This window comes from Silene latifolia, chromosome 2 (genome assembly GCF_048544455.1).
Source record: "Silene latifolia isolate original U9 population chromosome 2, ASM4854445v1, whole genome shotgun sequence".
NCBI lineage: Eukaryota > Viridiplantae > Streptophyta > Magnoliopsida > Caryophyllales > Caryophyllaceae > Silene > Silene latifolia.
Window position 1 is genome coordinate 36,661,959 of NC_133527.1, and position 72,089 is coordinate 36,734,047.

At 37.8% G+C, this 72,089-nt stretch overlaps 3 protein-coding genes across 3 annotated transcripts in view; all 3 read right to left on the minus strand.

Annotated features, from left to right (window-relative positions):
- Positions 1–2,416, minus strand: part of LOC141642604 (CDP-diacylglycerol--glycerol-3-phosphate 3-phosphatidyltransferase 1, chloroplastic) — a 5,994-nt gene extending 3,578 nt beyond the window's left edge. The window contains exon 1 of the mRNA XM_074451448.1: positions 1,783–2,416. Within this exon, the coding sequence (XP_074307549.1) occupies positions 1,783–2,285 (503 nt within the window). The 5' untranslated portion in view covers positions 2,286–2,416. The remainder of the gene's footprint in view (positions 1–1,782) is intronic.
- Positions 2,417–22,151: 19,735 nt separating this feature from the next.
- Positions 22,152–23,629, minus strand: LOC141629269 (protein RRP6-like 1). Its single transcript, XM_074442296.1, has one exon. It carries the CDS (start codon positions 23,566–23,568, stop codon positions 22,204–22,206), a length of 1,365 nt encoding a protein of 454 aa, XP_074298397.1. The 5' UTR covers positions 23,569–23,629; the 3' UTR covers positions 22,152–22,203.
- Positions 23,630–24,801: 1,172 nt separating this feature from the next.
- LOC141642605 (F-box protein CPR1-like) lies at positions 24,802–27,759 on the minus strand. The gene is made up of 3 exons (XM_074451449.1): positions 26,522–27,759; positions 25,853–25,940; positions 24,802–25,146 (listed from the first exon to the last, which is right to left on the minus strand). The coding sequence occupies exons 1-2, from the start codon at positions 27,676–27,678 to the stop codon at positions 25,889–25,891; spliced, it is 1,209 nt and encodes a 402-aa protein (XP_074307550.1). The 5' UTR covers positions 27,679–27,759; the 3' UTR covers positions 24,802–25,146; positions 25,853–25,888.
- Positions 27,760–72,089: the final 44,330 nt, after the last annotated feature.

A 72,089-nucleotide genomic window follows, 5' to 3' on the forward strand; every position in this document is an offset into this window, starting at 1 on the left:
GCTACTTCAGTGAGCATTTTGCTTTATTCCATCATAATCCAGAATCAAGGAGTAATGAGTGGTTGACTCCATATTAACATTTAGAAAATTACAAGGTATCATTGCAGAGGGAAGAGGAAGCAGAAGATATAACCCCTATTTAAAGTTCAACTTAAAGGCATGCTATCGAAATCTAACAGAGTGCAAAACCTAAAAGAAAGCCTTCTGCTCACCCAGCTTAGTAAACATAATAGCCCATAACTATACTATATGGAGTGATCTGCAGGATGCTATACCAACGTCATACATTCTCTGGTCACTCACAGATCTAATCTTAGAGTATTCTTACATGATCAAATATCAGAAATGGGACGTTAAATGTAATGAAGAGGAAATATGGTGTAATTTACAAATCACAGCTGGAACATGGATACCTATATAACCTCAACCACATCACATGAGTTCACCACGCATGTCACACCTTCACACTAGTACATCCACTGCAAACAAGAAAGGCGAACAACTAAAGTTTATTTTCCAGCTGTCAACTTACATTAGGACAATCAAATAAACAACCACCGTCAGTCCGCCACAGCTATAAATTAAACTTAGCTGGTCTTATATGGATAGAGCCCAAAGTTAATAAGTGTCTGTCCAACAGTGATAGTACGTGTACCGTTTGTATAGTAGTTCATAACAAGCACCAATGCATCCATTAAAACAATGAAACTCAGTAATATAAAGCACCTAAACCTATTTTAAAAGGAAGAAAAAAAAGGACAATGTGCTATATTATATAAGCATTAAATTTCTATATTAGGGTTAATCTGGAATCATAATTTCTGAATACAAATGAAAAAAAAATCCATACTATATTGCAACTAATCAAGATTAAGCAACTGGTACGCAAGTAAATACATAAATCACCTTCAAGAATCTTAATCTCAGATTATACGTCAGCAGCACTATGAATTTGGTTCACCTCAAATCAACCAAGAGACATAACTAGTTATAATGTACTCCATGCTATTTCACAAAAGCACAAATGCAAACCACATAATAAAATTAAGCAAGTCTATGGTCACAGAATAGAACAAAAAAATATTTTTCACATGAAAAACATATCGACGACATGTATCCTCCCAAATTTAACTACCACAGATATAAATGACCATAAGCTAAATAGCGAAAAATCAGGTAAGCTTGGCTGATGAATTCTATTTCTAAATAATATATTTTTCCACAGTTATACACGAAGAACAAGTCAGAAAATAAGTTCCATCATCGAATGTACTTTGCCATGCATAATCTGAAGTACGTGCACGTAGGTCCAAAGACATAAACTGGCATGAGGTAAAATACTAAAATACGATTAAAATCAGCTAGTCTTTTCCATTACATATCGCCACATCAATACAAACAAAGGCAGGATAAAAGCTATCTCCAAACAATGTACACTACCTCATAACTGTAAGTCTGTAACCATTACTTGACAATCACTCGTCACTTCCGTATATAAGTGGAAGAATACACACACTGCCATTAAGGCGATATATCAACAAATGTTAGCTAGCTTAGTATGTAAAGTCGGTCTAAAATTTACATGTATTGCCACATCAACAACATCATGAGCTAGGATAAAGGCTAATCTTAATTCGCTTAGTCAGTAAATTCTAGCTCGAAATACGGACACAATGCCACCTAAATATATACGGAGCATAACCCTGAGCTACTTTGAAAGCAAAAACTCGGTAATATTGAAGCCGAAACATATACATTATCAGGTTTACTAAGAAACCTTACCAGCCGAGGATGGGACCCGAAACCATTCGGCTAACCGACACGAAATTGGGCCAATTTACAAAACTCTCTACAAATCCACCACCTCCACTACTCCCCCTTCTAATACTTCCAACAATACTATCATTCACAGCTTGAGCATCACTCTCCTTTCTATCTCTATCATCATTGTGAAACCCTAATTTGATCGGAAACCTCAATTTAGTCCTCTCCAGAAGCCGCAGAGTATCGAGCTTCCGAGGCGGCGGCAAGACGACGTCGTATTGGACAAGCGTAGGCGTGGCGGATTGCGAGAGCTTCCATGGCGGAGACGACAGGAATAGGGGCCCACTGAAGGAGAAAGGGAACAGGTGTATGGAAGTGACGTCAGCATAGAGAGGAGAGAGAAATGGGGTGCGTTGTGAGAGAAGAGAGAATTGGCGCGGCGATTTGAAAAGGGTGGTAGTTGTGGTAGTGGTTGATTTTGGGGATTTTAAGATTCGTTGAAGGCATCGGAAGATCGCCATTGTTAGGGTTTACAGTGGTGAAATTGATTTAATTGATTGATGTTGATTTGGGGAAGAACGAGAATAATGGTTCAGTTGGGGGGGTTTTAGTCGGGGGTTTTGGCTTTTGACAATTGACGTGTTAACTGTTATGACTTCTGATTGTTCTGAACTTTTGATGATAATTTAGACACTAGTTTTAGACCCTAGGACCAGATTGAATCGGACATGAATCGATTTGCACCGCAACTAAAAGGTTATAATTTGTTGCACTTAGACCATCCCCAAGCAGAAGGTCGCCTTAATCGGGTCGCCAAAATTTTTCCTCTTAATCGCACCTTATTAATCTTGACTCACTTTCACCCTCCCAAGCAGAAGGTCATGACCTAGGTCACCAACCCAATCATTTTTTCACTTTCCAACATTTCCAATCATTTACCACATTCACTACCCCACCAAAACATCTCTCTTACTTTTACAATTATTATTAACAAATTATAAATAAATTAATTTTTTTAATATCTTAATATTAAAAAAATGATCCGGATAATAAATAAAAAATTAATTTTAAATCAGTATTAAATATTAAAAAACGTAAAAAAAAAATAATTACTTTAATAGACGGTTATATCCAATTGAACCGTCAAAGTTTAAATACGTCGACATATAATCTTGCAATCGTTAATTACTTCAAAAAAATTATTTTATTATGATCTATACAAATATATCGTCTTACATTATAAAACCGTCTCATACAATAATTTAACAAAAAAAAAAAAAAAATCACAAAACTCACTATCGTCTTTGTCCCCCTTTCCCAACCACTCATTTCATCACTTAATTCACTTTCTTCATGTTGCTCATTCTTCAGTTCTTTCTCAATCATTCATCCAAACTTCCTTCATTTCATCAATCAAAACCTACATCATTCATCATAAATCAACTTTAAATCACCATTCCGATTAATCAAAGTTCCACCAAATAAAACATTAATCGCCATCTTTTTTTTTTCGATTTGGGATTATTTTTGATTTTCGATTTCTTTCGATTTGGGATTATTTTCGATTTTCAATTTATATAAACCTATTTTCGACTTTTGATTTACAGATAAACCTTAATCGCCTTGATTTATTTTTGATTTACAAATAAAGATCATTTTTTTTGATTTGGGATTAATTTTTTCGATCATTTTAAATGATTTAGGGTTTATTTTACGTGTTATTGATGAAGGCGATTTTCGCAAATGAAGGTGATTATTTTCGCGATTAATGAAGCTTGATCATTTTTTTAATGAAGGTTGATCGATTTGGGTTTATTTTCACCAGATCTAGAAAAAAAGTTGCTCAAATTATGTCAAAACTAAGTTCATTTTGTTGCTAATTAAAAAATAAAACCATTTTAGGTATGCTCAGATTTTATTTTATTGTGTTTTACTATATAATTGTTATTTTACATCTTTATTATTTTCTTCTCTTTTTGGGAGATATGGAGATGTGCAAAGACAAAGCAGCCAACAAAGAAAGCTTTCAAGGAATTCCGTCCTTTGTTTTGATGGTTGTCCTTTTTTGTTTCCAACCAATGAGGTACTGCCACCTATGGGGTCACCAACATTCACCACCTTCCCTATTCAAGGTCACCTGGTGCCCCTCGGTTACTCAAGGTCACCAAAATCATCCCCTTAATCCTAGTTTAAGGGGTCATTAAGGTGACCCAACAAGGTCACGACCCAGTCGGTGACCTTGCTTGGGGATGGTCTTAGATTGGACCGGATTATTAATATTCTAGGTTCGGATTAGACCAGCAAATTTTGATCCAGAAAATAGTGAAACGGTTGGAGAGTGATGAGAAAGGGATTAAACATCGTACCCATAATTAGATTGGACCGGATTATTAATATTCTAGGTTCGGATTAGACCAGCAAATTTTGGTCTAGAAAATAGTGAAACGGTTGGAGATTGATGGGAAAGGGATTAAACATCTTACCCATGATGAATGGTAGCTCAATAATGTATTTTTCATCTATCAAACTCCTTTCGTCTAACTCTATCCACCATTAATGATATAGATTAATTGAATCATTATAGATTTTGATTAAAAAATGAAATTAGTAAAACGCGAAAGTGGCAATTTGTCCCCTTAACTTTGTTCAATGGTGAAATTAGGCTTTTTAAGTTTCAGCCACGGGCTTTCCTCTACCACCAGTTCGAAACTACAAAAAGAGCCTTCGATAATTTTGATATACTTATTCCAATACCTAGACCTTCAAATGTCGAGATCTTTGTTCGCTGGAATCCTCCTCCTCACGGATGGATTCAATTAAATACTGATGGAGCTTCAAAAGGGAATCCATTTCAAGCTGGCGGCGGTAGCATTTTCCGTGGCGAGACTGATAATTTTGTCACGGCTTATTACTTTCTCTTGTGGAGTTTGTTCATCCATGAAAGCAAAGCTACTTGCCTTGCTCACCGGTTTGGAAAGAGCGAAAACACTTCGTCTTACGAAGCTGCTAATTAATATGGATAACTCTCCGTGTGTGAAACTCATCAATGAAGAGCAGTTAGTGAGTAATAATTTGAAGTTTATTGTAACATCCCCGATTTTTGGCTAAATTAATAATTATATTTACATTAAGAATTCGCTAAAATACGGGATATTATATCAATATACAAAGTCTCTTTACAAAATGCTTTTTATACAAAATGATACAAAATTTTACAAAAACTTTTAGAAAGTCTTTAATCAAAAGCTCGACTTGAGAATCTTTTAAGCGGCATCGAATGTCACCTGAAAATAAACCGTCACCATGACAGGTAGCCCAAATGGAACAAACACGAGATGAGTAACAGACATTACCTCTTTATAATTTATACTTCCTCCATTCAACTCCACTCTACCACTTTCCTTTTTCACGTTTTCCAACGCCTATTTTACGCGCTAAATATCATTAGCTGCGTATTTGCAAAAATTATAAAAGTTAGATATTTTTAATGTACTTGTAAAGACGAATCCAACAAGATCCCACACAAATATATTTTCACTTGTGTATCGAGAGAAAATTGAAATTGAATACACTCTTGTGAATAGTGTACCAAAATGAAACCGGTAGTGGGGTTGAATGAAGGAAATATCTTACAACTCATCTCACAAAGTAAGAGTATAAATAAAATAAATAAGGACGACTACGATTTGCAATATTGAGTAAGAATCATTATAATGCATCACTTATAATCACTTTTATCTCACAATAACAAATAGTTGCACATTAGACAACTCCGAACTTGTATGCCCGGCTCGCCACTGCGTGTTATGAGCCAACTATAATCCGTAAGGCATTTTTGTATGCCCAGCTCGCCACTGCTGTAATACTACGGATTTTCTTAAGTGACTACTCGACCGAGTAGAGCCTACTCGGCCGAGTAGTGTTGTTGGTATGGTTTGTTTCGGTTCTGCCGAGGAATACTCGGCCGAGTGTAGTGGATACTCGACCGAGTAGAGGATACTCGGCCGAGTATACACTTTACTCGACCGAGTATCCGGTCTGGCGAAGGGTTATTTTACCGGTTTGATTAGGGAATGTTTAGGTTTATATTATATTTTTAACATCAGTTTCTAAACATCATTTCCAACCCTAATATTTTTACGATCACTCTAATCACTCCCTAAGCATCCCCCCTAATCTCGTTGTGTGTGCAATTGTCGCGGTCTTTGCGTATAATCTCTTGTTCTACTGTTGGTAAGTTTCATCTCCATGTTATTTGTATTCGTTTGGGATCATTGTATTTATGAAATTGGGGATATGGGGGTTGTGCAATGTGTAATTGTGTATGTGATTATTGTATAAGAGAAGACTTCGTAGAGGAGCCTTTCTGATTGTCCGAGTTTCGTTCTACTGTTGATTGCTAAGGTAGGGTTTTTCCCTACTCAGTTTACTGTTCATTGTTAAGACATGCTTCCTTTGTAATTATTGTTATCTGCTGATCATCGAAGTATGGGTGTTGTTGTGACGGTGTTGGTGTGGAGATGTTGTGACGGCTGTGATGCAGTGCGATTGTGATTGTGGTGGAGACACTTGCAGGAGTGGCTTCACACCCTAGTTCGCCCTCCGTGGAACTCGCCACGGGAGGGGATGTGCACATTAAGGGACAGGGATTGTTAGTCGCTCGTTGATGAGCTGGACTAGGTGGGAGCGGCTGCGGTCACCCACTGGCGGCGAGGATTATCTGTTGCGATGGGTAATCTGGCAGGGCTACACACTTTGGTGTGTAGTCGGTTACTGTGTAAGATCGGGAGACTGGGGTTGGAGGATGATCAGCTGGTTACCTCGTTTGTTTGTCTTATATTTATTGAGTAATGCTGACCCCGTTGTTGTTTGTGGAATCTGCTGTGATCCATTCGGGGATGGTGAGCAGGCTTGACAGGTATTGCTAGTGGTGAGCTTTGGGCAGTCATGGGAGCATTGTCACATCACCAGTCATAGTATCACCGTTCGAGTCTTAGTTTTGATTTCATTAGTTGTCAGACATTGGAGTTGTATTGTTTAATCAGTTTTTGGATTTTGGTTAGATGTAAACTTTAACCCTTTATGGCATTTAATAAATTTGCTCAGTTCAGACGCTTTTGATATGTACTAACCTCGGGAAACCGAGATGGTAACACACTTTCATGGTAGGGTGGTCCTGGTAAGGCACCTTGGTATGAGGGGGTGTTACAAAGTGGTATCAGAGCCGAAGATTCCGGCACCTAAACAAATGAATCTAATGAACTTAGGGAGTCTAAATAAAATGAACCCGAGGAGAGTTGTTTGGAGCTACCGCAAAGACTCGGGAGACGTCCCGGAGTCGCAATTTGGCCCTCATTAACTCGAGCCGGTCACATGGGGAAGTGTGATGAGAGTTGTGTCTTGTATGTGCATGTTTGTGAAGGTTCCTGTTGATGATAATTGATGGTTGGAAACGTATATATGGAATTTGTAGTTTGGTGATTTGAGAAATAGTTGAGGGGACGGGTTTGTGAACTTTTGGTGCATCGGATTTAGCATGTGCATGATTTGTATGATTATATGTTTATAACGCGGCAATCCGTTCCTGTTGATATATGTTTGTTTGGGAAACAGAAAGCATGATAGGGGACTTTTACTATTTTAACCCGTCTACTGTATGGCTCGGCCGAGCAGGGCAGGTACTCGACCGAGTAGGGAGTACTCGGCCGAGTAACCAAGCACTCGACCGAGTGTTGTTTGGCAGTGAGTAGCAATGGCTACTGTATGTGCTAACTCGACCGAGTAAGTAGGTATACTCGGCCGAGTAGTGACTACTCGACCGAGTATTGTTTTTACCCGACCGAGTATTGTTTCTGGGTTTTTGACGTTAGCTACTGGAGTCGAATACTCGACCGAGTATCTAGGATACTCGACCGAATAGTCGTTACTCGACCGAGTATTTTAGTATACTCGGCCGAGTGTTCCTTTGGCGGAAGATTGTTACATTTTGAGCCGTAGGCTTTTGTGCTTACGTTTCCTTGTTTCTTATCAGCTCAAAATGCCGCCCAAAAGAACCCCCGCGCAGATCCAAGCTTCTGAGATGACTCTTGATGAGGTTGCTCGCATGATTGAGCAACAAGAGGCTCTCCTTGAAGCTCTCAGAAATGTGGGAAAAGGGAATGAGAAGCCGATGGATGCTACTCAGCTCAGCATCATCATTGCTCGCTTCAACCCTCCCACATATGAAGGGGTAGGTGAACCAAAGCTGCTCGAGAAGTGGCACCGTGAGATTGAAGCTCTCATGGAAATGGTTAAGTGCCCCGAGGACATGATCGTTGAACAGGTAGTATACTACCTGAGAGGTGAAGCTGCAGTTTGGTGGCAAAATGTCAAGGAGGATGCTAGAGCTTATTACCAGGCTGAGGATCTGGGAGCTATTCCTTGGTCCGGGTTGAAGAGCGCTATGAGAGAGCAGTTTGTACCGGAGCATATCCGATACAAGATGAGATCCGAGTTTGATTCTTTTACCATGACCGAGGAGATGACAGTCACTGACTACTATCATCAGTTTCTGGAGCTATCTCGTTATGTTGACGGCATGCAGCTAGAACCGAGGGGTTTAGCTCTCCGTTTTGTGAGGGGTTTATCTGCCAAGATCGTGAGTCGTATGCCAGCTGGGGTTGCTACTGACCACAAGAAAGTGTACCTGAGAGCGGGCCAAGCTGAGAGGATGGTGGATCTCTCAAGAGATATTGATGAGAGGACTGCTGCTGAAAAGAGGAAGGCTGACAGTGGAAGCAACAGTCAGTCGGCCAACAAGAAAGGAAACTTCAATCATGCAAAGGCTTTTTCTGGTGGAGCTGGTTTCTCGGGGGGATCTCGTGGCTGGGGAAAGAATGGAGGTCGGAGTGTGAGTGATAACTCTAACCTTACATGCTTCAACTGTGGTGGTGTAGGCCACATGAGACGGGAATGCACGAGTTACAGGCCCGACGCTGGTTCAGGAGCTCGGCAAGGGAATTTCTCTCAGGGGCCAACTCAGAGTTTTGCTAGTAACCGACCGGGAGGTTCATGGGGCAACAGAGGTGGACAGGGCAACCAAGGCAGTTACAACCGCAGTGGTGGTGGATCATATCAGCGCCAGAACAACAACACCACCCAAGATTCCGCAGCCAAGCCAAGTACCGCCAATGCTTCGGTTCAAGGTGGAGAACAGAAAAACAGTGGGAAGCTTTTCATGATGGACAAACAGGAAGCACATGATGATGCTCATGTAGTTACCGGTACCTTTCTTGTTCATGATGTATCGTCCTTTATTTTGTTTGATTCGGGGGCTACACACTCTTTTGTGTCTAAGAGTCATGTCATGTCTATGGGTTTGGGTAAGTTTGAGGTTCTAAAAGATGATGTGTTCATACTTCAAGGGGAGTCTGTGTCGTGTCTCAAGTTGTATAAGGGTGTGTCTATGGTGGTTGGAGGGGTAGATTTACCGGTAGACCTGTTAGAGTTTCCTATGGATGGGTTTGAGGTGATTGTCGGGATGTATTGGCTGGGTAAGTATGATGCCAAGATAGATTGTCAGCAGAAGAGAGTGTCTTTAAAGGGTCCTAAGGGTGTTAGGGTGTCTTATAGAGGGTTTGTGGTAAAACCTAAGTGTAAGTTCATAGCTGTGATGACTTTAAAGTCATGTTTGAGGAAGAAGTGCCCCTTGATTCTCTGCCATGTGAGAGATCGTCGAGTAGAGCCACATACAGCTGCTGAGATACCTGTGGTGGGAGAGTTTGAAGATGTCTTTCCTGAGGAGATACCGAGTTTGCCTCCCAAGAGGGATGTTGATTTCAGCGTGGAGCTTAAACCGGGAACAGGTCCGATATCCAAAGCACCTTACCGTATGGCACCTAAAGAGTTAGCAGAGTTGAAAAAGCAGATACATGAGTTGCTAAGCAAGGGTTATATCAGGCCTAGTGTGTCACCGTGGGGAGCCCCAGTTCTTTTTGTAAAGAAGAAAGATGGGAGTATGAAGCTGTGCATTGATTACAGAGAGCTGAATCGTGTCACAGTGAAGAACAAGTATCCTTTGCCTAGGATTGATGACCTGTTTGATCAGCTAAGTGGAGCAGGTGTGTTTTCCAAGATTGATCTGAGGTCGGGCTATCACCAGCTGAGGATAGCAGATGAGGATATTCCTAAGACAGCGTTCCGATCTCGATATGGTCACTATGAGTACGTGGTGATGCCTTTTGGGTTGACCAATGCACCAGCAGCTTTCATGGATTTGATGAACCGGATCTTTACACCGTTCTTGGACAGGTTCATGGTTGTCTTCATCGACGACATCCTAGTCTATTCTAAGACTAAGGAAGAACATGAGGAGCACTTGAGGATAGTCTTGCAGACTCTAAGAGATAATCAACTTTATGCTAAGCTATCTAAGTGCGAGTTCTGGTTGGAGGAGGTGGCTTTTCTGGGCCATGTGATATCTAAGAAGGGGGTATCTATGGATCCTAGTAAGATTGAGGTCGTAACCAAGTAGGAATCACCGAAGTATGTGGCTGAGATTCGGAGTTTCTTAGGCCTTGCTGGCTACTACAGGAGATTTGTGAAAGATTTCTCCACCATATCACGGCCTATGACATCTTTGATGAGGAAAGAGACCGGATTTGTTTGGGATGAGAGTAGTGAGACGGCGTTTCAGACCTTAAAGGAACGCTTGACCACAGCTCCTATCCTAGCTTTGCCAGAGGGATGTGAGAACTTTGAGGTATATACCGATGCTTCAAAGAATGGTCTTGATTGTGTTTTGATGCAGGCAGAGAAAGTCATCGCTTATGCTTCAAAGCAGCTAAAGCCATATGAGGAGAACTACCCTACTCATGATTTGGAGCTGGGTGCAGTTGTTTTCGCTCTTAAGATTTGGAGGCACTACCTTTATGGAGCAACCTTTAAGGTGTTTTCTGATCATAATAGCTTAAAATATATCTACACTCAGAAGGAGCTTAACATGCGACAGAGACGGTGGATGGAGCTTATCAGAGATTATGATATGGAGATCATCTATCACGAGGGTAAGGCTAATGTTGTTGCAGATGCTCTGAGTAGGAAGAGCGTTCATTCGCTATGTACAGCCATATCCTTGCTTAAGCTGAGGGATGAGATGTCTAGGATGGGGATCTTTATGATAAGGAAGGGAGATACCATCTGGGATTTGACGATCGAGCCAGAGTTGTATGAGAACATCAAGAGTAAACAGGAGCTTGATCCTAAGATTCAGGAGTGGAAGTCAAGAGTACATAGTGGGACGGTTTCCAGGTTTTCTATCCATACAGATGGGAGTGTCCGTTTTGATGGGAGATGGTGTGTTCCTAAGGATGCAGAGTTGAGGAGAGTGATCTTGATGGAGGCTCATTGTACTCCTTATTTAGTTCACCCGGGTGGTGACAAGCTTTACAAAGATCTTAAGAAGACTTTCTGGTGGCCAAACATGAAGAAAGATGTAGCTGAGTTTGTGGCCAGATGTTTGACATGTCAAAGGGTCAAGGGTGAACAAAGGAGACCACAAGGTAAGATACAATCTTTGGAAGTACCTGAGTGGAAGTGGGAGTCAATCTCTATGAACTTCATTGTGGGGTTGCCTAGGTCACAGCAAGGTAACAACATGATCTGGGTGATTGTTGATCGGTTACCCAAGTCAGCTCACTTTGTTCCTATGAAAGATACTTGGTCTAAGATGCAGCTGGCACTGGGTTACAGGAGGCATGTGGTTCGATTACATGGTATACCTAAAGATATCGTTTCTGATCGTGATGCGAGGTTTATATCCAAGTTTTGGCAAGAACTACAGGAGTTGATGGGTACAAACTTGAAGATGAGTACAGCCTTTCATCCGGCAACCGATGGTCAGACAGAACGAACCATCAAGACCTTGGAAGACATGTTGAGGGCATGTGTCATGGAGTTTGGGGGCAGCTGGGAAGACAGGCTTGATCTGATTGAGTTTTCATACAACAACAGTTATCATACGAGCATCGGGATGGCACCTTTTGAGGCTTTGTATGGCCGGAAGTGCCGAAGTCCAGTTTGTTGGGATGATAGTTCTGAGACAGGATATGGTTGAGCAAGTCCAGTTAATTCGGCAAAAGATGAGAGCAGCTCAAGATCGTCAGAAGAGCTATGCCGATTTACACCGCAGGGACATTGAGTTCGCAGTAGGTGACAAGGTCCTTTTGAAAGTGTCACTTATGCGAGGTGTGATGAGATTTGGGAAGAGGGGTAAGCTAAGCCAAAAGTCTATAGGTCCTTATGAGATTTTGGACCGTATAGGCGAGGTAGCCTACAGATTAGCTTTGCCACCAGCTTTGGATAGAGTTAACAATGTTTTCCATGTTTCTCAGCTTCGGAAGTATGTGAGTGATCCATCGCATATCCTTGAGATGGAGAACATTGAGCTTGATGAATCCTTATCCTACGCCGAGATTCCTAAAGAGATTCTTGATCGCAAGGTTCGTAAGACAAGGAATGGTGAGACGGTCTTACTCAAGGTCCTTTGGTCTAATCATAATGTGGAGGAAGCCACATGGGAACCCGAGGAAGCTATGCTAGAACGTTTTCCTAACATTTTTTATCAGGTATGTTTGGTTACGGGGACGTAACCTTTGTCTTTTTAGGGGGGTAGGAGATGGTCGCGGTTGTGTTTTGTCTTAGTTTGAGTCGGGTTAGTGAGTCTTGAGGTGTCTTGTGTGGTTCTTTGGCATTGGTAAATGTTTGTTAGTGTAGTCTTTTTGCGTTGTGTAGTGACTTGTTTAAGAGTGGAGTGTGAACTTCGGGACGAAGTTCTTTTTAAGGGAGGAAGACTGTAATACTACGGATTTTCTTAAGTGACTATGTGGACAGCGGGCCGCCCACGGGGGCGCTTGGGAGGAAAACGAAACAAGCGTTTGCATTTTTGTATGGAGTCGCCACCAATTTTTATGGGAAATTGGAACCGTTCGAATACCTCGTGTCATGTCTAGACACAAAGTAAAGACATGAACACTAAGCAATCGTTACCCTTAGCATTCTATGTCTAGAATGACTCTCGTGGATGCCAATGAACAAGGGTGCTCACGGAGATCTGGAGTAAGGGGTGAGGGTACGTATTAGGAAGCTCTTTTGATCGAACACCTAATCCCGCCCGCCTCGATAGCGGCCTCTACTAATGATTAGGGAAGTTATTCATACTTGATATATCGTCGGCTATATGCATGCAATGCAATATCCAAGTTTTAATCTTAGCATATGAAGATTAATACTAAGTCGGTTAACAATTAGTTTAACACACAATTAGGTCGAAGTTGGAATTTAATGCTCAATTACATATGAAAACATTCAAGCAATAAAAGAAATACAATAATTATAAATTACAATAATGAAAATTACAATAATTACATTGGATAGGCGATTTATGTCGAAAATACCTTTAAAACGGATAATTTGAGAAAAAGAATAAAAGAATAAAATTACGAATAGAAATTAATGTGATAATACGATTAGTAGTTAATTATATGTATGCTAATTAAACTAGGTCAAGGCAGAAACGGAGTTCAGGGACAGAACTCAGCCAGGAACAGGCGCAGCAGAGCTGCGTCCCTCGGAATAGGCGCAGCAGACACTGCGTCTGTTCCTTGGCTCAGTTCTGGCTGTGAAGCCGTAATTGCAAGCCATTAATGTTAATTGATGATTTGAAGGATTGATTTATATATTTACTCGGATGAAAGTGATTAATATGTTAATTTACATGTGATTGGGTCGTGAAAACAGTAAAACATGAATAAGACGGAATTAAATGAATTAATTACAAGATGAAATAATTACAGAAGTGAAAAATATTAATGAGTCCTCTATTGAAATCAATAAACTAGGTTAGATATGACGAATATGCGATGAACATGTGAATGAACAGATGAAAACTATATCAAAGATGAATTCCAGAAACTCAATATTGACGAATTGAATCTCTACAACTCGGAATTGAATTTAATGACGAAAACCCGCAAATATGAGATTATTAGGGATTTAAGTCGGATTTGCGATGATTAAAACATGTTAATGATGATGATTATAATATACATGTGAATTTTATACTATTATGATGAAGAATTAACAGACGAATAAGCAAAAGAAAGATTTGAATACGAATTACAGAGGACAAACGAAGAAGAAAGGAAGCGAGAAGCTGCGGCGGCCCTCACGAAGAGGCGCAGCAGAAGCTGCGCTCCTTCAAGAGGCGCAGCGATTCTTTTGCGTCCTTTCTCGACGGTTATTTACTGGAAATCCGCAAAAACAGGTTTTAACAAAGGGTTTTAGAAATCGATTTTAACGGTATTTTCGACGTAAACCTTACAATTGATGATACAAAAAGTAAAATACAATAAATAAATATGGATTATACACCCTCAGACTTACATGTTGACGAAACGAGAAGAACTAAGATATCGATTAGTGATGCTCGACGCGAATGCAAGGAAAGTGCCCTTGTAAGAGGAAAACGATTAATTAATTAAGTTGATTATTGGTGTAGTTGGTCAAATTGGTCGGTCATGCAACGGAGAGGCTGGTACCCGGAAAGATCCGAGCTTACGTGGTCGAATGTTCAAGCACGTATGCGCCAATAAGTAAGAACAAAGTCTAGAATGCAAAGGGAGAAGAGAAGGGCGGACACTCGCGTGAGAAATATGAGGAGCGAAGGCTCCTATTTATACTAATCACGTGAATGAATTAGGGTTTCGGAGACTCTTTGGAAGTTAATCTCGGAAAGATATAAAAAAGATACGAAAAACACGCAGAAAAGGGCCTGGGAAGAGGCGCAGCAGTCACTGCGTCTCTTGGAAGAGGCGCAGCACCTGCTGCGTCTATTCCCGTGGAGGTTTCTCCTATTTGAAGAAAGATTTCTGCGTTTGAGTTATGGTAGGACGGAAATAATTCGATTTCCATAATATCTTATATGAATATTACGGGATATAATTTGCCAAAAGATAGAATTTATGAAATATGGAATAGAAATATCCGGAACATTCCAGAACATTCTGACTCGGGATTTAACAGTTATCAGAAAATGGAGACGGTTTTTTGACCCGGACTCCGAATGTACTCTAATTACTGCCAAAACGACCGTATCAGGACGTAGATGACAACTAAGAGGTTGACATTAATATTTGAGCAATCACTTGACGATAATCTTACGAACTGTCACTAATCGTTCCGCGTATCCAACATGCGGCCCAATCATCACCGGGTGGTTTGCGGGAGGTGCAGAAATGAGGTATCTACAGACTACTCGACCGAGTAGAGCCTACTCGGCGGAGTAGTGCTGTTGGTATGGTTTGTTTCGGTTCTGCCGATGAATACTCGGCCGAGTGTAGTGGATACTCTGTAACACCCCGGCCCAAACCGGGTCGGGAGCGGTTACTTATGATAGCTCACCAGGCTGTGTACATGGCCCACAGATCAACACGGGTCCTTTATAGCGCATTTTGTCCTCACTCATGCGCATCCCGGAAACCTTCCCAGGAGGTCACCCATCCTAAGACTACTCCCAGTCAAGCACGCTTAACTTTGGAGTTCTTTCGCATGGATGACCATAAAAGAAAGTGCACCTTGTTGATATGAGTAGTACTTCTAATCCCTTTAAGCACGAGTCATTTCAGCCTATCACTGGACTTCTTCAATTAACGTGGGGTGTTACAGTCACCCCCACTTGAAGAACGCAACGTCCTCGTTGCGCATGAGAGCATAACCACTAACCCAGAATCCTCCCCCGCTAGGTGTGTGATCACAATGGAGCGTATAACCACTGCCTCCAGGAGCGTATAACAACTGCCTCCGGTCACCACACGGTCGCAGGGTTGCTCTGATACCACTTGTAACACCCCGGCCCAAACCGGGCCGGGAGCGGTTACTTATGATAGCTCACCAGGCTGTGTACATGGCCCACAGATCAACACGGGTCCTTTATAGCGCATTTTGTCCTCACTCATGCGCATCCCGGAAACCTTCCCAGGAGGTCACCCATCCTAAGACTACTCCCAGTCAAGCACGCTTAACTTTGGAGTTCTTTCGCATGGATGACCATAAAAGAAAGTGCACCTTGTTGATATGAGTAGTACTTCCAATCCCTTTAAGCACGAGTCATTTCAGCCTATCACTGGACTTCTTCAATTAACGTGGGGTGTTACATACTCGACCGAGTATACACTTTACTCGACCGAGTATCCGGTCTGGCGAAGGGTTATTTTACCGGTTTGATTAGGGAATGTTTAGGTTTATATTATATTCAACGTCAGTTTCTAAACATCATTTCCAACCCTAATCATTTTTACGATCACTCTAATCACTCCCTAATCATCCCCCTAATCTCGTTGTGTGTGCAATTATCGCGGTCTTTACGTATAATCTCTTGTTCTACTGTTGGTAAGTTTCATCTCCATGTTATTTGTATTCGTTTGGGATCATTGTATTTATGAAATTGGGGATATGGGGGTTGTGCAATGTGTAATTGTGTATGTGATTATTGTATAGGAGAAGACTTCGTAGAGGAGCCTTTTTTATTGTCCGAGTTTCGTTCTCCTGTTGATTGCTAAGGTAGGGTTTTTCCCTACTCAGTTTACTGTTCATTGTTAAGACATGCTTGCTTTGTAATTATTGTTATCTGCTGATCATCGGAGTATGGGTGTTGTTGTGACGGTGTTGGTGTGGAGATGTTGTGATGGCTGTGATGGCTGTGATGCAGTGCGATTGTGATTGTGGTGGAGTCACTTGCAGGAGTGGCTTCACACCCTAGTTCGCCCTCCGTGGAACTCGCCACGGGAGGGGATGTGCACATTAAGGGACAGGGATTGTTAGTCGCTCGTTGATGAGCTGGACTAGGTGGGAGCGGCTGCGGTCACCCACTGGCGGCGAGGATTATCTGTTGCGATGGGTAATCTGGCAGGGCTACACACTTTGGTGTGTAGTCGGTTACTGTGTAAGATCGGGAGACTGGGGTTGGAGGATGATCAGCTGGTTACCTCGTTTGTTTGTCTTATATTTATTGAGTAATGCTGACCCCGTTGTTGTTTGTGGAATCTGCTGTGATCCATTCGGGGATGGTGAGCAGGCTTGACAGGTATTGCTAGTGGTGAGCTTTGGGCAGTCATGGGAGCATTGTCACATCACCAGTCATAGTATCACCGTTCGAGTCTTAGTTTTGATTTCATTAGTTGTCAGACATTGGAGTTGTATTGTTTAATCAGTTTTTGGATTTTGGTTTGATGTAAACTTTAACCCTTTATGGCATTTAATAAATGTGCTCAGTTCAGACGCTTTTGATATGTACTAACCTCGGGAAACCGAGATGGTAACACACTTTCATGGTAGGGTGGTCCTGGTAAGGCACCTTGGTATGAGGGGGTGTTACAACTGCGGGTTGTGCGCCAAAACTATAATCCGCACTAACGACATTTGTGTATGCCTGGCTCGCCACTGCGGGTTATGAGCGATACTATAATCCTCAAGTCTTAAAATTTTGATATACAAGTACATAATCTCTATATGAATAATTTCCTCTAGGAACAGTTATCCATTTGAAGCCTTTAAACTCGAATTTATCTTATTTGTATGTAATTTATATAATAGTCTCCTCTACAACCAGACAACAAACAATCCTCCTTTTTCTGTTGTCGGTCCATACGGGAGATTATCACTCGAAAGGATATCAAGATAGAGTCACCGGTTAGTGTGTCTTAATAACTATTTCAAACGTAACTTGGGTTTAATTCTGTGTAATATTCCACTTATTCTGTCTATTTTGATTAAGTATATTTTGATTTATAGTTCCACCTTCAATCAACAATAAAGACCCAACCTATTCGAAGGAAGACATCGCCGACATGAGAAATAAGTGGGCCACTTATTTTCTTTCATTATAGGATGGTCAATAGTCTCCTCATTATGTATGTGTGTATATAGAGCTATGTGTAATTGGTTTTGGTCACCCTGTTTATAATATTTTGATGCTGGGTTGAATAGATCAATCTGTGTAATATTTTGATGTTGCAGGATTGAAATTTTGCAATCTTGTGATTTCTTTGAAATGCTATTTTGCAAAGTAGCATTTCAAATGAAACCCTCTTTGCAAAAATTAGCATTTCAAAGAATTGTTGGAACCAGCTTAAACAATTCTTTTTAAAAAAATATTAATAAATTCGATTACGGTTAACAATAAAACCGTGGTAAATAAATCTATTGAAAACTGTCGCATTTAAATAAAAACCCGTTGGCATTCATCAATAATATAACGGTTTAATAAGCATAAATCGTTGTCAAATTCATAACATTTAAAACGATTTAATAAGCATAAACCGTTGTCATATTTACTATTTTACAACGGTTGTGTTTCAGTTAAACCGTTGTCATAGGTTTCCGTAGAACATTCCAACTAATATTACCACGGTTTCAATATTATAGACAATGGTTTTTTAACCGTTTTTAATATTGTATTACGGTTATTTGAACCCGTTATTTACATTTCATAACGGCTCCGCCTTTTTAACAATCGTCGTCACAAAATAACAATGGTCGATGTAATAACGGTTCCATGTTTTGTATTACAACGGTATATCACCTTATCTAACCGTTGTTGCACCTATTATTTGGTGTAGTGGGTATAAAGCAAAATTAAGAAAGATAACGTTTATAAATATCGTAAAATTAAAGTGATGCAATGAAATTTTGATTTATCATATATCTTGTTTTAACAATAAAACCCCATCATTTAAAATGTCGTATTTACTTTGAACTTTAATTGTTATTTAATTTTCTTTGAAAGAGAAAAAAGAAGAAGCAAAGTTTAATATTTATTATGCTTTAATTAATGATATATAATTTTTTCAACTTTTTCCTTTTTAAATAATGCATGATGATGTGGCTTTTTTAAAATGAACATAAATTGGGGAATGGTGAAAAATAGTGCATTGTTGCTGCCTTTTAACAATACTTATATATGATGATTTTCGTAGTATCTAATTTATATTTTGCACTTAATTGTTAAGATTGTACCCATGACAAATAATGTAATGTATTATGCTTTAACGAACATTTTATGACGTTGTTATGAATCAATTCTGTCACATAGTGTAATTGAGAACTTCTTTTCTTTAGAAAGTGTGCTATCTTCGATGTTATTTCCTGTGATTATCTAAGCGCACATTATATGGCGCTACGGCGGGTTGGTTGTTTCAAGATAATTCCGGTACTACTTTTCATACCGAGTTTTCAATATTTTGGGCAAGAACACCTTTTCAAGCAGAAGCTATGGCTTTATAAAATGTGCTATCTTCGATGCTATTTCCTGTGGTTATCGACACATTGAGGCTACTCCTGACTATTTGAATTTGGTTCTCCAAGTCTGCAGCGCTGTTGAAATGGATCACGATGTTAAAGCTATCCTTTTTTCTTTGCATAATCTGATTTTATCTCTTCATTGTATTTCAGTAAGTCATTGTCCTAGGAAACATTAATAGGGTCGCTCATTCCTTTGCAAAATCAGCTATGGTATGATCGTCTATTTTCTCTCACTGTCATTGTGACACCCCCATACTCCAAGTGCCTTACCAGGACCACTTAAGGTATGGAAACATCACCATCTCGGTTACCCGAGGCAATGATAATCATCAGACAATAATCAAACATACTTAAAAGCAAAATACGGTTTAAGTGATTACATGACAACCCAAAACTGTTAAACTGAAATACAATGTACTCAAAATGGTCTACTGGTAAAATCTATCAAAACTACAAAACATCGTCTGACACAGCGGAAGACTCTTCTAACTGCCACGTGATAACTCATCCCAGCTATCCCATATGCGTCATATCATACCTGCTCAATGGATCACCACAGTTTTTAAAACAAACAACGGGGTCGGTACTAATTACACAACACAAAGCCACAATGAAACAAACGCCAAAGCAGCTCAATCAACACAACAATTCTCCAGTCTCCATAACCTATCTCCACACAACTGACTACACACTAAAGTGTGTAGTCCTGCCACAGTACCCATCGCAACAAGTACTCTACACCGCCAGTGGGGGACCGCGGCCGTACCCACCAAGTCCCCGCTCATCAATCACTGAGGGATAAACCCAACTTTCCTTAATGTGAACATCCCCTCCCGTAGCGGGTTCCACAGAGGGCGAACCAAGGGCGTGAAGACACTCCTGCAAGTGACTCCACTCAGCCAGGGACGCGCCCCGAAGATCACAAACAGATACAAACCAATCAACAATATGAAATCAACAACCGTCTAACAACTTAACAACACAATCAACCTTTAATCACAACAACCATCATCAAACATTATGTAACTAATACTGAGTAGGGAAACCCTATCTGGAAAGCAACACGAAATCAGACGATCAAGCAGCTGACTCAAAATCTCTCCTCGACGAACCCTCCTCCTATACATACATACATATTATTACTACCATAACCACATAACCACCAAAACCCCCAAATCACCTAATTAGGGTTTAACCAACATTAACCAAACGATATAAAAATGATATGTAAGACTTACCCTCGACGCAAGGATCACGAATATGTAAAGAACGACGAAAATCGTCACTCCTAGCTCCGGGATTTGCTAATAATGCGATGAGGATGAAGCAACGTAACTTTAATCTTTTCTTTGTGTGATTTAGGTTATGAAAACTGTTTTAAGGAAAAACTGACGAAACAATATATATCAATCCGCATTATTAACAAACCTGTCGCAAATCACCCGTTAACCGACTTACTCGATCGAGTAAGTCACTTACTCGATCGAGTGACCCTTACTCGATCGAGTGCCAAACTTACTCGATCGAGTACCCCTCACGCAGACTACTGTTTTGAGTAAAACCAAACTTACTCGACAGAGTAAGCCCCACTCGATAGAGTACCCCAAGACACTTAAAACCGTAGTATTACAGTCACAAAAAAAAAAGAGATTCCGTAAGGGTGCATATAGACCTGTCAAAACTCGGCCCGTCTCGAAAACCCGGCCCGTTTTTTAGGGTTACAAACCCGTTTTTTTCCAATCCGTGACCCGTTTGACCCGAAATGACCTGTATTATATTTGAAAAAATAATTTTTTTATTATTATTACTTAGGGCTTGTTTGGAATGAGAGTAATTATTAAGGGACTAATATAGCTAAAATGAACTAAAAAATAGAGGGAAGGGATGAGGGTTGGAGATAGAAATGGATAGAAATGGGGAAATATAGTGTAATATTCCCTCCATTAAGGGAGTAATTGTTCCTTATCTCTCCCCCCAAGTAATGCATTACCTCCATATGGAGGTAATAATTCATCCCTCACCTCCTCTTTCCACCCTCGACAACCACCACTAACCTCCAATCTCCTCCTATTTTTTCTTATTTTAGCTCTCATTACTCTCATTCCAAGCAAGCCCTTAGAATTACGAACACAATTAAAAAGTCAATTTCATATAACTTTTATAATGTTTATTAATAAAATAATTATTAAAAAACTTTATTTTAATAATTATGTTAATATAATTAATGTAAACGTTGAATATGATTAAAATATTAATTTTAAATATGTTTTAATTTTTAAAAAATATTTTTTTAATAAAAAAAATCGTTTAAATAAAAATTATTTCTTGACCCGTATTCTGACTCTTACCCGACCCGTGAGCTGTATGACCAGACCCGTATTTGACCAGACCCGCATGACCCAACCCGTTTGACAGGTCTAGGTACACACAAGCTGACCAACATAAGGGAATACTACCCCTGAATAATGAAGCATCAAAATAGACTACGTATAACCACCTCACAATTGAATACACATTATAGCAGCAGCTAATCTTGCTTGTGACGGGCTAATCCCGTCACAAGCTTGTGACCTCTCACAAAAAGGGGAGAGGGGACAAGGTGGGACACCCTCTATGTGCTTCCCACTCACCTCTCAATGAGTATTTTGTGAGAGAAAACGGTATCCATCACAAGCTTGTGACGGATATCGCTCGTCTTCAATGAGATTTGTTGTTATAGCATAGTGAACAAGTAAGTTTACTACTCCCTTCATCCCAATTATTTGTTACCTTGATTAAAATATCCTCTATAAAAAAAAAATAAGAAAGGTAAGTAAATGAATGGACTGTTGGCCCTCGAACAACTCCATCCCAAGTTAGTTAACATCTCTAATTCATGGCTACAATATTGTATGAATAATTCGAAGTAAAGTTCAGTATAATCTATTTTTGTACTAAATTCATAAATGCAATTGGAAACCAGTGAAACAAAACATAGAAAAGCCAAACGCAAAAGATTGAATCAATAAACAATAATAATGGTTATGTTCATCAACAAAACAATGAATGAACTACAATCAGGCATAATACATTTGTAATCAGTGAACTACAACGACCCATGTTCATTTATAAGCAGTGAACCACAAATGGGCCATTTACATAAGCAGCAGCACAGGGAAGTCGATACGGATACACACAAGGGCGACGAGCATAAGAGAATACTTGAGTCGGAGGAGCATAATTAGCAGCATATTGAACCCCAGGCATGGATGCCGGAAAGACGTGTTGTTCCCGTGCTCGTATCTTCCTCCACTCTTGAATAGTAGAAACAATTACACTAGGATTGATTTTTTCTTTCAGAAGTCTTGCTACAACCTTAAACTTATGAAGATTGACCTGAGTTGACCTCCATATAAAGTCAATAATAAAGTCAACATCTCTTAAAACATACTCCTTACTGTATCCCACAATCTCTAGCAACTCATGCTTATTAATTGGCTTTCTTCTAGCAATCTCCAACATCATCTTATTTGGCAAAACATACCCACAACTCTCATCCTCCTCCCTACTCACTTTATCCCGCCACTCATACAACCCCGCTACGAGCCCCAATTGTTCCTCGTCGAGACACGCATCCGACAACCCGTACAAGGACAAGTATGATGTCTCTCTATCAAAGACCTCCACACAATACAATCTCTTACAAACATCATAGCTTCGTTTGTAAACCTCTATCAATGGGTCGGACCCAATCGAACCTAGTTCCTTCCTCATCGAATCATATATGAACAAGAGATAATGTGTGTCTTGTCTAGCGTATTTTAACATGTCGACGGGAAGGGGTCGGATACGCCAATCCGACGATTGGTACTCCTTATTAGACTCAATACCACAATAGTACTTAAGTAGGAACGCAAGTGAATTTCTTTCCAATTGTAAAACTTGTGATGCTCTCATCGTATCAAACAGGTTCACTACATAAATACTGAAATCACGTTGTAACCACATAATATCGTTATCGGATCCATGTATAACCTTCTTCTTAGTCGGGTCCATAAATATGTCCCGCAAGTATTCACCCACATGTTCCCTGAGTTTTAATGTGTCCACAACAAAATCCTCAAACCGGGTCGAAATTTGCATTAGGCAAGTCATACCTTGATAAGAACGATATGAATTATGCTCCAAATCGACCGCAAACACATCAACTCGACTCAACTTGGAGGCCAAGTAACCCAAGTCTTCCACGGTATCAACAAGCTTGAATGGAGTGGACTCCATAGGCAATGGTGGGCTAATAATCGAATCTAACTCAGAATCAGGGCAAGTAATGAAATCAAGAGGGTCGAAAACTTCGACGGGATGGATGGGTCTTGACCCGTCACGGGAAACGGGTAGGAGAGTGTGGGAAAAGGGCTTAAGATTATCAATATGGAAATTGTATTCAATTTGGGGTTTTGATAAATTGGGAAGATGGAACGGAATAGTCATGATTCAAACTGTAAAATCACCAACAATTTTAGTTTTTGAGTAATTGGGACTATTTTTTTCAACAGAGAAGTAAGTAATAATTTCAGATGGAAATATGTTGAGATACACGGGGATTATATAGTGTAGACCGTGGTTGAAGAGTGAGGTTAGAATTAAAAACGTAACGGTCAAGCACTTTCCAAAATCACATCGAGTAAACCAAAACTTTACTCTTCTGCAATGGGTGTTAATCTTTTCCGGATTATATAGTGTAAACTATTTTTTATCATTTGAGTGTGTTCCTCTATTTTTAAAATTTTTTTGGAAAGTTTGGCGGATTAATCTCTTTCCGTTATTGCAACTTCTAAGTATTATTATAAGGCCAACTCTTATTTTCTGTTGGGCAATGGTTCGAGTAAGTCTTGAATGAACCCCTCAAAAGGTTGATGCAAACAAAAGCATTTTTGTTCTACGTCTCCGAGCTATATATCCTCGTGTAACTCTAGTCATTGAATAAATGAAACTTTGATAAATAACAATTTTTTTTTTTTTCATTGAGTTATTCTTTTCAACTCTCCTAGGCTATTAATAACAAAACGGAATGTTCCAATGTATAAAAAAAAATCCCAATAGCTTTTGCTGCTATAACCTTCCTGACCACTTTTTTTCGACATTTCGTCTTGAAACAAGACAAAAAACTAAATTTTTTTATTAATGTATCAAGACTGGGTACTGTGGTAATTACACCTTCGTCTCAATTATTTATGTAATTTTGATTAAAATACCTATCATAACTAACAAAAAATGACAAGTAAATGATTGGAATAAAGGGATAATTTTAAAAGTAATTTATAAAATGCATTTTTTTAAAGATAAGATCGTGAAACTTTCATATATGGCGAGTCGGCGATGATAACATCACTATCGTTTTATACTTTTGTTTGATTTCATTCAAATACAAGCTAATTATATGTATATCTTACTATGCACTCTCTCACAACTTGAGTGGCATTAGTAAAAACGGTAGTAGATTTATCATTACCCTTCATATAATATTTTGCTATAATCGATGATAATTTTTGTTCAACTTTACCATTTTTTTTATGTTAATAAGAGGAATGTATTTACATGTAATCAAACAATTAATTTGATCCTCTATATGTAATTTGATCCACTTATTATCCAATAATTTAACTCTCTTTTCTTTCCTTAGTCTTTGTGTAAAACCAAAGATAAATAAATAATCAGGACGGAGAGAAAATCTATTTACATGTAATCAAACTGTTCTCGAACGATCATTTACAAAAAAAAAAGTGAGAGTGATGAAACAAAAACCTGTTCCATGCAAAGTAGGTCATGAAACACTTACAAGTCTTTTGAAAGTTGACCAAGTCCACAAAATAAGAGTCGCTAATGCCTACGCAGTAAGGAATTGCAAAAATAATTTTAACAAATTGTTGTATAACACAACGCAACTAAACAATTTTAAATTTATTAAGAGCAAACTTCTCAAAAATAGTTTCAGGTAAACTTCGCAGTCGGCCAAGCCAGATAGCGTCAAAAGTGTCTCCTTAATACTCCTCCTTTGCCAGCAACAATCTGTGTGAGAACCGCAAAATCAAATTGTGATCATTCATCATCATTATAATTATAGGGGCAAAGCCAGTTTTTTCGACTTTTAGAGCTTAAAGTAAGGTTAATTTTCATATTGCTAGGCCGAAAAATTAGAAGAAAGGGACAAAATGGCTCCACAGTACATTACGCCTTAAACTTGTGACATTTTCTAGTAGATTACGCCTTAAACTTGTGACATTGTCTATTTGTCTCGCCTGTTACAATTCATCATTTACCCTTTCCGTTAGAACACTTGCCTCGTTGATTTACCGACACAATGTAAATAGGCCTTAAACTTGTGACATTATCTCGAACATTACAGTTTTCTCAATACCCTTTCCGTTGATAGTGCCATTTTCATTCCAAAATCACTCTTCATCAACGGCTTTGCCATAGTGAATTTTTCATTTTAACTGACTTAATTAGCCTTGAGGTGAATGGGGTTAGCCCTTAACTACCATTAGGCATTAATCCAACATAACTTGTTTTGATGGCCTATAGTCGAAAAACAATGAATATCTACCACTTAATGAAAACGAAACAATGAGGATTTAACGAGCCATTTTGATCTAATCCGATGTCTTTGGCTCCATCGAAAAAAATTAGACAATAAAAGAACTCTATCATAAGAATAAGTTCCAAGTTTCTAACGTGCACATCTTTAATTAGCCAAAAGAGGAGAAATTCTAACCTGCTCATCTCAAGTTTAGCAACATGTAGAGTGTCTTCAAAGCTTCAGCTTGAATCCTTTTGTCAGGAAACCTTTCATATCATTGTCCCTATAGAGAAAACACAATAAATTTAAAACTAAAAACAACCAGTTCCAAAAATACAAGAAATTTAGAACTGAATACAACATGCTGCAGAGGTACAAGAAATTCTAATGCACACATGTACTAGAACGACACCAGCATTCATACAAAAACATTATCAAAATAAGATGAGACGTCGCAAATATATACCAAACTGAATACAAACAGCAGCATCCACACGCATTTACTCGATTAAAGTTGTAGAATTAAGATTGGAATATAAGATGTCGCCAAAATTAGGAACCACTGCTTAGAAATAGGTACTTACCACATTTACAAAACACGAGAAAATGTCTTATAAAAAAGTCTAGAAGCAAATATTTACCAAACACATCATCATAATCTTTGTCATGTAAAACACATTCAACCAGTAAATTGAAACTAAATAATTCGATAAAATTGGATAGTAAGGGGACGAAAGTAATTCCCCTTGTTTGGATAGCAAATTGGATTGAAGTGAAACATAAGACCACAGTTGCTTGTCCATAGGAAATGCAAAGAGAAAATCAAGACAGAAAAACTGTAACAATATTCCTAAAATGTTATACCTCTTCTGTTTAGACTTGTTTTTCTTTTGTTTACGCTGCAGTTTCTTCATTATTGACTTGACCTTTCTCTCACTGCATTCAAGAGGAACAAGACTTTCCACCATCATTTCAGTATCTAGCACGGGCGGCAAACCAGCAACCTCGACATTCTCGACTTTTAGTGTTTTCAAATCCAACCAGAACAAGCTCTTGCCATCCTGTTCAACCAGCACCCTGGAACCATCTTTCGAGCGACCCAACGGTCTCACATACTCAAAGGAGCCAATTATGCCCCCTTGAACAATTGAGAACAACATAGTCCAAGAATTCTGCACACCATACTCCTCCATTACCCAAACTTCGCTCTTCACACCCACATAATTGCACAGCACATATAAGCAGCCTTTCAAGACACCCACATTCATATGAAACTCGCCGTCAGAATATTCAGGTTGCGACACAATCTTGTACTCCTCAGACCCTAAATCAAATGCAATGATCAATTTGGTGCCATCAGATTCGGGTTTTCGGGTCACAACCCAGTGTAAACAACCATTAACATAAAACCCCCAAGCCCTCTTGTAAGTAAGATAATACTGGCGAGGAAAGTCGCGAATTCTTCGCCAAGAACCCGAGTTTAAGCTATAAACTTTCACTTCACTATCAAATTCATCATCTCCCATAAACTGAATTGCCCTAACAAGTTTATAATCATCATTAACATGATCATATCCAAACCCATACACAGTTCTATCACAGCAGGTAAAAGAATCCCCAGGCGGGAATTCGATATCGGAAGCGGGTACTACATGGTGTCTTCTAGTAGCAGGGTTGTAGAAAATGGTGTCATCATTTCCGTCATAATCACCATTAGAGATACAGAGTAAGCCATAAGAAGAACCATAAAGTTCAGTTCCAGAACCACCTGAGTCTAATGGATGGTCAATAAGAGTGAGTGAATTGAGTGCAGGGAAATCTAAGGAATGCAGGTAAGAATCTCGGATGATTAGGGTTTGATTAATGTGATTTAGTAAGGAATGTTTGAGATGAAGCTTGATGAAATGTGGGTCTTTGATTAAGGAATTCCATGGTTTAGAAACACAACGGAAACGTACCAGGGACTTAACAGGGAGTCTTGAGAGTATCTCTGTGATCAACACCATTGGTAATTCTGCCATGATTGTACCTTGGTTGCCGCAAATCGCAATGATGCTCTAACTCAAGAAACTATGAAACCCTAACCGTTTTAGATCATTATATATACTCCCTCATATTCACTATTTTCTTCCCTATTTCCGATTATTCAGGTTTTCTTTCCCTTTCTTATTTTGGAAACTTTTACTCTTATTTTATTTATCCCTCTGCTATTACCAAACCCCACTCAACTTTTACTCTTATTTTATTCATCCTTCCCTCCTACCACCAAACTCCACCTAACTCACAATTTCTTATTTAATTCCTAATTATTCATTCCTCTCTCCAATCCACAAACTCCAACATCTTCCTTTATTCGTTCTTTAATCATCTCCTAAAATCTTGTGCCCACATCAAAGGGGAAGAAAACACCGAATAGGAGGGAGTATAAAAGAATAATGTAAAACCGCTGACGTGGCGCAACAATATTTCAGAAAAGTACTCTACAAGGCCTCTCCTTTACTCTCACAATTTCAGTCTTTCTCAGCCAATCAAAACTAACCACATTGTCATGTCAGCCGTGTCAAATTATTGCCTTTTGAACCCAATTTTCTATAAAAAAACGAGTAATTGCAATGCACATAAAAACCGTGTTTATTGCCTTTTAACCCAATTTTCCATAAAACACGAGTAATTACAATGCACATTTTCTATAAAAAAACGAGTAATTGCAATGCACATAAAAACCGTGTGAGATTATTGCCTTTTTAACCCAATTGTACATCGTAGCATAACCATATAGATCGAAACTGTCCATCCAATGACCCGAGCCACACGGTATCTGATCCATAAATGTAATTCTAGCTACCTCCGCATCAAATCTCCCTGGGCCATAAATATGATCACGGTAAAGGGGACTACGGATTTCCCTAAGTAAATCTATTCTAGCCATCCTGAAATGAGATTGGTCACCCCGAACAGCATGTGAGTGAAGGAAATGTAGATTCATATACATATTAACATACTCATATATGTCTAAATAATTTGTCATAAAATTAAAACGGATTTTATGCATGCAAACAATATATCAAAAGAGGAGAAATCATATCCTTATTGATTGATTTCGGTTTTATAGGGCACAAAAGAAATCTCCTTTTCTTTTGTTCTTGAGCTTTCCCTTATGGATGAACAAGATCTAAGTGTAAGATCTCTCCCTAAGCTTTATACCCAAGGCTTTCTCTTAATCTAATTAATATTATTTGATCTAGTATAATATTAATCTTATGAAAAATTGAACCAAAATAGTTGGTATTTTAGCTCCTAAAACCGGGTAGAGGAGAAGAGATTTTGGAGTAAATAATCTCTCTAATTTATCATAAAATGTAGAGAGGTAATTATCTTTCTAACACTAGAATATTATCAATGTAATTGAATGAATAATTTTAGAGAAGAAAACTCTCTAAATGCTAAAGGAAAACCGGTGGGGAGGGGCTTTTAGGGGAGCCAATGCATGCCCATATTTGTCTTCACAAGGTGAGTAGGCTTGCATGGCTACTTTTAGCTTTTCATCATTATGTTTTCTATTTAAAATATAAACACAATTTAACCCTAAAACTCCTCTAATATTTCGGCACTTATAGCTAATATGGAGTCCATATTATTTTTGTCAATTGTCAATATGTCACATGTCACATGTCACATAAATTTTTTATGTATTTTTAACACATTAAAAATCAACGTATTAATAAAAATACGTCACATACAAAAATCGACTTAGTAATTTCATAATTACTTGTGCCAAAATATTTTACCATTTATAAATCACAACAGATTGTATTTATAACAATTCATTCAAATTTAATTGTTACATTAAACAATTTATTTCATCCGAGTAATTATACAATTTAATTACTCGGATCAGTATCTCATTTAATCACATTTCAATTTGATACGTAAATTTTACTTCCAAAATCGTCCGTCAATTTTCAAGTAATTTAATTAACTCGCAACATTATACGATTAATTAAATAATCAATTAAGAGTATTGCCCTTTAGGTATGACCTAGGGGTCAATCGATCACCACCGTCACACGACATAAAGTAATGTCAAACTCTAGTCACCAATCATTACCGATATATGTTGACCAGTTGACAAGATAACAATATTACTTCCCAATTGTATTCATTTTAATGAGACTTAAACATGTGATCATCATGATCACGATCGTGATCGCATTATGTCGGAGGACACATATTCCAACAATCTCCCACTTGTCCTCGACAAGTGTGCGTCACCAATTCTCTTGTCCTATTACTATCTCCCACTCAATGCAAGGTGTCTTTCAGGTCGTACTTGCAAGTGATCATATCGAGAGTGGTTTCCTCGATCCGGAGAATAACCGATTGACCAGGACTTATCTATCGTAGATACTTTCCGAGCGTGGCCACGCATTTCGATTCATTACTCCTCGAGTGGCCCCGAGATATTGCTATAACCCCGACTAGGGGTGGACAATTCCTATTGCACTCATTCCCTTCGACTAGCCACGACCATCATAACCCAAAATATGCCCATTTGACCCCATTTACGAAGGTCGTAGTAACACAAATCAAAGTTAATGAAATGTGCCATCTTAGGTGAATAGTCTTTAGTCAAAAGAATCGACTCATTTGAATACTATAGTAGCTCTCGCCACGACCAGGCTATATAAATTTGCCAGAACTCTATAAGCGGTCATTAGGCCCGACAAAATGTTCCTAACAGTCTGCCTATGTGATCGACTAGTCATCTCACATGACTCTATGACACTTGAACTTGCCATCAATCGCCTCACACTTTAGTCACTTCGAGACGTCACCTCATATAAGTGACTATGGGCAAATACTATGTTAATCCGTGTTCACTTTAACGGGGTTCAATTGTCATTACAACCCGTTTGGATATAACAATGTATAAATTAAAGATAAAAGACAAATGTGATTATGAACATGAACAAAAACAACACTTTTATTTCATTTCAAAATCTAACAAAAATTTGGTACATGTTTAAGTCCCATGGACGTAACATGTCCATCATGCTTAGCTTGCGATAAAGGCTTGGTGAGCGGATCGGCTATGTTGTCATCCGTCCCAACCTTACATAACGCAATTTCCTTTCTATCAATAAAATCTCTTATTACATGATACTTTCTAAGTACGTGTCTAGATCTATTACTAGACTTTGGCTCTTTAGCTTGGAAGATCGTCCCACTATTATCACAATAGAGAGTGATAGGATCATCGGCGGTAGGTACTACTTTTAGACCTTCCGTGAATTGCTTGATCCACATAGCTTCCTTGGCGCTTCGATGTTGCTATGTACTCAGCCTCCGTTGTAGAATCGCGATTCTGACTTCCTTGAAGCTTCTGCAGCTTACGGCACCACCATTGAGCATGAAAACAAAACCAGCTTGTGATTTCATGTCATCTCTATCTATTTGAAAACTTGAGTCCGTGTATCCAGTAACACGCAACTCATTGTCTCCTCCAAATACAAGGATAGAGTCCTTAGTTCTTCTCAAGTACTTAAGGATGTTCTTGACAGCAATCCAATGACTCTCACCTGGATTTCCTTGATATCTACTCGTCATGCTCAAGGCATACGAGACATCAGGGCGTGTGCATATCATGGCATACATGATTGATCCGACAGCGGAAGCGTAAGGGATCTCACTCATGCGTTCAACATCATGGGGTTCGGAGGGAGATTGAGTCTTGCTCAATATCGTCCCGGTTACCATAGGTACCAAACCCCTTTTGGATTTCTCCATCTTTGAACCGTCGAAGAATCTTATCAACATAAGACTCTTGACTTAGTGCCAATATCCTCTTGGATCTATCTCTATAGATCCGGATACCTAATATGCGTTGTGCCTCTCCTAAATCCTTCATTTGGAAGTGGTTACCTAACCACTTCTTAACAGAAGACAACATTGGAATATCATTTCCAATGAGTAGTATGTCATCGACATACAAGATTAGGAACACAACATTGCTCCCACTGAATTTCATGTATAAACATGGTTCCTCAACACTTCGAGTGAAACCATTTTCCTTTATAACATGATTGAATCGATGATTCCAACTTCTAGAAGCTTGCTTAAGACCATAAATGGATCTCTTGAGCTTGCACACTTTGTTAGGATTTTTAGAATCAACAAAACCTTCGGGTTGTATCATGTACACCTCCTCTTCTAAATGCCCATTTAGAAAAGCGGTTTTGACATCCATTTGCCATATTTCATAGTCATGAAATGCGGCAATCGCTAACAAAATCCGTATGGATCTTAGCATGGCTACGGGGGCGAAGGTCTCATCATAATGGAGACCTTGGACTTGGGTAAATCCTTTTGCCACTAGCCTAGCTTTGTAGACATCGTCATGTCCTTCTATGCCATTCTTGACCTTGAATATCCATTTGCATTGGAGGGGTCTTGCCCCTTTAGGCAAATCTACCAAGTCCCAAACTTGGTTTTCAAGCATAGAATCCATTTCGGACTTCATGACTTCAAGCCATAAAGTGGAATTAGGACTAGAGATTGCGGCCTTGTAGGTGGCGGGCTCGTCACTTTCCATAAGAAACACATCGAGTGTTCCATCTTCCTCAATAAGTCCCACATATCGATCGGGATGGCGAATTACTCGGCCCGTCCTTCTTAGTGGAGGAGGTACAACCGCGTTAGACGACGAAGGAACAGCTTCTTGCGTCTCTACCTCGGTTTGTGGCTCTTGAACTTGGTCAAGTTCAAAATTTCTCCCACTCTGTCTATTAGAAATGAATTGACTTTCTAAGAAGACAGCCTCGCTAGACACAAACACTTTGTTTTCTTGAGGTTTGTAGAAGTAGTATCCTCGACAATGCGAGGGGTAACCTACATAGGTGCATTTTTCGGATCTTGGGGCAAGCTTGTTGTCAGGTTTAGTTTTGACGTAAGCATCACATCCCCAAATCCTCATATAGGATATATTGGGAACCCTTCCTGTCCACATCTCATATGGAGTCTTTTCGCTGGATTTAGTGGGACTATTGTTCAAAGATCTAATTGCGGTTTGAAGCGCAAATCCCCAAAACGAGTTCGGTAACTCGGTTTGGCTCATCATGGATCGAACCATATCAAGTAGGGTTCGATTCCTCCTTTCGGCAACACCATTGAGTTGTGGTGTTCCGGGTGGAGAAAGTTGTGATATAATACCACAACCTTTCAAGTGTGAATCAAATTCAAGGCTTAGGTATTCACCACCACGATCGGAACGTAGTGCTTTTACCTTTTTGTTCAATTGGTTCTCTACCTTGTTTTGAAATTCCTTGAATTTCTCAAACGCTTCACTCTTATGTTTCATTAAATAGACATACCCATGTCTACTTAAGTCGTCGGTGAAGGTTATAAAGTAGTCATAATTACCACGAGCGGTGATACTCATTGGTCCACACACATCGATGTGTATGAGTCCCAATAGCTCACTAGCTCGTGTCCCTTTACCACTAAAAGGATTACGAGTCATTTTGCCAAGTAGGCAATATTCGCATGTACCAAATGATTGATAATCAAATGGTGTAATCACATTAGTAGAAATTAATCTTTTGATGCGATTCTCGTTTATGTGACCTAATCGACAATGCCAAATGAACGCTTCACTTGGGTCACTTGTTTTGAGTTTCTTTGAATGAATGTTATAAATATCATTTGTCGGTTTTGAGGTCTCTAAAATGTAAATGCCATTTATGGAAGAAGCTTGGCCAATAACCAAATCATTCCTAGAAATAGAGCAACGATTGTTCTTGATGACAAAACAAAAACCATCCATGTCTAGCATGGCGATTGAAATAATGTTCTTAGAGAGTGTAGGAACATAAAAACAATTATGCAAATACAACTCAAAACCGTTTGGCAAAGCTAGAACATAAGTTCCTTTGGATTCGGCCGCTACCCGAGCTCCATTTCCAAGTCGAAGATCCACATCTCCCTTGCTAAGCTTCTCCACATCTCTTAAACCCTGTAAATGATTACAAAGGTGAGAACCACAACCGGTATCAAGTACCCATGTCGTAGCGGAAGTATAATTTATATCAATAACATAAATTTCTTTAGGAATTGTACCTTTTGGAGTAATGAGTCCCTCTCTTATATTTCGCAAATACACGGGACAATTCCTAAGCCAATGTCCCATGCCATAGCAATAATGGCACTCATCATTAACTTGCTTGAAGTTCTTGATTTTCTTTCCTTTCTTCTTGAACCTCTTGCCCTTTGTAGCAAGAACTTGATTGCTAGAGCTCCCACTAGCTTTGGCATCTTTATCTTCCAGAGACAAAGACCCTATAGATTGTGTGAGGTAGTCTTCCTGAGACGGACTCACACGAGGTCTAGTAGTAGGTGGTTTAGAAGAAGTGATGAAATTAAGGTTTTCATCCGAACCTATCCCGAAATGAAGTTCTCTAGTTGTATCGAAATCGTTGTTGGAGCAAATGTCGTCAAGAACATTGTGATAAGAATCAATAGTGATAGGTGCGGAAGCATATGATGGATTCATTGTAAGAACTACAAATATGGAGGAAAGGAAATATTAACATTTGTCTTTTAAAATCATACTTGTAAAATATTAACAAGATATGAACATTTATATAGTGACCTCTACCCAACTATAATGAATGATTCCAAGACCCAAATTCATATCGACTTAGGCACGGTATGGCCGATGAAACCCTTATCAATATAACTCGGTGGATTAACTCTTTAATCGATTCTACTTTTAGAACTCTTGGTCGATAAAATTACTTTAATAATTATCTATAGCCCGGAACACATGCAATTACGGTCGCGAATACTTCCGTTGAGCTCAATCCAAATTTCGAATAAATGTGTCCATGATCCAAATCCACATCAACTTGGGCACGGTATGGCCGATGAAACCCTCATCAACATGAACTCGGTGGATTAACACTCATCACCCACTTCCCCTACGTAACAAGGTTTGTACCCCGGTAGGGCCGAGTGCACTCCCTCGCGAAATAGGTTTTCATGGTTTCTACTATTTGGTAAGGCTATGTCTCAATTAATTGTTTTAGCGAGAGGTCATGTCAATTTATTATCTATCACGTTTTAAGTGAACTAAAGCGGTGAACTACGATAATTCTAATTGACACGGTCGAAAAACTCGATAAAATAACAATGCATGTTTAGTTATGGCGATTTAGCGATGCATGTGACATAAAATAAAATGCAAGCATAAAATAAATAAATCCTAGTATGGCCTTTCCTAAAATAGAAAAACTTTTTAACTATTACATATTCGGAAACCAACTCCATTGGTCCCTTGAACTTCGGTTGTGTCACGCATCTCGAGGTAACACCGTCTTTATGTATCGCCATTCTTGAAGAAATCCGTCTTTGGGAACTCCGGAATGAATAAAATTACATAATAAATTACATAATTTCCTATTATACATTTGTAACTAAATAAAATAAATCTATTAAATTACAAAACGGTGATACGAGATCACAATAAAATTACAACCGAATCGATATTCCCATACATTTCGGGAAATACCAATTAAAATCTAAGGCCATACTAAGTAAAAATTACATAATTCAAAATTACATAAATTAAAATTATGACAATCATAAAGAAAAATGCAGCATTATAATATGTATGAACATGCCCAATTTTTATGCTAAATCGCCTTTAAATTGCCAATATCGTATATTACTCGATTTTTACGGATTTGCGTGATTTCAACATTTTACAATCACAAGAATACATAAACTCATATTTATGCATAAGTTAATTACCCTAACCCTCTTAGGACTCAAAATTTAGTCTTCACTAATAATTTGACCATAATCAACTTAAATTACTAAAATTGTTCATAAATAGTCCAAAATTACCAAAAATAAGCTATTAAACTTCAAATAAATCACAAAACTTCAAATAAATTCAAAATTTGAAATTTAAATTTATGAACATTCTGGAAAAATACCATGACACTCATAATGTTCAAAATCTTAGGTTAAAAATTTCGAAATTTTCCCCGAAAAACAATGTTGCGATTTATCGATTTTAACTAAAATAATCATAAAACATGAGGAAAAATTATACCCATTAACTTTTCAATTTTAGATCTGAAAATGATAATAAAAAGCAACATTAGACGTTTTTCTTAAGTCATAGATTATGTTTTATTAATTTTTAACTAATAATGTCACTATTTATGCTATTTTTCTTCAAAAATCCATAAATCATGCAAAAAGACTTCTTTATGGCCAATTATTTTACACACATCTTGTAAAATTGCATGTGACAACATATAAAATTTCTATGACCAGATTCGAAATTTAACTCATATTAACCTATTTTTCACCTTAAATCCGAATTAAAAAAGAAAAAAACATTTTTCGAGCATAACAAGTCCAAAAATTATGAAAATTTACAGGTTATCTCAAAATAATATATGTGACAACATATCCAAAAATTACTGGAAAATTCGAATTATAGCAAATTTTAGACCAAAAATGACATTTTTACTCATAAAATCACATTTAAATGCCATTTGTTATAATTATGAACAATAAAAATCCGAAAAATTAACCAAAATATCCTAAAACACTTTAGGACCAGAAATATTAACATGCATGTAATAATTTCATGATATATCATAATAACACAAAATTTTACAAGTTTTATTTGTTATTCTTATAACTCGGAAAAACTTTTAACCAATTTGCATGCAAACAACCGTGGCTCATGATACCGATTGAAGGAAATGTAGATTCATATACATATTAACATACTCATATATGTCTAAATAATTTGTCATAAAATTAAAACGGATTTTATGCATGCAAACAATATATCAAAAGAGGAGAAATCATATCCTTACATTGATGTTTCGGTTTTATAGGGCACAAAAGAAATCTCCTTTTCTTTTGTTCTTGAGCTTTCCCTTATGGATGAACAAGATCTAAGTGTAAGATCTCTCCCTAAGCTTTATACCCAAGGCTTTCTCTTAATCTAATTAATATTATTTGATCTAGTATAATATTAATCTTATGAAAAATTGAACCAAAATAGTTGGTATTTTAGCTCCTAAAACCGGGTAGAGGAGAAGAGATTTTGGAGTAAATAATCTCTCTAATTTATCATAAAATGTAGAGAGGTAATTATCTTTCTAACACTAGAATATTATCAATGTAATTGAATGAATAATTTTAGAGAAGAAAACTCTCTAAATGCTAAAGGAAAACCGGTGGGGAGGGGCTTTTAGGGGAGCCAATGCATGCCCATATTTGTCTTCACAAGGTGAGTAGGCTTGCATGGCTACTTTTAGCTTTTCATCATTATGTTTTCTATTTAAAATATAAACACAATTTAACCCTAAAACTTCTCTAATATTTCGGCACTTATAGCTAATATGGAGTCCATATTATTTTTGTCAATTGTCAATATGTCACATGTCACATAAATTTGTTATGTATTTTTAACACATTAAAAATCAACGTATTAATAAAAATACGTCACATACAAAAATCGACTTAGTAATTTCATAATTACTTGTGCCAAAATATTTTACCATTTATAAATCACAACAGATTGTATTTATAAAAATTCATTCAAATTTAATTGTTACATTAAACAATTTATTTCATCCGAGTAATTATACAATTTAATTACTCAGACCGTATCTCATTTAATCACATTTCAATTTGATACGTAAATTTTACTTCCAAAATCGTCCGTCAATTTTCAAGTAATTTAATTAACTCGCAACATTATACGATTAATTAAATAATCAATTAAGAGTATTGCCCTTTAGGTATGACCTAGGGGGTCAACTGATCACCACCGTCACACGACAGTAATGTCAAACTCTAGTCAGCCAATCATTACCGATATATGTTGACCAGTTGACAGTAACAATATAACTTCCCAATTGTATTCATTTTAATAAGACTTAAACATGTGATCATCATGATTAACAGTCGTGATCGCATTATTGTCGGAGGACACATATTCCAACAGTGAGAGAACTCGAAAACCACAATGACCGTCTCCGGAAGGACTAAACCACGCTTCTAGATGCTCGTGAAACCAGGAAGGCAAAAAGTCAAGATAAGGAAAGTACCTCGAATGACCAATAGTGTAGTCTACCTCAAGAGGTGCGCAATGCGATGTGCCGAAAGTCCCCGTACTCGTGGTAGCAGTGGTAGACGGTGTACCGGGGCCCGTTTGAGTGGATCGGGGGGTACTAGACGGAGTAAAACAAACCGTCGGAGTGGAACGGGGAGTAGTAGACGGAGTAACAAGAACCGTCGGAGTGGAACGGGAGGTACTAGACGGAGTTCGTTGGGAAGACGCGTTTCTTTGGGGCGTAGCACTGCCTACACGAACCCGAACCCGTGCATGCTCAACGGCGGACGACTCTCTACGAGTTCCCCTACTCGGACGTCCTCTAGGGTTCTCGTTCACCCGAGGCTCGTTAACATCCTTCTCTTCCAGATGTATCTGAGAGTAAAGGGCATCGAACATGGATGATCTCATACTCGGATCTGCATTCCGAATTTCATCGAATAACTCCTCCAATCGATCATCGTCACAAGTCGGCATTGCCTCCGAACCATCGTACTCCAACTTCCTCCAAAATGCATGTAACACATCAACAGGGACCCGAGATCCGTTTCTAGCAATGCGATGAAGTGAACAAGCACATAACAAACCAAGTGTAGTAGCCTTTACACAACCGCAATCGATAATCAAGGCATCTTCCGTCATCTTGGCACCTCTTTCGAATTCTTCACGCAATTCACTGATGGCATTCTTTGATATTTTTAAAGAAAGTCTAGAAAATAATCGCTGAATCCCCGTCAACCGCCTCGATCTAGATAACTCCAACGAGTGTCGGATCTCAACATGTTGCGTTTCCATCAAAGAATGAAACCGAATCCAGATGCTATCAACGGCCAGTTTCGCGCTATTCAACCATCTCTTCAAATTCGCATGAGCCGACTCAACCCGGGATGTAGAAGTATTCTCAAAATGAGTTATCTTGTTCGTTCTATACTTGGCCCATTTTTCCAAGTGCGGGAACCATTGCCTCTCAATATAAGCCGCCACTCCCGCCCATTCCATTGCTAAATTGCCCCACGCCACATTAAACTTATCTTCGGTCTCCGCCTCGACAACCGCTTGAAACAAGTTACAAGTTATGTGCTTAGCCCAACTATCCTGACCCGTGATATCAAGTGATTTCGTCTCCACGTTAGAATATATATGCCAAAGACATAGCAAGTGAGACGAATCCGGAAAAACAATGGGAATCGCGTTCAACAAACCTGCTTCGCAATCAGTAACAATAGCATTAGGTTGAACGACATCATTGAGAAGGGCCTTCAGTTTCCGTAAGACCCACAAATATCCATCCTCGGACTCATGCTTCACAAGAGCATACGCGATGACAAAGCTCTTCCCGACGGGTGTGACTCCAACCATCTCAAAAAGCGGTAGACGGTATAAATTTGTCTTGTACGTGGAATCGATCAATACCACATAATAGAATGATCGAAACATCTTAACGGCTTTTGGATGAGCCATGAACACGTGGGTTAGCTCATCGGTCTCCTGATCAGTGACCCAATAATGAACGTACTTATGCTGAACCGCAAGTGCTAACATCTGTTGTGCCGGGTTTCTCCCATCTCTTTCCTCGGCCCTTACTTTCTGAGAACGATTGTAGATTTGTCGCCGATTAGGTCTTGACTTTTCCGGATTCCGCTGATGCAAACCCGCACTAATAATTGCCGGTCTAACGTGAGATCTAACTTGGGCATCGATATAAGCCAACTCTTCGTCATCAAACTTTGCAAAGTATCTGTCGCCGTCACAATACAACGTTAAAGCATGATTATGAAACCCAGATCTCATCACAAGCCTCCACTTATTCTCTTCTAATTCAATAACTTTCATTGAAAATTTGCATTTGCACCACGCGGTAGCCGTGTTACCCCTCATTAAAGAATCGACATCCTTATTTACGGGACCTTTTCCACCCATCCGACAAACAAAATAATCTTGTCTCAAATTCGTGTTACGACCAACTCTCTTGTTGCTTGCTCTTTTTATACCAAACCCGAGTCGGAGTCCGATCTCATATGCCCAATTAAACGCTTCCATACTTGATGCAAAGAACAAGGTAGTCGTAAAATGATCTGAGTAATCAATATCGTCTCCATCGTTAATCACCTGCGCACGCATTTCGATAAATTAGTTAATAATTAATTATTGGCTACGAAACGAGTCGGAATAAATAAAAAATAAAATAAAAATAATACAAAGACGGTAATTAATTATTTTAGTTGTTTTATACAAAACGAGTCGGAAAAAATAAAGAAAAACATATAATATAAAGACGGTAATTAATTATTTGAATTGTTTTATAGAAAATGAGTCGGAAAAAAACAAAAAAAAATATAATACAAAGACGAGAATTAATTATTTTAATTGTATTATAGAAAACGAGTCGGAAAAAATAATTAAAAAAAATATAATACAAAGACGGGAATTAATTATTTTAATTGTTTTATACAAAACGAGTCGGGCAAAATTAAAAAAACAATATATAAGACGCAAACAAAAAAAAATGAAAAAAAAAATAATAATAAGACGAATTGGGCTGGACGGAAGAATTTTTCGTCCAGGCCTGGTTTTGGACGAAATTTTTTTTCGTGCAAGGCCCATAATGGACGAAAGAATTTTTCGTCCAACACCAGGTCTGGACGAAAATTCTCTTCGTCCAGGCCCAGTTCGTCTAATTTTTTTTTTTTTTTTCAATTGCATTTTCAACAAAATCCGTCACAAATTCTATCAAAATTCCGTCTACATTCAAGGCATCTATCCTAATTCGGGATTCAATCGATAATAAAACATAAATATTTAACAAAACTAAATCGTAAACTCACCTCGTTACTAGCTTCATTGTTGGAATCGTTGTTAAAATCGTTCCCGTTCATGTGGTTAATTACAAAACCCGTCTTTTTTTTTTGAAATATTTTAGTGAGACGGTGACTTGTGTTTTAGTGAGACGGAAATTGCATTTGTGTTTTAGTGAGACGGAATTTGCTTTTTAGTGACACGGATATGGAGTTATGTTATGGAGGGCAAACTTGGAAATTTGCATTAATTGTCGACGATATTTAGTAAATTGTCGACGACGTATAGCAGGACCCAAATGAATATGTTCTTCTTCATCACGCCATATCGTCCTCTTTGTCAAAAAAAAAAAAAAAAAGATGAGATCGTCCTCAACATTCAGTCAAATCATCATCAAAATCAACTTAATGAATTCAAACTTCTTCTATCCTTCGTTCTCAAACTCGATCCATCTCAGCCATGTGTTTACGATTGAAGATTATTCAACCCGATTCCACATTTCTTCATTAATTTACGAAATCATCGAAAAATGACAATAAATATGGTGAAAATGGTTGATTCAGTAGGTTATTATTGTAGATCAAGGTTCGCTTTATCTGATCTACAATTTTGTCTTTATTTTTTTTTTAATTCCGGTAAAGTAGTAATAAAATTGTTAATTATAATAGGTTGATATTTGTACTATAATTGTTTTTTATTTTGTACTATAATTGTTTTTTTTATTGCATGTTGTTGGATGTTGTTGCAAAGGAACTCCAGATCTTCTAAAATGATGGATCTGTTGATATTAAGGTTATTATTGTAGATCAAGGTTCGTTTTATCTGATCTACAATTTTGTCTTAATTTTTTTTTTTAATTCCGGTAAAGTAGTAATAAAATTGTTAATTATAATAGGTTGATATTTGTACTATAATTGTTTTTAATTTTGTACTATAATTTTTTTTTTATTGCATGTTGTTGCAAAGGAACTCCAGATCTTCTAAAATGATGGATCTGTTGATATTAAGGTTATTATTGTAGATCAAGGTTCGTTTTTTCTGATCTACAATTTTGTCTTTATTTTTATTTTATTTTTTAATTTCGGTAAAGTATTAATAAAGTTGTTAATTACAATAGGTTGAAATTTTCTTCATTTTCGGATCAACAGGTAATGGTCATATCCGAAATTTGTACTATAATTGTTTTTTTAATTTGTACTATAATTGTTTTTTTTTATATTAATGTTGTTGCATGTTGTTGCAAAGGAACTTCAGATCTTCTAAAATGATGGATCTGTTGATATTAAGGTTATTATTGTAGATCAAGGTTCGTTTTTTCTGATCTACAATTTTGTCTTTTTGTTGTATGAAATTTCGCATTTTTGTTTAAGTATTCTCACTGGGACGGAAGAAGTAAACTTCTTGTGATCAGGGCTATTATAGCTATTGAGACTTTTTGATTAAATAAACAATCATTTTATTCTTTTGGGTGTTTTTGTTTTCATTGTTCAGCAAGCAATGTGTTAGAACACATTAGATTGATGATGCCAAGTCCCCTTGTTATTTGATTGTTTGCTCTTAGTTGAAACAATTAGTGAATGAAGCAATCAAATGGACTTTCAACAATGATTCAAGATGATCAAGCCAATCAAGGAAGTCAAGACAATGATACTTTCCAAAGCCATAGTCGATATATGTAAGAGTAAGTGTAACATTCTCATTTAAGTCAAGTAATAGCAAAACCATGCAACGGACTGCATCACCGTGGTTTCGGTACTATCATACGGAGGAGTTTTCGTCCAAATGTTTTTAAGTGTCAAAACTTTGCAAACTTTAAACCTTAAACATTTGAATTTTCAGAAACTTGAAAACAATCTGAAATTTTGGAGTCACAAGCCCACTTGACTAAGCCTCTAGATTTGTGCAAACACCTTTTACCAAAATGGCAAAGAAGACTTGTCAAACTTCTAAAGTAAGAAAGGCTTTTTGCCATTTCGGTAAATTGTCACATGTTGAGTGTAGAAGCTTAAGTTTTCTGATTTCTTAAGCCCCAAGCCTACAAGTCTAACACTTACCATCACTCAAAGCTATCATTTTAATATTGGATTTAATCTTTCAAAGTGTACTTACCTAAGACTTAAATCCACTATAAATAGAGTGTCTTAGTCACATTTATTTCTTAAGACTTCCAAAGCATTTATTGTAAAAACCTTGCAAATCATTTGTGCATTGAAAGCTTTGTTCTTCAAGTATTTGCAAAACGTTTTTCTGATTTTAAGTCTTCAAAACTGTTTTCGAAAAAGCTGTAAAACCTCCAAGTATCAGTTCGTTGTACTGTGACATGATGAGTTTGTTCCATGATTCTCGTGTTAGATCTTCATTGTAATCTCCATGTTCATTTAAGTGAACTCTTGAGATTCAAGATTTTGTAACACCTTGAGATAGAACCCATAAACTCTTGAAGCGGAGTAGCTTTAAGTTTGAGTGCAACCGGAGTAGGTTGGCAAGTTATTTTCATTGTAAGGGGTTTAGTAAGTTTGAGTAAATTTCTAAACAAGCAATAAAATAACGGTTGGACGTAGGCCTCAGAGTAGAGGCTGAACCAATTTTTAAAATGTCGTTTGTTTGTTCATTTACTTTTACGTTCTTCCACTTTGCTATTTCTCGCATGTACCTAATCAAGTTCTGTGTCACAGTCACCTATACCGTGACATAGAACTGCTGCATCTTCTCGTGAACTTACCTTCAATTAAGTTTCTCAAGTCTTGTACTTCTTTTTTCTTAGCTTAAAATAGTTAATTAACTAAGTTAAGAATAAAATTTTTAAAAGGTACACCTAATTCACCCCCTCCCCCTCTTAGGTGTTAATCGTTCTTAACTATTCAATTGGTATCAGAGCCTTGTGCTCTTGATATTGGTTAAATCCAAAGAGTTGATCCTATAGTTATGGACGATTCAAAACACACTAAGTATCCCATTTTCAAGGGAGAAAACTATGCCTGGTGGAAACATCGCATGGAGCATTTTGTCAAAAGTGCGGACTATGAATGTTGGTTAATCATTCAAAAGGGTCCCCTCAAAATCGAAGTGACTAATGCTGATGGCACTAGCTCCTTGAAAAGTGAGGATAAGTATGTTGAGGCCGATTATAAGAAAATCGAGAAAAACTCTAAGGCCATGTCCATTCTTCAATATGGGATCGGTGACCAAGAGATTAATCGTATATCTGGATGTGCTTCGGCCAAAGAGATTTGGGACACCCTAAACCTTGCCTATGAGGGAACGTCACAAGTCAAAAAATATCGTATTGATCTTCTCATGCAACAATATGAGATGTTCAATATGGAACGAGATGAGTCAATTAATAGTTTGTCTTCACGTTTTTCTAGTATTGTCAATGACCTTAAAAGTTTAGGTAGGGGTTTTCAATCCGAGGATTTAGTCTGTAAAATCCTTCGTAGCCTAACTGAAAAGTGGCAACCAAAGGTTACGGCTATTGAGGAAGCTAAGGACCTTTCATTGCTCACCCTTGATGAACTTATGGGCTCACTTATGGCTCATGAGTTAACTCTCATGAAGCGTTCTGGTGAAAGCTCTAAAGGGAAAGGACTCGCTCTTAATGCTCTCTCAAGTGATGAGGAGGATGAAGATGATGAGTTTGCAATGTTCACTAAAAACATTGTTGGCATGATCAATGGTCGAAACTCTCAAAGGTATAGCAACAACTCTAGTAAACGCCGTTTTCCTAAGAGAAGATCTAACTCCACTGTTGGTTGCTTTAAATGTGGTGACAAAGGTCACCAAATCAAAGAATGCCCAAAGTGGAACGATATCAAATCTAAAGAAAAACGTGACTTTGCAAAACGTGATTACAAAAACAAGGTAATGACTGCTATTTGGGGCATGTCTCGATTTCAAGAGGACGATGTCCTTGAGGATGAATTAGACGCCAAACTTAGCATCTCGTCTAGTTCCTCAAAAAATGCTTCCAAATCATCAAAGAAAGAAGACATCAAGTGTCTTATGGCTCACTCCGTGATTCGGACTCGATTGGACCATGAGGTAATTAAGCTCAAGAAAAAGGTTCGATCTTTCTCTAAAGACAAAGTTTGTCTCCTCTTAGATCAATTCATAGATAAATGTCGTGTCCAAACTAATAAGTTGGAAGCTATGCAAATCGAAATTGAGGACATAGTGAGAAAAATGTAGTCCTAAAAGAAAGTCTAAATGAGAATGATCAACCTAGTTCCATGTTGGGTCTTGAAAAAGAAATCAAAAAGCTTCGAAAACAAAATTTGTTTTTGGCCAACAAAGTTGACGAAAAAAAAGGCAAATGATTCTGTCTTGTTGCATCCAGTTCTAAAGGAAATGTGTCATCACTAACACAAGAACGTGACCAACTTTTGATTGACTTAGCCACTTGTAACAACGAAAAGGATGATCTTGTTAAGATTGCTGAAATGTTAAATGATGAGTCTAGTCATGTCAAAAGTGCCTTAGAACGAGCTCAAAAATCAAATGATGACCTTCTTGCTCAAATTGAGATGTTAAAAAAGGCTGAACAGACTCATGCCACAGAGGTCTCTACTGTGGCATCTGATTCAAGAAAAGAAATAGATACTCTCTCGAAATTAGTATCTTCTTTAACTAAGGAACATGAAACTCTTCTAGCTGACCTCAAATTGTGTCAAAGGGATAATAAACAATTGGAACAAATTGGAATGTTACTTAGTGATGAAGCAAGACTTGCAAAACAAGCTTTCGACAATTTAGGTAAACTGAATCTTAATCATCTTGCGAAAATCGAAACATTAACTAAAGAGCTAGATGAGGCTAAGATGTTCTACTTAAAATGGGAAGGAAGTCAGAATGTTTTGGAGTTTCTCTTAAAACAATCACAAGAATATGAAAAATTTGCAAAGAATCTTTGGACTTGGTTTCAAATGCAACAAAGAGCACACACTTTGTTGCACTCGAAACCAGGATCCAAGTCAAACCGACTTCCGAAGAAGAAAGTATCTTTGGTCTTCCTGAGTACATCATTTGTAACTATTGTGGCAAAACAGGTCATGAGTTTAATGGTTGTGACAAAAGAGTCCGTGACTTAGAAAGAAACACTAAGAATGCTAAACAAGTATGGATAAAGAAAGAGGAAGTCAAAAAGGTCGTTGTCAAGAAGGAGCCCAAACTTGTTTGGGTTCCTAAAATAAATGTTTGATCTCTTATAGGCATTAGTGAGGGGCAGCAGCAATTGGTACTTAGACAGTGGATGCTCTCGTCACATGACGGGAGATGAAAACCAATTCCTCTCGCTAGAAGCCTACGATGGTGGCATGGTGACTTTTGGCGACAACAAGAAAGGTGAAATCATTGGTATTGGAAAAGTCGGTAAGTCAAAGTCATTATGCGTGGACAAAGTGTTGCTTGTCAAAGGTTTGAAACACAATCTCTTGAGCATTTCACAACTTTGTGATCGAGGTAATATTGTTGAATTTCTTGCTAGTGAATGTAGAATCATCAATGGAAAAACTAGAGAACTCATACTTGAAGGTAAACGTGTCAAAGATGTCTACATGACTAATTTGTATGCATTGTCGGGTCAATCATTATCATGCATGAGTGTTCAAAAGAACGACCCTTGGCTTTGGCACAAACGACTTGGTCATGTAAATGCTAAGACACTTAACACTCTTAAGAAACTTGATCTAGTTGACGGCATTCCTAACATTAAGTTTGAATTTAAATCACTTTGCGATGATTGTGTTAAAGGAAAACAAGTTAAGTGCTCTTTTAAATCCAAAAAGGTTGTTAGCACTTCCTTACCTCTTGAACTCATTCATATTGATTTATGTGGTCCCATGAGAGTTGTGAGTAGAGGTGGAAGTCGCTTTATTTGTATCATTGTAGATGACTTCACAAGATTTGTTTGGCTTCTCTTCTTAAGTTCTAAGGATCAAACATTTGATGAGTTCTTAATTTGGGTAAAAAAGGTTCAAAACAAATTTGGATATAAACTTGTCTCATTAAGATCCGACCATGGAACCGAATTTGAGAACTCGTCATTTGAGTCTTATTGTAATGAGTACGGTGTTAGTCATAACTTTTCGGCCGCAAGAACCCCACAACAAAATGGGGTTGTGGAACGAATGAATCGAACTCTTGAAAATATGGCTAGGACCATGCTCATTAGCTCTAAGGTTCCTAAGAATTTTTGGGCCGAAGCCGTAAACACATCTTGTTATATTTACAACCGTGTCATGATTAGAAAAATCATTGAGAAAACTCCCTATGAACTACTACGAGGAAGAAAACCTAATCTTTCACACTTAAAATGCTTTGGTAGTAAATGCTTTGTGCACAACAATGGAAAAGACAACCTTGGCAAATTTGATGCTCGTAGTGATGAAGGAGTTTTTGTTGGTTATTCCGATCATAGTAAAGCCTATAAAGTTTATAACAAAAGGACCATGAAAATGGAAGAAAGCGTTCATGTAATATTTGACGAATCTAGTCTTTTTGTGTCAAATACACAGGTTGATGATGAGGATGATGAATATGATGATGATTTTGAGATTGGTATGATACGACATGAAATGGATCAAGTGGTAGAAGAAGCTGAGCAACAGTTGGAGCCACTGTTGCATGAGGAGGATGCGCAAAATTTAGGGGGAACTAATCGTCCTCCTACACAAGATGATGCTACCTCATCCAGGGGGAACAAGGATGGTGAAGAACAGCCCAATATAATCATAAACGAACCACAATCACCTCCTTCAAACATTTCTCATGCAACAGTCCCCCCTCTCACGTTGCTGGGGCATTTAACAACCCGAATCTTCTAACTCACTTATCCCCAAGAAATGGAAACACCAAAGCTCACATCCCTTATCAAACTTAACCAGTGACCTAACCTCTGGAATAAAAACCAGATCTTCGCTTCAAAATTTCTGTGCACACAATGCCTTCATCTCAAAAATCGAACCAGACCATGTCACAAAGAGCCTTGATCGATGAATCTTTGGATGATTGCAATGCAAGAGGAATTGGAGCAATTTGAAAGGAACAAGGTATGGCATCTTGTCCCTAGGCCCTCCCAACGTACTGTAATTGGTACACGGTGGGTCTTTCGCAATAAGCTAGATGATGTTGGAGAAATCGTAAGGAATAAAGCTAGACTAGTGGTGCAAGGTTTTAACCAACAAGAAGGAATTGATTACGATGAAACCTTTGCACCGGTAGCTAGGCTTGAAGCCATACGAATGCTTGTAGCTTTTGCGTCTTTTCAAGGTATAAAGCTTTTTCAAATGGATGTCAAAACCGCATTTTTAAATGGATACCTTGATGAAGAAGTGTTCGTTGAACAACCTCCGGGCTTTATAAACAACGAGTTTCCCAACCACGTTTTTAAACTAGATAAAGCACTATATGGTTTAAAACAGGCTCCTAGGGCTTGGTATGATAGGCTTTCAAAGTTTCTATTGGAAAATGGTTTCATATGTGGGTCCGTGGATAAAACGTTGTTTATCAAGTCACAAGGAGATGAACTGTTGCTTGTGCAAGTATATATCGATGACATTATTTTTGGTGCAACTAACAATGTTCTTTATAAGTACTTCTCTGATTTGATGACTTCGGAATTTGAAATGAGTATGATGGGAGAACTTGGATTCTTTTTTGGTCTTCAAATCAAACAATGTGAGAATGGAACGATGATTCATCAACAAAAGTACTTAAAAGAAATGCTAAGTAAGTTTGGGTTGACTAATTCTAATCCTATGCCTACACCAATGGTGTCTAAAGTCAAGCTTGACAAAGACGAAAACGGTAAGAGCATTAGTGAAAAGGTATATCGAGGTATGATCGGTTCCTTACTTTACTTAACCGCTAGTCGACCCGACATACAATTTAGTGTGTGTGCTTGTGCCCGTTTCCAAGCAAATCCTAAAGAATCTCATTTCAAAGCCGTCAAACGGATTTTTAGGTATTTGATTGGAACACAAGGGCTATATCTTTGGTACCCAACTCACTACGAACTTGATCTTGTAGGTTTTTCGGATGCGGACTATGCCGGTGACACATTGGATAGGAAAAGCACCTCGGGCATTGCTACCTTCCTAGGACCGTGTCTCATTTCATGGGCTTCGAAGAAGCAAAACACCGTTGCATTGTCCACGGCCGAAAGCGAATATGTGAGTGCTGCTTTATGTTGTGCACAAATTCTTTGGGTACGTCAACAATTGCATGATTATGGCCTTACTTTCGAGACTACCCCTATTTTTTGTGACAACACTAGTGCAATTAATATATCAAAGAATCCTATACAACACTCACGAACTAAACACATCGACATACGACATCATTTTCTACGTGATCAAGTTGAGAAAGGTCATATTTGTCTAAGCTTTTGTAAAACGGAAAATCAAATTGCGGACATTCTTACAAAACCGTTAGAAAGAGAACAATTCGAAAGACTTCGGTCGGAAATTGGTTTATTAGGTGACATACCGCTAAATTAAAATTACGTTTTCCAATGATTGATTAGAGGGAGGAATTACATGTAATTAAATATTAGCTAATATGGTAGAATGCATGCAAATATCGAACAAATGTGATTGACAACCGTATGAGTGCACTTGAGTTGTTTTTACATTGAGCTTCCAAAATCACTTTATGTCCCATCACTCCTAAAAACCTACACCCTAGCCTCACTCTATCAACACTCAACCGTCCCTTCACCAAGATTAATTACACCAACCCATCATTTATATCCATGTTTCCACTAAATGCCCTCTATACCCACTAAATAAACAACCACCCTTACCTTTTTCGAATTCCCAAAACCAAAACCGCTAATTAACCTCCTTTTTCAATCTTCTCTCTTAAAATGCCTCCAAGACTCTCAAAAGAATTACTTCAACTCAGAAATTCATTTAACCCAAAATACATTGCCAAGAAAAAGATGGCTCCCAAAACCGCTGCAAAACCTGATGAAGTCATCTGCACGCTCGCAAAGCCAATCTGTTGCACGAAAGAAGACAACCGCCAAGAGGGGCGGTGGTCGTGGCAGAGGAGGAAGAAGTAGGAATCCTCCTATTTCTCTCCAACTTGATGCTGATGTGGATATTGACACCGATGAAGAGAACTCCGGTTCTAAGGCAAACAAAAATGATGAAGAAATTCAGAAATCAAATGAGGTTGCCAAAACCAATGAAAAAGAAGAACAATCTAGTGAGATTAAAGAGGGGGAACTTGGTAGTGAAAAATCAAAAGAGGGAAATGAAAGTGAGAAAAAATCAAAAAGTGAGGAAAAATCAGAAAAAGATGAAGAGCAATCAAAAGAAATTGAAGAAAAATTAGAGGGAAACAAAGAAAAGGAAAGTGAAGAGAAATCAGAAGAAGAAAAAGAAAAATTAGATGAGAAAAATGAGAGGGATTCAGACGAAAAGGAAAGGAAGGAGGATAGTGATGTTGTAGTTGAAAAGAATGACGATGATGTGCTCTTAAAGGATTTGGTGAGTGAAACTTTAGAGAAGGATAAGAGGAGTGAGATTGATGCAACAGAGGCCTCCACTGTTGAAAAGGAAATCGGTTCCAATGCTGAAAAAATCGATTATGAAGTTTTTGATGTTGAAGATCGTGATGATACCACAATGGTGTTTGATGATGGGCTTGACCCATTGTTCTCAAAACCCGCATCACAAACCCGGTCCAAGAGAAAGATGCTTGAAATATTCGGTGATGATGACGAGGATGTGACCCCGGAGGCATCCCCTCCAAAACCCAAGGTTACTCAAAGAAAAAGGGGATCCGGGTCAAAAACCAAAGCAACCAAAAGGGCTCGTTATCATCGGGACTTGCCGAGCATAGATGAAAATGAGATTATTGAGGAGAAGGTTCCTCTCAACACATGCATGGATCTTGTCATTGCTCCCTTTGCCGAATCATTCAAGAATGACATCTTCAACCATCTTAATTCTCTCGATCTCCCGGAGGAGATCTTCAAGCTTTGCCACGGTATACTGATTTGTTGCTTCCACAGTGGAAGACGTTATAAGAAATCTTGGTATGAAACCTCTCCTGCTTTTAAATACTTCAAAGAGGCTATGTATGCACAGGGTTGGGTGAATCTGTTGGACAAATATAGTCCCATGTATTTGTCCGAAGTCATCCAATTCTATGCAACGGTCAAGGTAGATGTTGAATCTGGAACTCTCTCAGCTTTTATAAATCAGAAACCCTTTGTCTTAACCATCGATCAACTTGCTGCTCACTTGGATATTTGTGATGTCGGGCTTACCTCCTTCCCCAAACGAGATTGGGGAGAAATTGATGAGGTTACCTCTAACCAGGTCATGAAGGTTCTTCGACCTCATAACGATGATGGCCCTACCAACATCTATGCCTTTGAATTAACCGCACCCATCCGGTTCATCTTCAATCTGGTTTTTCGTAACCTTGTCCCTTCCAACAATAGCCGTGGGAGATGTTCTCTCCTTGACATGCTCCTGATTCATCACATTGTCAAGCACAAACCCATTAACCTTCCTCGCCTCATGTTTCACCGAATTCTTGAGATGTCCACTGAGTTCCAAAACGGCAACTTTGACAAAAATGCCGTGGTCCCTTATGGTATGTGGCTCTCGATCATCTTTATGAGGGAGGGGTTAGTATTGAAAGGAAGCCCTGCAATTGAGAAATTAAGTGATGAAATGACACCGGGCTTTCTTTCTCGGATGAACTTGGAGATTAAGAATGGCAAATTGGAAAGGAAGAATCAGTCGGGTTCTACAGTGGGTTCTACCGTTGAAATGGGTGTGGTGCTAGCAAAGTTGGATGAGCTCCTTGGGATTGTGAATCGGCTGGTCAAGGAACAGGGCAAGTTGAGGGATGAAGTTGGTGATCTTCGCACTATGAATGAAGATCTTCTTGAACGTCTTCAGAATGCCTCCTAAACTCATGCCTCTTTCACCCGTCTCTCCTCTTGAACTTTGGCTCTTTGTTTTAAGACACTCTCTTGCACCTTCGGTTGTTTTTATCTTGCTTGAACTATTTGCGTGTGTTTTAATCGTGTTGCTTGCTTTTTGGACATGTTTTCTCCTCCTTTGACGATGTCAAGAGGGGGAAGTAGGTTTAATTATGCCATGTGTGATCTTCTAACTCTTAGGCTAACGTCCACCTTAATTATGTCTTAGCTTCCATGATTAGATGTTTTACTTTGGCCAAGCATGTTGCACCTTTCGACTACCTTGATCATGTTTATTAATTATGTTTATGTTGAAATTGACCAAAGACCGACTAACCATGGGCTAAGGGGGAATATCACACATGTTTGGACTTGTCATCATCAAAGGGGGAATTTGTTAGAACACATTAGATTGATGATGCCAAGTCCCCTTGTTATTTGATTGTTTGCTCTTAGTTGAAACAATTAGTGAATGAAGCAATCAAATGGACTTTCAACAATGATTCAAGATGATCAAGCCAATCAAGGAAGTCAAGACAATGATACTTTCCAAAGCCATAGTCGATATATGTAAGAGTAAGTGTAACATTCTCATTTAAGTCAAGTAATAGCAAAACCATGCAACGGCATTTGCTGTCACCGTGGTTTCGGTACTATCATACGGAGGAGTTTTCGTCCAAATGTTTTTAAGTGTCAAAACTTTGCAAACTTTAAACCTTAAACATTTGAATTTTCAGAAACTTGAAAACAATCTGAAATTTTGGAGTCACAAGCCCACTTGACTAAGCCTCTAGATTTGTGCAAACACCTTTTACCAAAATGGCAAAGAAGACTTGTCAAACTTCTAAAGTAAGAAAGGCTTTTTGCCATTTCGGTAAATTGTCACATGTTGAGTGTAGAAGCTTAAGTTTTCTGATTTCTTAAGCCCCAAGCCTACAAGTCTAACACTTACCATCACTCAAAGCTATCATTTTAATATTGGATTTAATCTTTCAAAGTGTACTTACCTAAGACTTAAATCCACTATAAATAGAGTGTCTTAGTCACATTTATTTCTTAAGACTTCCAAAGCATTTATTGTAAAAACCTTGCAAATCATTTGTGCATTGAAAGCTTTGTTCTTCAAGTATTTGCAAAACGTTTTTCTGATTTTAAGTCTTCAAAATTGTTTTCGAAAAAAGTGTAAAACCTCCAAGTATCATTTTTTGATCTTTGTGACATGATGAGTTTGTTCCATGATTCTCGTGTTAGATCTTCATTGTAATCTCCATGTTCATTTAAGTGAACTCTTGAGATTCAAGATTCTGTAACACCTTGAGATAGAACCCATAAACTCTTGAAGCGGAGTAGCTTTAAGTTTGAGTGCAACCGGAGTAGGTTGGCGAGTTATTTTCATTGTAAGGGGTTTAGTAAGTTTGAGTAAATTTCTAAACAAGCAATAAAATAACGGTTGGACGTAGGCCTCGGAGTAGAGGCTGAACCAATTTTTAAAATGTCGTTTGTTTGTTCATTTACTTTTATGTTCTTCCACTTTGCTATTTCTCGCATGTACCTAATCAAGTTCTGTGTCACAGTCACCTATACCGTGACATAGAACTGCTGCATCTTCTCGTGAACTTATCTTCAATTAAGTTTCTCAAGTCTTGTACTTCTTTTTTCTTAGCTTAAAATAGTTAATTAACTAAGTTAAGAATAAAATTTTTAAAAGGTACACCTAATTCACCCCCTCCCCCTCTTAGGTGTTAATCGTTCTTAACTCTTCACAATGCAAGGTTTCACTCAGAAGATTGTTCAGATGATGAAGAGTGAGAGATTATTTGCATCTCAAGGAGGTCCTATAATTTTATCTCAGGCCTGGCATTATTTTTCACAAAAGTTGCGCAAATTCTCATATGAGACGGTCTCTTGATAATATTATCGTGAGAGTGACCCAAATGATAGTTAAATAGTGAAAGTAGTTAGAATCAATCTCCTCGGGTAGTTTAAGATATGATCAAATTGTGACATGCTCACATACATCAACTGTAATGTCAGATTGAGAATCAATATGGATCAGAAGTTAAGGAATTTGGGGCTGCAGGCGAAGCCTATATAAACTGGGCTGCAAAAATGGCAATTGGTCTGAATACTGGAGTTCCGTGGTTGATGTGAAAGGAAGATGATGCTCCTGACCCAATGGTAAGATGATTTTCTCATGTCACTTCTTAAACTCTATAGAGTTATTAACAGAAGTTTGGCACTTTTCAAAATTCTAATGCGATTTCATAAAGTGTATTTTAATAGATGGATCAACTGATTAGTTTTTCCGGGTTCTACCTATGTATTGCTGATAGATAAACATATGCAATGGTTTCTACTGTGATTATTTCAAGCCCAACAAACCATTGATGTGGACTGAAGCTTGGAGTGGATGGTAATTAAATCTTTAACTTTGTTGCTGAATATAAAGGAGTCTTTAATAATTTTTTTGGGTGACAATTTTACACTGCCAACACTATAATTGTTTTTTAATTTGTACTATAATTGTTTTTTTTTTAATGTGATTGATCGATAATAGTATTGTCATTTGCAGAGTTAGATTTCTTTTAATTCAATATATCTTGAACCCTGCTGCTGCAACAATTTGTGAGGTAATAATATCTGTTTACAATACTTTTAGTTTGTAAATAAGCTTTAAATTATGGCTGTGAATAGAATTGTAAATGTTTGCTGATGTGTTTGTAATGAGGTGAGGTGATACTTTTAAAAAAGTGTTGGAGAGCATGTAGAAGAAGCATTGCCAATCTCGTCTTACAAATAAGAGAAGGTAACCTTCTCTGTTATATGTTCTATTTGTTCATCCTTATTGCCAGTATAGCTTTTCGTAATGTAACATTATAGTGGGTCCTGCTATATGTCGTCGACAATTTACTAAATATCGTCGACAATTAATGCAAATTTCCAAGTTTGCCCTCCATAACATAACTCCATATCCGTGTCACTAAAAAGCAAATTCCGTCTCACTAAAACACAAATGCAATTTCCGTCTCACTAAAACACAAATGCAATTTCCGTCTCACTAAAACACAAGTCACCGTCTCACTAAAATATTTCAAAAAAAAAAGACGGGTTTTGTAATTAACCACATGAACGGGAACGATTTTAACAACGATTCCAACAATGAAGCTAGTAACGAGGTGAGTTTACGATTTAGTTTTGTTAAATATTTATGTTTTATTATCTATTGAATCCCGAATTAGGATAGATGCCTTGAATGTAGACGGAATTTTGATAGAATTTGTTGAAAATGCAATTGAAAAAAAAAAAATTAGACGAACTGGGCCTGGACGAAGAGAATTTTCGTCCAGACCTGGTGTTGGATGAAAAATTCTTTCGTCCATTATGGGCCTTGGACGAAAGAATTTTTCGTCCAAAACCAGGCCTGGACGAAAAATTCTTTCGTCCATGGCCCATAATGGACGAAAGAATTTTTCGTCCAGGCCTGGTTTTGGACGAAAAATTCTTTCGTCCAGCCCAATTCGTCTTTTTTTTTTCATTTTTTTTTTGTTTGCGTCTTATATATATTTTTTTTTTATTTTGCCCGACTCGTTTTGTATAAAACAATTAAAATAATTAATTCCCGTCTTTGTATTATATTTTTTTTTTATTATTATTTTTTCCGACTCGTTTTCTATAATAAAATTAAAATAATTAATTCTCGTCTTTGTATTATATTTTTTTTTGTTTTTTTTCCGACTCGTTTTCTATAAAACAATTCAAATAATTAATTACCGTCTTTATATTATATTTTTTTCTTTATTTTTTCCGACTCGTTTTGTATAAAACAACTAAAATAATTAATTATCGTCTTTGTATTATTTTTATTTTATTTTTTATTTATTCCGACTCGTTCCGTAGCAAATAATTAATTATTAACTAATTTATCGAAATGCGTGCGCAGGTGATTAACGATGGAGACGGTATTGATTACTCAGATCATTTTACGACTACCTTGTTCTTTGCATCAAGTATGGAAGCGTTTAATTGGGCATATGAGATCGGACTCCGACTCGGGTTTGGTATAAAAAGAGCAAGCAACAAGAGAGTTGGTCGTAACACGAATTTGAGACAAGATTATTTTGTTTGTCGGATGGATGGAAAAGGTCCCGTAAATAAGGATGTCGATTCTTTAATGAGGGGTAACACGGCTACCGCGTGGTGCAAATGCAAATTTTCAATGAAAGTTATTGAATTAGAAGAGAATAAGTGGAAGCTTGTGATGAGATCCGGGTTTCATAATCATGCTTTAACGTTGTATTGTGACGGCGACAGATACTTTGCAAAGTTTGATGACGAGGAGTTGGCTTATATCGATGCCCAAGTTAGAGCTCACGTTAGACCGGCAATTATTAGTGCAGGTTTGCATCAGCGGAATTCGGAAAAGTCAAGACCTAATCGGCGACAAATCTACAATCGTTCTCAGAAAGTAAGGGCCGAGGAAAGAGATGGGAGAAACCCGGCACAACAGATGTTAGCACTTGCGGTTCAGCATAAGTACGTTCATTATTGGGTCACTAATCAGGAGACCGATGAGCTAACCCACGTGTTCATGGCTCATCCAGAAGCCGTTAAGATGTTTCGATCATACTATTATGTGGTATTGATCGATTCCACGTACAAGACAAATTTATACCGTCTTCCGCTTGTTGAGATGGTTGGAGTAACACCCATCGGGAAGAGCTTTGTCATCGCGTATGCTCTTGTGAAGCATGAGTCCGAGGATGGATATTTGTGGGTCTTACGGAAACTGAAGGCCCTTCTCAATGATGTCGTTCAACCTAATGCTATTGTTATTGATTGCGAGGCAGGTTTGTTGAACGCGATTCCCATTGTTTTTCCGGATTCGTCTCACTTGCTATGTCTTTGGCATATATATTCTAACGTGGAGACGAAAGCACTTGATATCACGGGTCAGGATAGTTGGGCTAAGCACATAACTTGTAACTTGTTTCAAGCGGTTGTCGAGGCGGAGACCGAAAATAAGTTTAATGTGGCGTGGGGCAATTTGGCAAGGGAATGGGCGGGAGTGGCGGCTTATATTGAGAGGCAATGGTTCCCGCACTTGGAAAAATGGGCCAAGTATAGAACGAACAAGATAACTCATTTTGAGAATACTTCTACATCCCGGGTTGAGTCGGCTCATGCGAATTTGAAGAGATGGTTGAATAGCGCGAAACTGGCCGTTGATAGCATATGGATTCAGTTTCATTCTTTGATGGAAACGCAACATGTTGAGATCCGATACTCGTTGGAGTTATCTAGACCGAGGCGGTTGACGGGGATTCATCGATTATTTTCCAGACTTTCTTTAAAAATATCAAAGAATGCCATCAGTGAATTGCGTGAAGAATTCGAAAGAGGTGCCAAGATGACGGAAGATGCCTTGATTATCGATTGCGGTTGTGTAAAGGCTACTACACTTGGTTTGTTATGTGCTTGTTCACTTCATCGCATTGCTAGAAACGGATCTCGGGTCCCTGTTGATGTGTTACATGCATTTTGGAGGAAGTTGGAGTACGATGGTTCGGAGGCAATGCCGACTTGTGACGATGATCGATTGGAGGAGTTATTCGATGAAATTCGGAATGCAGATCCGAGTATGAGATCATCCATGTTCGATGCCCTTTACTCTCAGATACATCCGGAAGAGGAGGATGTTAACGAGCCTCGGGTGAACGAGAACCCTAGAGGACGTCCGAGTAGGGGAACTCGTAGAGAGCCGTCCGCCGTTGAGCATGCACGGGTTCGGGTTCGTGTAGGAAGTGCTACGCCCCAAAGAAACGCGTCCTCCCAACGAACTCCGTCTAGTACCCCTCGTTCCACTCCAACGGTTCTTGTTACTCCGTCTACTACTCCCCGTTCCACTCCGACGGTTTGTTTTACTCCGTCTAGTACCCCCCGATCCACTCAAACGGGCCCCGGTACACCGTCTACCACTGCTACCGCGGGTACGGGGAGTTTCGGCACATCGCATTGCGCACCTCTTGAGGTAGACTAAACTATTGGTCATTCGAGGTACTTTCCTTATCTTGACTTTTTGCCTTCCTGGTTTCACGAGCATCTAGAAGCGTGGTTTAGTCCTTCCGGAGACGGTCATTGTGGTTTTCGAGTTCTCTCACATGCTGTTCGGGGTGACCAATCTCATTTCACGATGGCTAGAATAGATTTACTTAGGGAAATCCGTAGTCCCCTTTACCGTGATCATATTTATGGCTCAGGGAGATTTGATGCGGAGGTAGCTAGAATTACATTTATGGATCAGATACCGTGTGGCTCGGGTCATTGGATGGACAGTTTCGATCTATATGGTTATGCTATGATGTACAATTTGGTGATATGTTGTATTTCTTCATTTGACGATCAAGAAGGTCACCGACATTGGAATGGTAGTTATACTTTTTCGCCTTTACGAGCCCCCACCGGAGTACGTACCCCATATGATGTCTTATGGGTATTACATGCGGGAAACCACTATTTGAGGCTCCGGGTACGCCCCTTGTCACCTATGCCTCCAATAGCACCCTGTTGGGTACATTATGAAAGCGTAGCTCATTATAGTGGCATGTATCGTCATCAGCTATCTTTATGGCGCAGTTTCGTGAGTTGATCTTAGCTTTTATTTGTCCGATTATTGTAACTTATATTTTATATATCCGAATATTGTACCTTATATTTTATTTATCCGATTATTGTAGTTTATTATCATCTGCATCCGATTAAATGACTTAAAACGTAATTTAATTAAAACATTACTTAAAACACAATTTGACATATTTTAATTAAAACATTCCTTAATTTGAAATACAACGACATTACATAAACCACTTAAAACATAATTAAAACATAAACCACTTAAAACATAATTAAAACATACCATACCCTAAACCCCAAACCCCAAACCCCAAACCCTAAACCCTAAACCCAAACCCTAAACCCCAAACCTCAAACCCTAAACCATAAACGATTACCACCACGTATTTGCGTATTTTTACAAATTACCACCATGTATTTGCTTTTTTACAAATAACCCCCACACTTTCACGTATATTCCCCAATCACCACCGTATATTTGACCCGGGACTCATTTCTCATATTTTCCGACTCTTTAATTAACGATTTATCTGAAATACCCATATTACCCTCGTGTTTTTCGGAAAATTCAACTAATAATCAATCCAACCCATATGTTTCTATGGAAATTCAATCTTCATCTTCTTCAACTACTTCTTCATGATTATAATTCCAACTATTAATTATTATTATCATTTTTAATCAACATTATTCAAAAAATCTCTCACTACTTTCTCTTTAGTTCATCAATGGAGGAAACCTTCATACCTCCATTGATACACAAACAACAACATCCAGCAAAATCCTTATCTAATACAAATATTAATACTCAATTGATTCGTTGAATTCTAATCAAAACGTTTCTTCAAATTGGACTATTTTTAAGTGATCTGTTTATTTCGTTAAGACCATTCACAATCTGATTTTTTTTCGGTGTCGAAAACCCCGCCATCGTCGTCTTCTTCGGGGAGTTATGTGGTTCGGGGAGATGGGTCGGGGTGTGTCTTTGCGATGTTGAAGGCAGCGTTGTTTGGGTCGGAATCTGGGTTGTTTTATCCGGGTAGAGCGAATAAATGGTCGGAAAACAATTGTGCAAACATAAATTCAGAATAAGAAAGCTCTGCCAAAAATTGTACAAACTTGATTGCAATTGAATTGATAAAATTGTACAAACTTGATTGCAATTGAATTGATTTTTCGTGTTGGAATATTTTGGGCTCAACAATTTGGGAAAGTAGAAAATAGCCATAAAGGAGTAAAGAAGTACGGAGTATGAAGTTTGGATGTTTGGTGCCTATTACTGATGGTGAAAGAAATATCGAGTGACTTAGAAAAATTGATTGATCAATGAAGTTGATTGTGGGAAATTGATCGATAAAATTGGGGATTTACTGATTTAGGGAATTGGGAACTTAGGGTTTGTGAGAAATAAGGGAGTATTATCATTCTTGTAGGGAAGGGTAATCTTGGTATTTAGCGTAAATTGTACTTAACAAGATGGAAAATATGAAAAAGGAAGTATCGGGTCAAATATACGGTGGTAATTGGGGAGTATACGTGAAAGTGTGGGGTTATTTGTAAAAATGCAAATACATGGTGGTAATTTGTAAAAATACGCAAATACGTGGTGGTTATTTGTAATTTTTCCTTATTTAAAACATAACATAATTAAATAACTATCGAACTTAATTATCTTCCGATGATGAAGATGACGATTCCTTATCTTCTCACGATCTTGAACCTCAATTTCTTCAGGTTGGGTAGACATATATTGAGTCAACAAATCATTGATGTAGAGATAAAGATTTCCTTGGTTGAGCACTCTACCGGCACATAAGTCTGATAGTCTTGGGTAATCGATCACGGTGAGGATGCGCTCAAAATATGTAAAGATATCACTTCTTAACCTGCGAAACTCCCACATCTTCTCGTTTAGTGCTTCATCAGAAACAACCTCATCTCTAACTGCTGGAGTTAGAACATGATCCGGGTTTTCGGTTAAAATTATACAAAGGCTACCAATTGGAGGCTCTTCAAGCATGCGCCATACAGTGGCACTGGGAACCACTGATTCAAGACGCTCCATTAGAACTGATAAATTTTGAACAATTAGATCGATTCTGCCTTGATAACCTTTGATTTTTTGAGTATTTGTGAGAACCATTTTAGTATTGTAGTGAGTGAATAGGATTGGATGTTGTGATTGAAATTGACATAGAATGACCTATTTATAAGCTATTAATTATAACGGATATTTTTGAATTATAACGAATATTTTTGAATTATAACGATTATTTTGAATTATAACGGCTATTTTTGAATTGTAACGGATATTTTTGAATTATAACGGCTATTTTGAATTATAACGGCTATTTTTGAATTATAACGGCTATTTTGAATTGTAACGGATATTTTTGAATTGTAACGGATATTTTTGAATTATAACGGCTATTTTGAATTATAACGGCAACATTTGAATTATAACGGCTATTTTGAATTATAACGGTAACATTTGAATTGTAACGGTTATTTTGAATTATAACGGTAACATTTGAATTGTAACGGTTATTTTGAATTATAATGGTAACATTTGAATTGTAACGGTTATTTTTCCCTATACAAACATCTAAATATTCTTGTATTTTTGCACTCATCTTCAACTTCTTCTATTTTCCAATCATCTTCATCTTCTTCCATTTCTTCTTCAACTCTCTACTTATGTCAACACCATCCTCAATGTGGGGAAACCACCCAATTGAAGGCCTTGATTTTAAGAATCAAATTTGCAATCGTTGTCACAAAAACGCTAACATCAAGATTTCCGGGTCAGATACTAATCCGAAAAAAGCGTACTTTAAGTGTGTACCTTGCGATCATTTTGTGTCGTGGTTGACTGAAGATCATTTGACAATAACAAAAAAGTTGAAGATAGCATGTGAAGATGAAAGTGATGATGCATCAAGTGAAAATGTCATGAAAGAGCAACTGATAGGTATAAAAAAGGAGATTTCGGAAATGTCAAGGATGATGAAGTTTTATTTCAAGTGTATCTTGTATTTGTTTGTTTTCATTATGTTGGCCATTGTCATGAAGTAGTGAGTATTTCAAGAAATGTATGAATTTGCATCAGTTGCTATGTATTCAAGAAATTTAAGAAATTTCATAATTTAAAACCGTCATGTTTTTTGAAATAAACAAGGTTCAAATAGTCAACTAACATAATCATCCAACATAAAAAAATGTCTTCAAAAACGTACAACATAAATGAAAACAAACACAAACTAGTCTCCCGACTATGTTCTTCATGACGTATAATCTCCCTAGCCCTCTCAAAATGTCTACGCTGAACACGATCACCGGGTGTTTGACGAGGTCCTCTATGACGTATAATCTGCCTAGCCCTCTCAACCAATGGGTCGATGTTCTTCATCATCTTGCGGAAGAAAGAAAGCTGTTTCTTGTCATCGGTAATCCTTCCGGCCTCGGCAAACTGAAACACTAAAGCACGTGCAGTCTGCAAATTGACAAAAATAACTAAAACGTTATAAACATTATCGACGAATAGTAAAAAAGTTAAACAATTATTACAACAACTGTAAGTAAAATTATTACCTCAGCAGGAACATCAAAATCGTCCTGTGCATTGGGGGCATCATGGTGGTCGGGATCAATGATCAACGGGTGAGAATTCCCATTATACTGTTGGGAAATGTGTCCTCAACAATAGTGCGATCACATGATTTAAATATCATTATTAAATCTCATATAAAGAATACGTAAGGGATGATTCAATTATATAGTCAACTGATCAACATTAATCGGTAACGATTGGCTTGCTAGAGTTTGACGTTACTGTCGTGGGACGGTGGTGGTCAGTTGATTCCTTAAGATCACACCTAAAGGATGATGCCCTTATCTATAAAGTGATTAATTGTATGACGATGCAAGTTGATCAATTCCTTAAAATTGAACACTTCGATTTGTGAGAGAGAGTAAATATCTTATTGTAATGGGATTAAATAAGATTTATTTTAGTAATAAAATGCTTTGTTACTAAAATTATTTATTGTTTGAGAAACAATAGAGATAGGAATGAATGGTTAATTATAATTACAAGATATTGTGAATTATAATTACGTGACCCATTTTATTTATGTGATCAAGTATCACTAGTCAAATTATTGGATATTATTTAATTAATTCATAAAATGATATTTATGTGATAAATATGCATTAAAATTAATTAATAACATGTAGCATACTACATGTGACATATTGTGTGACAATTGACAAATTGACAAAATAAAATGGTAGTCCATTTTATGAGGAGAAACCGGTTTTGGAAGGATGAAATGGCCTTTTGTTTGTTTGCATTTGTTCATAGTGTATGGCATATGTAATGGGTAGACTAGCCTAGTCTTACACCTATTGTTTTGATAAGAACAAAAAGCTAAAAGGGAAGCACCATGCATTGGTCTTGTCTTCCCCATGGAGCCGGCTCACCCTTCTCAAATAGAGAAGTGGTTCTCTATTTTTCACTAGGTAGTATTCATTCTTTACTTATTATTTTACTCTACCTTCATCTCTCACAAAATAATACATCTTTCTCTAAAACCTTGAGAAATGATGATCCAATCTGTTCAAAAGGATTACTAAAATTATTAATATAATATATGAGTGTTAGTAATCAATTTTAAGGTAAACTGCTAAACTAATATCTAGTTAATATTATTTAGTGGGGATAAGGGATAGTCTTGGGTGCAATCAAGAGGAGAATCTCTACTTTGGGATTTTGAATGTTCATCCAATATTGGAAAGCTCAAGAACTAACAAGAAGGAGATCTTGTTGGTGCCCATTTGACCAAAATTCATATGGTGAGAAAATGATTTCTTCACTTATTTATTTTAGTTTGCATGCATAAGATTTAGTAATTAATTTTATGACTAAATTAATTAGAACATATATGAATATGTTAAAAATGAGATATAGATTATCAACATATACCAAACCTCATAATCTGGCGCCGTCTCACCCGGAAAACTAACTGGTCTCGATCTACGAGAAAGGTGAACCACGTGATCCTGCCAGCAATCCCAAAGATGATTTTATGTAATTATTGTGATTATAAAACGTTGAATCACGCAAATCCGTAAAAACCGTGTAATATACGATATTGGCTCTTTAAAGGCGATTTAGCATAAAATTGGGCATGTTCATACATATTATGATCCTGCATTTTATTTATGATTGTCATAAATTTTATTTTATGTAATTTTTGAATTATGTAATTTTACTTAGTATGGCCTTAGTTTTTAATTGGTATTACCCGAAATGTATGGGAATATCGATTCGGTTGTAATTTATTGTGATCTCGTATCACCGTTTTGTAATTTAATAGATTTATTTTATTTTAATTACAAATGTATAATAGGAAATTATGTAATTTGTTACGTAATTTATTTATGTCGGAGTTCCTTGAAGACGGTGTCACTCAAGGAAGACGATACATAAAGACGGTGTTGCCTCGAGATGCGTGCCACAACCGAAGTTCAAGGGACCAATGGAGTTGGTTTCCGAATATGTAATAGTTAATTAGATTTTCTATTTTAGGAAGGCCATACTAGGATTTTAATTTATGCTTTGCATTTTATTTATATGTCGCATGCATCGCTAAATCGCCATAACTAAAACATGCATCATCTTTTAATCGAGTATATCGACCGTGTCAATTACAATTATCGTAGTTCACCGCTTTAGTTCACTTAAAACGTGATAGATAATAAATTGACATGACCTCTCGCTAAAACAATCAATTGAGATATAGCCTTACCAAAAAGTAGAAACCATGAAAACCTATTTCGTGAGGGAGTGCACTCGGCCACACCGGGGTACAAACCTTGTTACGTAGGGGAAGTGGGTGATAAATGTCTATCCACCGAATTCATGTTGATAAGGGATGTATCGGCCACACCGTGCCCAAGTTGATGTGGATTTGGATCATGGACACATTTATTCGAAATTTGGGTTGAACTCAACAAAAGGTTTTTGATAAGGGATGTATCGGCCACACCGTGCCCTTGTCGGATGTGTTTTGGGCTAAAGATAAAAGTTAATGTAATTTTATCGACCAAGAGTTCTAAAAGTAGAATCGATTAAAAGGTTAATCCACCGAGTTATATTGATAAGGGATGTATCGGCCACACCGTGCCCAAGTTAATATGAATTTGGATCTTGGAATCATTTATCATAGTTGGGTAGAGGTCACTATGTAAATGCTTTACTTGTTATTTACAAGTATTATTAAAACGATAAATGTCAAGTTTTCCACTATTCCGTTATCATATTGTTCTATTTCTTTACCACATTTCATATACGATATCATTTCGTTTTTGATTCAAATCTCCATTAAAACATCGTAACTAAAGACAAATATGAATTTGCTTCTAAAACCTCAAATGAACCATTGCTAAGGATCTCTTGTAAAGAGTATAGATTAAAGTTATTCATTATCAAACAGGTTTTTTGATTCTTGACTAACACATCTACTTACAATGAATTGTTTTTCATATACTTAATTGAATTAAGTACCTTGAAATGATAAATTGTTTTGGTAATTACATTTGTCAGAATTCGTAATTGACCAAAATGACGCAACCACTTCAATGAAAGTTTTAAGACTAAAACGAACAAGTGAAGAGTAATCTTCATGAATTCAATTTTGCTTCTCAAAGCAAAGACTCATTGAAATGAGTGGGAGCATTCTCTTAAACCGTTAAGATGAGGACGAGGTTCAAGAAGTAAATATAATAATGGAACTGATACAAGGTAATGTTAAAGGTAAAGTTGTTGAGAATGACGATACTAAACCTATCAATCCCGACCGATAAAGTTTCCATTGTCTTAAATGTTGGACACTAGAAAGGAAACTACCCCAAATTATTGAAGAATCAACAAATTAGTTGTGGGACATCTAATAAGATCTTCTTCTTTAAATGTTTATATGATTGACATAAATTTTGCTAGCACCATTTCGTCAATGTTAGAAACCGATGGTGGTTTTCATCATTGTATGCGATACATAGAATGATTAGAATATGACGACTAGCAACAATGATGATGAGAGATAGAGTCATTGTGTAATCAATCTAGTTTTGGGTTTATAGTTGTACTTAATTATGACTATTAAGTGCATAAACTCTAAATAAGAATATAAACTTGTTAAGATACAAAAGAGGTTTCACTTTTGTGACCCTATACACCACGATTTGATGTATGGCTAGCCCATTATCAAGGTGATTATATTCTAAACCAAACTAGAATGATATATTATGAAGATGATGCAAGACTCAAATTGGTAACCCAAGATTAAACCTTAAATTCTGGAATGATTAACGCAAAGAGTTATCGAGTACTCTTGAAACCATTAGATTGTTTATGGTTTATGCGTATCTTGTATTCAAAGCAAGATATCTCGTGCTTTTGGTTGAAAAGGAGATCGAGGTTGTAAATAATTGATCCAAAATAGGTTGATCATTTTATTTTTACCAACGATTTAAGTTGACACTAATATGTTCACTTAATAAGGTAAATAGAGAAATCTTTGAAGAAGTTCAAAGTGTTCAAAGAATCACGATTTAGTCGTGACGGGATTATCAAAGTGAAGACTTTGATATAAGCCAAAGGAAATGTGATTTAAAATCACAAGTTAATCTCTCTTAACACACATTATGGGATAATGTGTGGTTGGATAAGAAATCAAACGCTATTCGATATGGTTTGGACTTCAATCAAGTTACTTTGAGTTACTTGATTCTTTTGGGTATTTTATCATTTTGTCTAAATTATTTTTCCACTAAATCTAATACGAATCATATGAGATATGAAATGGTAGAGTGCCATATTTGTAAGTTTTCACAAGAAACAAGTGCTCATTTTTCCTTTTTAATTATCACGAGTACGACGGGTTTGCGGCTCGTGATGCTGTCTTTCTAAAATACAAGTTTATTTCTAGAAGACAGAGTGGGATAAATTATTCAAGAGCCACAAAGAATGCCACAGAGAATGTTATGTCGCAAGAAACTGGTCTTTCTTGGCTACAGTCTTTCTTGGCTACATGAGACGTTTTGTGTAAGACGTTGTTTCTTCAAAACCTAGGAGGTTAAATTCCAGAGAATGTTATGTCGCAAGAAACTGGTCTTTCTTGGCTACACTCTTTCTTGGCTACATGAGACGTTTTGTGTAAGACGTTGTTTCTTCAAAACCTAGGAGGTTAAATTCGTCACTTGTTAAAGATGATGAATTCATGCTACTTTTAAGAAAGTAAAGAGCTTATAACTTATAAAAGAAATTGTTTGATTCAAGTTGATTAGTTCTGGAAAGTAATCAACAAATGACTTACATAAGAGTGTTTAAGTCACAACTCAATACAAGGCTTAGAGCCATGAGAATCCGAAATAAAAGGCTTGATTAGTGACAAAGGGTTTTGCACTAATAAAGACAGTTTTCAAGGCTTGATTGGTTGCAAAGGGTTTTGCACCAGTTGAAATGCTTAAGTCTATTTGGATCTTCTTAGGGATTGTGTTTCATTATTATGAAATACATAGCGAGTGAATCTAAAACCCACTTCTTCAATTAGAAGGAATGTATTCAATACATGTCTTGAGTTTAGTAGATTCTTGCAATTCTAAAATAATGTGAAACTTAAGAGAGAATCTTAAGTAGGACATCAATGAGTTGGAATCAATGTTTTGATCATGTTATAAAACTTTTCTCGAGAAGTCGAGAAGTTGTGTTTATACATGGAGTTTAGTGGGAGTTAGGGAAATTTTAATAGTCTTATATGTGGATGACATTTTGATCATTGCGAATGATTTAAGACTTTTGGAGTAATATAATACATATTTAATATCTAGATTTATGTTGATAAATCCACATGATATTAGCGTCAATAAGAAGTCTTATGTTGATAAGATTCATGACTAGTTCAATTAAATTGAACATATTTGATTGATTCCATTTGCTTCCGCTGCCGGATCAATTAAATAAGTAATGATGTATAACACTTCATATACTTTGAGTATGATGAATTGTTTTAAAAATCGAATTTAAGTAATCTTTACCAAATAAACCATAAAGATTACCCTTAAGTGCTTGCAGAAGCATTAAGGAAGTAAAGCAAAGTGTTTATGATGCAATTTTGTGTAAGGGTGTTACACAAGTGACAATTGACAATTGAGATTGCGCATGGTTTCCGACAAAACCATAATCAAAACACATTAGGATGGTTAAGATACCATTGTGGCTATGTTAATTAAGAATTAGATTTTCTAGAATCGTTCTAGGAAATAAAGAACAATGAGAGATATTTATAACGGAAATTGAGTACACTTGCAATCATGAGATGTGCAGGAGGAAGAGTCTCGCACAGTGTGAAAACAGTGGGAGCTATGCTTAGGCTAGAGGGCCTATGTCTTGATTGGATCTCGACACGTACTCAGAAAGTTTTGTGATGCAAATGTATACATTACAAAGGAAAACGAGTATGTAGTAAAGTTGAGTAAGGTACAAGAAGTTGATAAAACCTACTAACCAAAGTCTTCTCATAGGCTAAACATGATGAGTCATGTCATTTCAATTGAATTGAAATGAACAACTACATACAAGATCAAACTAGATTATAGAACATGAAATAGTAATCAGGCATTGACTATTCATATGTGATAATCGCATTTGTCGTTCGAGTTTTTACTTTAAAAACTCCTTTTATACTTTGTTACATCCAAACGGGTTGTAGAGACAACATTGAACCCCGTTAAAGTGAACACGGATTAGCATTGTATTCGCCCATAGTCACTTGTATGAGGTGACGTCTCGAAGTGACTAGAGTGTGATGCGATTGATGGCAAGTTCAAGTGCCATAGAGTCATGTAAGATGACTAGTCGATCACATAGGCAGACTGTTAGGAACACTTTGTCGGGCAGTGACCGCTTATAGAGTTCTGGCAAATTTATAAAGCCTGGTCGTGGCGAGAGCTACTATAGTATTCTAATGAGTCGATTCTTTTGACTAAAGACTGTTCACCTAAGATGGCACAGTTTCAGATTAACTTTGATTTGTGTTACTACGACCTTCGTAAATGGGGTCAAATGGGCATATTTTGGGTTATGTTGGCTGTGGCTAGTCGAGGGGAATAAGTGCGATAGGAATTGTCCACCCCCTTGTCAGGGTTAAAATAATATCTCAGGGCCACTCGAGGAGTAATGAACTGGAAATGCGTGGCCACGCTCGGAAGGTATCTATGATAGATAAATCCGGTCAATCAGTTATTCTCCAGATCGAGGAAACCACTCTCGATATGATCACTTGCAAGTACGACCCGAAAGACACCTTGCATTGAGTGGGAGATAGTAATAGGACAAGAGAATTGGTGACGCACACTTGTCGAGGACAAGTGGGAGATTGTTGGGAAATGTGTCCTCAACAATAGTGCGATCACATGATTTAAATATCATTATTAAATCTCATATAAAGAATACGTAAGGGATGATTCAATTATATAGTCAACTGATCAACATTAATCGGTAACGATTGGCTTGCTAGAGTTTGACGTTACTGTCGTGGGACGGTGGTGGTCAGTTGATCCCTTAAGGTCACACCTAAAGGATGATGCCCTTATCTATAAAGTGATTAATTGTATGACGATGCAAGTTGATCAATTCCTTAAAATTGAACACTTCGATTTGTGAGAGAGAGTAAATATCTTATTGTAATGGGATTAAATAAGATTTATTTTAGTAATAAAATGCTTTGTTACTAAAATTATTTATTGTTTGAGAAACAATAGAGATAGGGATGAATGGTTAATTATAATTACAAGATATTGTGAATTATAATTACGTGACCCATTTTATTTATGTGATCAAGTATCACTAGTCAAATTATTGGATATTATTTAATTAATTCATAAAATGATATTTATGTGATAAATATGCATTAAAATTAATTAATAACATGTAGCATACTACATGTGACATATTGTGTGACAATTGACAAATTGACAAAATAAAATGGTAGTCCATTTTATGAGGAGAAACCGGTTTTGGAAGGATAAAATGGCCTTTTGTTTGTTTGCATTTGTTCATAGTGTATGACATATGTAATGGGTAGACTAGCCTAGTCTTACACCTATTGTTTTGATAAGAACAAAAAGCTAAAAGGGAAGCACCATGCATTGGTCTTGTCTTCCCCATGGAGCCGGCTCACCCTTCTCAAATAGAGAAGTGGTTCTCTATTTTTCACAAGGTAGTATTCATTCTTTACTTATTATTTTACTCTACCTTCATCTCTCACAAAATAATACATCTTTCTCTAAAACCTTGAGAAATGATGATCCAATTTGTTCAAAAGGATTACGTGGTCGTGGGTTCGATCCCCACAGACGGCGCCAATTGTTCCGGGTGTAATTCCAGAGCAAGTATCGTTACCACCCGTGGCTCGTAGAATAATGTCTTGAGTTGGATTCCTCGCGTCTCTATCGTTCCTCTCGGCCTCTCCTGCAACAATGAACGAACTGAGGGCTTGGCTTTGTGCCAAGCGTACTCACTCCGACGCTCAAGTCAGTAAACTTAAAGGATTAAGCTGTGTTACTTGGCTAGATATGTTGTAGAGAGATAAGGGAGATATTACCAGATGAATAGTGTATTTTGGTTTTATTGTTCGATCCTCTCCTCAAAGAAGGTTGAGGAGTATTTATAGGCTTTCACCTTTTGTCACGTAGTGGCCAAGTGGCCAAGTGGCTATCAGGTGGAAAGACCGTTCTACCCTCGGCCGATGGACCTATGCCAGGCCGGCCGAGGGTCTTGGATATGAGTACGCGGGTATGTGTCCCGGCTGGCAGGTTGTCGCGCCGAGACCCTGGCTAACAGGCCGATGGGATGCATCGGCTTGGCTGTCTAAGTTGTTGACTTGCTGTGGATATCTTTGACCTTGCTCAGTGTGTTGACTTGGTCAGCGGTGCAGAATATGCCCCATCACTACTAAACTAATATCTAGTTAATATTATTTAGTGGGGATAAGGGATAGTCTTAGGTGCAATCAAGAGGAGAATCTCTACTTTGGGATTTTGAATGTTCATCCAATATTGGAAAGCTCAAGAACTAACAATAAGGAGATCTTGTTGGTGCCCATTTGACCGAAATTCATATGGTGAGAAAATGATTTCTTCACTTATTTATTTTAGTTTGCATGCATAAGATTTAGTAATTAATTTTATGACTAAATTAATTAGAACATATATGAATATGTTAAAAATGAGATATAGATTATCAACATATACCAAGCCTCATAATCTGGCGCCGTCTCACCCGGAAAACTAACTGGTCTCGATCTACGAGAAAGGTGAACCACGTGATCCTGCCAGCAATCCCAAAGATGATCAGTCTCCGCAACCCCGACCCTAACCTCGTACCCTAACCCCGAAGAAGGACGATGCGCTACCAATCTCATAATGGGATTGGGTATTATCTGCACATACACAAACTATCGTAAACACCGATCAGGCTGATACGGCTCGACATTGTCAACGAAACGAACACAACCGGCAAACAGGGTACGAGGATGATACTCCTCCTGACGCGGCCCGTACGGATCCCACCTAATGGAAGCACAAGTAAGCCCATCTAACAACCTCCGATACTCCAACAATTTCTCCGCATTTTGAGCGAAGGGACCAACGGATCTCCAAGAACACGACCGAGGCTGAGTAGGGTCAATTACCGAAGGTGGACCGGGTCTGAACATAGGAAAATACTCATAGATCCACGATTGCAACAAAGTCAAGCAACCACCAATAGTCTTCACACCAGCACGTGAAGCCACCCCCAACTGTCGGTACATGAAGGCTAGTACACCGGCTCCCCAAGCGTAGTGGTGTACACAATCAGTATCATACACTAAAGGAAACAACTGAGGACGTAACCTATCACCTAATTTGTCGACAAAAAGTGTCGACCCCAACACCGCAACCAAAAACCCCTGAGCAAAAACAACATCACAACTAGCTGCCGTCATGTCACAAACTGCATCTACCAATATACCCCCAGTCTTGTAAATAGGGGCCTTCTTACTAGGGTTTAACGGCAACCTCAACTCATCTGATGAAATCCCAAAGAAGCCACAAACAAACATAAGGGGATCCGCCAACTTCACGTCATTAGTCTCCACCTTACAACAGTTACCATCAACGCGAACACCTAAGATCTGCGTAACATCGTGAAGGAGTATGGACATCTCCCCAAAAGGCATGTGAAAACTGTTGGTGTCGGGTTGCCATCTCTCAACGAAAGCAGAAATAAGGGGCATGTTAAAATGCTCGGCCATGGAATCTAATAGGTGAGAAAGACCACTACCGTCATAAATAGTCTGAACGGCCGAAGGTAGTTCTCAACAACTCAACAACCTCGTCTTACCAAACCGGTGGTAACCCGTCAAAACTGGTCGACCGACCTCATTAGGAGTCGGCCATAAGGTGTTGGCAATGTCGCCCCCAAAGCTAGGAATCACGTGGGGAAACATCGGACTACCCACTACCCGAAACACGATCGGAAATCAACCAAGAGACATCCTTACCCGACTTCTTCTTCTTCTTCGGAGCCACGACACTACTAGAACTATCATCCGACATCCGCTGAAAACGCCCCTCCTCATTCCGTCTACGTGGCACCCTACGCACTCGCTCATCACCCGCCTCCTCCTCACCTATCACATCATCAGACCGAACCACCTCCTCCAAATGCTCCTCAGTCCACGACTGGGTACTATCATCTCCAACCTCAGACTCAAACTGGAGCCCCTTTCGAGCTCGAACGTGACGGTCTTTTCCTCCACCGGCCATCTATTAAAAAAAAACGCATTGATTACTTAGATTAATAAAACAAATAATTT

What these genes read in the sequence shown, in the direction of transcription:
- LOC141629269 (XM_074442296.1), bottom strand. Translation starts at nt 23,568, where the DNA reads ATGACTATTCCGTTCCATCTTCCCAATTTATCAAAACCCCAAATTGAA.
- LOC141642605 (XM_074451449.1), bottom strand. Translation starts at nt 27,678, where the DNA reads ATGGCAGAATTACCAATGGTGTTGATCACAGAGATACTCTCAAGACTC. An exon ending in AACAAGTCTAAACAGAAGAG is followed by an intron (nt 25,941 to 26,521) that starts GTATAACATTTT and finishes TTTTCTCTATAG; the next exon opens with GGACAATGATATGAAAGGTT.